At 45.7% G+C, this 71,611-nt stretch overlaps 4 protein-coding genes, 1 non-coding gene and 2 pseudogenes across 5 annotated transcripts in view; 4 read left to right on the top strand and 3 right to left on the bottom strand.

Moving 5' to 3' along the window:
- The window catches only part of LOC125554491 (UDP-glycosyltransferase 73C6-like), a 1,494-nt gene extending 1,414 nt beyond the window's left edge, over positions 1–80 (top strand). The window contains exon 1 of the mRNA XM_048718034.1: positions 1–80. This exon is cut by the window's left edge and continues 1,414 nt beyond it. Coding sequence (XP_048573991.1) covers positions 1–80 — 80 coding nt within the window.
- A 3,813-nt stretch (positions 81–3,893) lies between these two features.
- On the top strand, positions 3,894–4,032 carry LOC125555134 (annotated as a pseudogene).
- Positions 4,033–20,587: 16,555 nt separating this feature from the next.
- Positions 20,588–25,572, top strand: LOC125550196. The gene is made up of 10 exons (XM_048713136.1): positions 20,588–20,913; positions 21,373–21,565; positions 21,643–21,800; positions 21,925–22,070; positions 23,100–23,162; positions 23,280–23,372; positions 23,871–24,032; positions 24,154–24,251; positions 24,330–24,481; positions 24,851–25,572. The coding sequence occupies exons 1-10, from the start codon at positions 20,682–20,684 to the stop codon at positions 25,165–25,167; spliced, it is 1,614 nt and encodes a 537-aa protein (XP_048569093.1). The 5' UTR covers positions 20,588–20,681; the 3' UTR covers positions 25,168–25,572.
- A 1,994-nt stretch (positions 25,573–27,566) lies between these two features.
- Positions 27,567–32,373, top strand: LOC125550197 (cationic amino acid transporter 3, mitochondrial-like). The gene is made up of 14 exons (XM_048713138.1): positions 27,567–27,903; positions 28,843–29,044; positions 29,172–29,256; positions 29,365–29,505; positions 29,589–29,707; positions 29,820–29,916; positions 30,014–30,186; positions 30,273–30,339; positions 30,535–30,693; positions 30,829–31,078; positions 31,200–31,308; positions 31,493–31,605; positions 31,695–31,770; positions 31,862–32,373. Exons 1-14 carry the CDS (start codon positions 27,762–27,764, stop codon positions 32,013–32,015), a joined length of 1,887 nt encoding a protein of 628 aa, XP_048569095.1. The 5' UTR covers positions 27,567–27,761; the 3' UTR covers positions 32,016–32,373.
- A 218-nt stretch (positions 32,374–32,591) lies between these two features.
- LOC125554492 (serine carboxypeptidase 1-like) lies at positions 32,592–42,427 on the bottom strand. Its single transcript, XM_048718036.1, has 7 exons — positions 42,031–42,427; positions 41,835–41,942; positions 41,359–41,642; positions 33,380–33,637; positions 33,147–33,253; positions 32,958–33,047; positions 32,592–32,853 (listed from the first exon to the last, which is right to left on the bottom strand). The coding sequence occupies exons 1-7, from the start codon at positions 42,425–42,427 to the stop codon at positions 32,592–32,594; spliced, it is 1,506 nt and encodes a 501-aa protein (XP_048573993.1).
- Positions 42,428–58,013: 15,586 nt separating this feature from the next.
- Positions 58,014–60,237, bottom strand: LOC125554493 (annotated as a pseudogene).
- A 3,052-nt stretch (positions 60,238–63,289) lies between these two features.
- TRNAG-GCC lies at positions 63,290–63,360 on the bottom strand. The gene has a single exon. It is a non-coding gene; the product is annotated as a tRNA-Gly (tRNA).
- Positions 63,361–71,611: the final 8,251 nt, after the last annotated feature.

Consider the following 71,611-nt stretch of genomic DNA (forward strand, 5'->3'; position numbering starts at 1 on the left):
TCAACCTGCGCCGTTTGGTCAGGCGTTACCAAGCAGTGATGCCGCAGGATACATCAACATCACCTCAAATACGATACTAGGGTTTATCAAATTTTTGTCACCCCTGTTTAAGCTTTTGCACTTGGATTGAATAAAGAGTTTAAGTTTGGTCTAAACAAATGCCCCTATAGATTATGTTTAAACCTTGCATTACTGATGACTCTGAACAAAATCAGCAGACACCACACCACATGTTGCCATTAAGACTGGAACATGCAAGACAGCCAGAGCTGCCCAACAACCATCACCTTCCTCCTCATGTGTCCTTTTTTTTGAGAGAAGATTGCCCCTCTAAAAATAAAAATAAGAAAGCACCCAGCCCAACACATCTAATCCCGGCAACACAACACCAAACAAGGATATGTCAACAAAAGGGGGAAATGTGAATCCAACGACTGAACAAAAAGCACATTTAACAAGGCCAAGCAATGAACAAATTAAGGCACCGACCGACGCATAACAGTTAGTAGCTAGCAGCAGCTAGTTTACCGCAACCAAACGTGCTGGAGTACATAGAGTATGTCACAGCACACAGCAGGAAGCAGCAGATATATATGGTCTCACTTCACAGCTGATAGCATCACACACGCACTAGCGAGCCGTGGCCACGGAGGGAGGCGGGAAGACTCACTAATCCTCAGACATAGACTCATACTCTGAATACTCTCTATCTGAAGACTTAGACTCATACTCTGGATCTGAAGTGGGCGGCATGTTCAAATCCCGCGCGAGCTCCACGTCCAACTCGGAGCTGAAGTGCACGAGGTCCATCTGTAGCACGCCATCCACGTTGCCGGTTCCCTCATGGGTGATATCGTCGCGGAAGTACTTGCCGTCATCTAGATACACGATCTTCCTTGCGCGAATCTCGTCATAGTAGCAACGCCCTATTAACAAAATAAAACCCGGCAGTGATTATTATTCAGCAAGATGATGATAATAAGAGGGTGTTTGTTTTCAGGGACTTAGAGAGTGTTTGTTTTCAGGGACTTATTGATGTAGGGACTTAAATAAGTCCTTATAAGTCTCATCTAAACCAAACATGAGGGACTTATAAAGACTTAAAGTGGGCATTTGGGACTTATAAAATAAGACTCTCAAGGAGGGACTTATAGGGATTATAGAGACTTATAAGTCCCTTAAAAAGTCCTACCTGTTTGGTTCCTGAGACTTAATATGGACTAAAAAGACCATATTACAACTAATTCAGATTTACGATGAATGGTACGTGCATGCAAGCATGATGAGAAGCAGATTGCCGTGTCCCAAACTACTAATCAAATGCTGTCACTTGCTAATCAGCCGTGCTGCGGCAGAAAAGTAGAGGACTTACCCACGTTTGCAGAGGGTAGAGGGCAGCAGAATTCTGTCCTTCGCTTACGTGAGGGCCAGGACCATAACTCGGCGTAAAATAGGGTCCTCGAAACATTCTCATCAGAAGTTGCCATGAAGTTCACGTGGTGGCACGTATCAGTGCAGCGGTGCCAGCCGTGCTCTATTTGTTCCACACCAAATATAAAATCAAGTTCATACTTTGGTCCCTACAGCAAGCAAGAAATTAAGAAGCAAAGAGTGTTTGTTGGTCAAATCAAGGTAAAGCGAATATCTGTACGTAAGTAGCAGCTAGTGATTGCAAACGGAGGAAGTTCAATGCCTACCCAAAAATGTTGGTCCGTGTAATCCTTGAGCAACTGAGCAATCTTTGAACGCAACCAGCTCCTCTCTTCCTCATACTCTCCTCAAGGCCTCTGCACAAAGTTCAGGAGCAGGAGCAGGAGCTTGCACGGTGCCACTAGTTTGAGACCTGGATTCTTTGAACTTGTCGCAAATAGCCGAGATACAGATTCTGATGTCATCGAAGCAAACCACACCACCACTAGTTTGTGCCTTGGTTATATGTGAGAGCAGCTCTCTTCGGCCATCGGGCTCGAGCAGCAGCATCTGGTGAAATTCACTGAGCTGAAGGGGTGTTGGGTGTCTGGCAGCCATGGCCGCCTCGTGGAAGGGGTTCTTTTCAGACCTCTTTGTTGCTGATGATAACATGTCAACAAGGACGACACATTTTAAACTGCAGAGCTTCTCCAGAGCACAAGTAATTGAGGATTGGGGGTCGGCGAACAAGGCAAGGTTTGCAAGCCCCTCAAGGGAACGAACAACTAGGCCGAGCAGAGATAGGGGGTCCATAACGTCATTGTACTCATTGAACATCATGCGGTCAGAAGATGAGAGAACAGAGCCACATGTGTCATGCCAGATTGAGTTAAGGATGATGTTGGAGAGAGGGTCACAGGGCCCATAGTAGTGGCCTGCCATGAGGATGCTTCGCATGAGCGAGCCCGAGGGTGCGGGCAGCAATTTGAGCGCCTGGACGTACAAGTTGTGAATCATGCCATGGAGGTACATCTTGAGAGAGCGCAGGTAATCGCAGGCGTCGCCGACACGAGGTCTTGAGAATGTGTTTCTGGCCATTTGCTATCCTCAGGCAATGTAGTAGCTTGGTATGCAGTCCGGAGTGCAGAGACGAGATGGCGGTCCCGTCCCAGCGGAAGGCGGTGGAGGTGATCCTGGCGTCAGCTGTACTAGAGACAGGGGGCTTTGTTTTGGACCAGATAGCGTCGTCGCCGTGGTCGAGGTTCTGACGGACATGGACAACCAGCCCGTCATTGGTGTGGGTGATGTTGCCAACACACATCGGGGTCATCATCACATGCAATACAAGGTGGATTGCTCGGACATCCTCGGCCGTGAGAGGGGTGGCTGAAAATAGCTTCTTCTTCACAAGGTCGAGGTCGGCATGTTTGAGCCGGTTTGCCATGACCCGAGCCAAGGTGGCGGACGAATCATCACCTGCTGAGGTGGCCGCCCACTTGAGGGCGGCCCGCGTCCTGTCGGACTCATGGTCCAGCGCCTCCGGCTCGGCATGGTGGAGATCGTGCTGGACAAGCTGTTAGAATAGAGTTTGTAGAGATAGTTGTTTAAACTTATTATGTTCCTATCTCTTCTTCTGTTCTGTTCTTCCTCTCCAAGTTATATCTCCCTCTCTCGATGTATTCTGGAAGTATCCTAGTGATATTCCAAACCTTGTAAGCCACGGCAATCCTTCCATAAATATACATGCGGCCCGAGCAAAGGGTTTAACGCTTCCTATCAAATCTTACATGGTCATCAGAGCCCTTCCTCTCGTACGTATAGCTTTCCTGAAAGATCGATCTAGTTGATCGAGAGAGAAACCTGAAACCTAACCAGAGAGAGGCATCGAGAGAAATCATGTCAGGCACCAACGCCAGCACCGCTGCTTCCACCATCGCCGCCACCAATACCGTCCTGATCGGTTCCACCATGAGTACCATGTCCACCCAATCCACACCATCCACCTATGCATCTTCCTCCTCCCACATCAGCGTCTCCTCTCTCGGGTCTCCTCCATCTGAGAAGCTCACGAGGACGAACTTCCTCCTCTGGAAGGCCATCGTGCTACCCCAAATAAAGGGAGCACAGATGGAGCACTTCCTGGACGCCGCAAGCCCGGCGCCCCTCCTACCATCACCATCACCAAAGATGGGAAAGAGGAGCAAGTCTTCAACTACGCCCGGTCGATCTGGTTCGCCTAGCAGCAACAGGTACAAGGATACCTTATGGGGTCTCTGTCACGTGAGATTCTTGCGCAGGTCGCTACTCTTCAGACGTCGGCCGAGGTGTGGAGTGCCATCCACGCCTCCTTCACTGCCCAGACGCAAGCATAGATCGTCAACACCTGCATCGCCCTCGCCAATCTGCACAAAGGGAACATGGGCATGCCGGAGTATCTGGCGAAGATCAAGGCCTTCGCCGATGAGATCGCCTGCACCGGTGATCCCCTCTCTGAAGGAGAGCTAACCTCCTATGTGCTCAAAGGGCTGGACATCGAATATAACCCGGTGATCTCAGCCCTGGCTGCACATATCGAGCCGGTGACCGTCTAGGAGCTTTACAACCAATTGCTAAGCTTTGAAGTTCGCATGAATCTACTACAAGGTAACAATCTCCGCCAGTCATCAGTTAACTCTGTCACACGTGGTCGTGGCACTGGAGGCCGAGGCCGTGGTCACCGCGGTCACCAGGGGCGCGGGCGCGGCAACAACAACAACAACGGGCGTGGGCGCGCCAACAACTCTGGCCCACGCCCCTCCGGCGCCTCCTACTCCAACACCAGGCCGCGTTGCCAGCTCTGCAAAAAGTCAGGGCATGAGGTGAAAGACTGTTGGCACCGCTACGGTGAAGATTACGTGCCCGAAGAGCGCCACGTAGCTGCAGCCATCAGGGAGCAAGAAGAAGCTGGAGACACCATCTGGTATGCTGATTCTGGAGCAACAGATCATGTCACCAGCAAGTTGGAGAAGCTTGCAAATCGAGAAAGATACTATGGCAATGATCAGATAAACACCGCCACAAGTGAAGGAGGTATGGACATATGTCACATTGGTCAATCCTCTATTAATTTCCCTAATGTTAAACGTGATCTTCTTCTAAAGAATGTCCTTCATGTTCCACAAGCCAACAAAAACCTTGCTTCCATGTCTCATTTGTCCGCTGATAATAACATCTTCTTTGAAACTCATCCGAAGTATTTTTTTCATTAAGGATCGGGCAACGAGGGAGCTCCTCCATCATGATAGATGCGTCGGTGGTCTATATCCTATCACATTAAGAGCTTTTAGCCGCAAGCGTCATCACCAAGTCTACTCCATCGTCAAGCCGTCGTTAGAGAGGTGGCATCAAAGATTAGGTCATCCTTCATTAAAAATAGTTGATCAAGTAGTGAATAAAGGCAATCTTCAATTGTCTAGTCGTGAGAATAAAGAGTCTGTTTGTGATGCTTGTCAATGTGCCAAGAGTCACCAACTCCCCTATCCTAGATCAAATAGTGTGTCTCATGCTCCGTTGGAACTGATATTCAGTGATGTATGGGGTCATGCCAGAGATTCCTTTGGAAGAAAGAAATATTATGTTAGCTTCATTGATGATTATAGTAAGTTTACATGGATATACTTACTTAAGTTCAAATCCGAAGTTTTCTCTGTCTTCCAAGAATTCCAAAAACTTGTTGAGCGTCAATTTAACAAGAAAATCATTACAGTCCAGAGTGACTGGGGAGGAGAGTATGAGAAACTCAACTCCTTCTTTCGAAGCATAGGCATTGAGCATCATGTTTCATGTCCCCATGCACACCAAGGTTCTGCCGAACGCAAACACCGTCACATCGTTGAAGTTGGTCTTTCCCTTCTTGCTCATGCATCTATGCCTCTGAAATATTGAGATGAAGCTTTCATTGCCGCCACTTATCTTATCAATCGTTTGCCTAGTAAGGTCATTGGAAACACAACTCCCTTAGAACGATTATTTCATCAAAAACCAGATTATAATTCCCTCAAAGTTTTTGGATGTGCATGCTATCCGAATCTTCGTCCATATAATCGCCACAAACTAGAGTTTCGGTCCACTCAATCTGTCTTCCTTGGCTATAGCAATCTTCACAAGGGCTACAAGTGTCTAGAAGTTTCAACTGGACGCATCTACATCTCTCGGGATGTGATTTTTGATGAAACTATTTTCCCTTTTGCCAAACTTCATCCAAATGCGGGAGCCCTTCTTCGAGCTGAAATCTCTCTTCTCTCGGATCCTTTGCCACGTACTGATCACCGGGGGAGAATTAATAGAACATGATCATGTGTCTAGTCCAGAAGAAAATTCAGAAACTAATGGAAAAAATGCAGCTTTTGGCTATGGTTTTACGTGTGCAGAAGAGGACGAGAACCGCGCTGGATCCGATGCAGATTTGGTGCAGAACTGCGGTTCCAGAGAAGGCACGCGATCCCAGGATGATAGCCACGCGCGATCCTAGGCTGACAGCCCTGTCGCTCGGCGCGTAGCGGCGTTCCCCGCGTCTCCTGAGGCGCCAAGTGGTGGGACCAGTCCACCTGCTGAGTCCGTGGCCGACCGAGGTCCAGGTGTGGACCCAGACGGCGCGAGGCGCAGCCCGTCCGCACGCGCTGCATGGGAGCCGGCGTGCTCTGGGGCCGGCAGCCCGACCAAGGTGGACCCAGCCAATAGTGCCATGCGGAGCTCTCCCGCTGAGGCGTGTGGTACGAGGCGGATCTCGCCGGATCCCGCGCCCACCTTGGATCTGGAGCCCTGCGGCGCGGCAGTCCAGGCTGATTCGGCTGGATCTTCTGCGGCCGGTTCTGGTGATGTAGAAACTGCAACAACTGCTACACGTGTGTCACCGGAAATTCCTCAGCGCCATATCAGGTCAAAATCTGGATTATTCAAGCCTAAGGAATATAAGGATGGTGCAGTAAGGTATGATCCTCGCAAGTATGCTTTCCTCACTAGTTCAGGTGAACCTACTCATTTAGCCGAAGCTCTTGCTCACAAAGATTGGAAAGGGGCTATGGACAATGAATACCAAGCACTCATGAAAAATAAAACATGGCATCTTGTACCACCAACAAAGGGAAAGAATTTGATTATTGCAAGTGGGTTTATAAGATTAAAAGAAAGTCTGCTGATGTGGTCATGGCAACATCGGCCGCCAGCACAGCGTTCCGAGCAGCACGTACGTGCGATGACGGTTAGCTTGTGCTAGTTCCAGTAAAAAAAACGACACCCTGATGTAGGAAATTAATTATGTCGCCGGATGCAGCTCTGCTACATCAACACTGGACTGGTTCCAACAAATAAAAATGTCGGTCAGCAAATTGATGTGTCTGTTGTAGCATTTTTTCGCCTGGTTGCAACTCCGCCATGTAACGGTCATAGACAATGCTTGTGTTGCTTCCAGCAAAAAGTGATGCCGTATGTAGCAAAACAATTGCTGGATGCAGCTTTGGCAGCTTTTGACCTCATGTTTCCAGCAATTGACGATACCGGTTCCAGCAATTGGTGTAGGCGGTTCCAGCAAACACCATGGCTGGTTGCAGCATAAAGCGACCATCTGTGGTGACCGCCATGGCAGCTCCAAGGCGACGGCCATGGCAACAATTGGTGTAGGCCGTTCAGCAAACGGCCATGGTCGCCTCCTGTGCTCATGCGCGGGAAAGAGAAGGAAGGGACGGGAGAAAGAAGATAACCAGAGGAAAAGAAAAGGAAGGGTTCATGGCGGGCCCAAGCAAACGTGCGTTGAGGTTGTGTGGGTGACTAGTCAAACGTGCCCGAGTATTAACGCAGGATGCTGCGGCGCACGCCCGACGCAACGTTCAGCCGGCGCGCTGAAGGCAAATGTTTTCCTTTATTTTGATACAGAGGTAGTGTATGTGGGGATAGACATTTTTTTTCCTATTAATAACCGCTTAACAGAATGGTTTTGATGGTTTGTCGTAAGAAATTACATCGATGTCATACCATAGGCTGACTCTCAATGGAGTACTTCATATCTACTACTCCTTCTGTTCCAAAATAAGTGACTCAACTTTGTACTAGCTTTAGTATAAAGTTAGTATAAAGTTGAGTCACTTATTTCGGGACGGAGGGAGAATATTATTAAGCTCCCTAGGGGTAAAAGGTCTCACAATTAATTGAGGTGTCCAACTGGAATTGGGTCACCTGATTTTGATCAAATCAAAGATTTCTTAAATCTCTCATTCTATTATTTTATACTATATATACATTATGCTTTCTAGATTTTTAAGTCCTCACAATTAATTGAGGTCTTCAGTTGAGAACTTGGTCATCTAATTTTGACAAGGTCAATAATTCCTCAAGGAGCTCTCCCATTTAATTATTCTAATTCACCATATTCCCTAATTTTGAAGCTTTTTTATTCGATTGAGATATTCGATTATCAATTTGGTTTACGATTTTGATCGGGCCAACGGTTTTTCAAATCAATCAACACCAACCGGCTAGAAAAACATATCAACCTTGTGCACCCTCTTACTACCTAGAAAAAACAAGCACCACCATGTGATGATACTATAGCACCAATATAATACATGTAGCCACCGACGCAAAAATTTACCCGCAAAAGTATGAGTTGATTAGCGCATAACACAGAATCACACCATGAAAGGCCCACAAATAACTGCATTATAAATAAACATAAAACACACTCCATCATCTCCCCTTTCCGCCAAACTAAATATTACATCAGTTCCAAAATACAAGGGGTATTAGTTCTTTGGAAACTCAAATTTCTTTAATTTTGATCAAGTTTAGAGCCAAAAATATCGACATCCACAATATTAAGCCAAAAATTATGGAAATTCATTCATGGTGAATCTAATAACATCAATTTGATATTACGAATTTTGATATATTTCTTCATAAATTTGATCAAACTTAAAGAGGTTGGACTTTCCAAAAAAGTAATACACCTTATGTTTTAAAACACAATGAGTAATTTATTTTAAGAATCTCAACAACACCAATGACGCAGCAAAGCGCACCCAACCCTTCTAATTTAGATACTATATAAGCACACGGATAATGTGTACATGATGATACCAAACTGCTACTTCAACAAACAAGTTTATCTACTCCTATAAAACAAATGAGTTGGTGCTGATGGTGAGTCTGCCGTCCAGTGTTTCCGGCCGTTCGATCTGCATCCAACATGTACGAAACCAGCTGTAGCATTTTTTATAAAAAGACACCCATCACCCGCTTCACATCTGCAACAGAACCCTTGGTCTCTCCATCCAACCCAATCCATCCCCGACCTCACCCAAACACAAAGCATGGAATCGATCCATCTAAAAAAGGGGAAATCTATGGAATCAAACTGAGCAGTGGCCGTTGCCGCTCTACACACCGCCAGGCGCCAGCGCCATCTTCGCCTAGTGCTTCACTCGCCTCCTCAATGGCGCAACAACCCCACCACCAACACAACCTCCCCTCCTCAGCCGACCTCCGCAAGTATGTCGTCGGCTTTGTCTGTCCCCGATGCCTCTCCCGCTTCCTCCTCTGCCGTAGAATCCCCACTTCTCATCACCGTCTGCACTCTTAAGGGCTCCTTCGAGTCATAGAATTTCTAAAGGATTTGTATAGGACTGAGATATTATATAGTATGTAATTTTGCTATGGAAGCCATTTGATTTATAGGATCGTGTCCCATAGGAAATAATCCTATGGGAATCTTGTAGTGTGAGTTCATAAATAAATAAAAACATGAGGTTAGACCTCATGGAAAACTCCTTCTCAATCAAACAGAAATTCTCTTTCCATATGATTCAACTAGACATGACATTCAAATCCTATACACTTCTTATTGCTACAGTTTTCGTACCCTATGAATCAAAGGAACGCTAAGTTTCATAGACTTCCTGGTAGATAGTCTAGTTTGTGAAGTAACTACCACTTTTATTTTGCATTGTGCCTTGCACTATTATACCACATGCTGGTAAACCCAAAACATGAATCCATGCGGAAGGAAACTAGTTTTTGAAAAGTTTACATTTTTCTCTAAGATTTTCCTATAACACATAAAAATGGCGACAATGGTCTTTTATTACACAAAAAATATTTTTAATTCACATTCATCATTATGGATGATAAAGCAAGCCATTCCCACAATATGAGCTCATGATGACGACAACTTGTTACAATTCTTGGTTTGCTTTCTTCAAATTAAGAGGTTTTGCACTCGAGATATATAAGTCCGTAGACTTCCTGCTCGATAGTCTAGCTAGTTTGTGAAGTAAGTACCACTTTTGTTTTGTGCATTGTCTTTCACAATTTATCACAAGCAGATAGACCCAAAACATGAATTAATCCATGCAGAAGGAAACTAATTTTTGACAAGTTTTACTTTTCCTTTGAGATTTTCCTATTAAACACATCAAAAAAAATGGTGGAAAGGATTTTATTGAACATACATTATTTATAATTCACATTCTCATTATGGATCCTAAATCAAGTCATTACAAAAAATGAGCTCGTGATCACGACAACTTGTTACAATTCTTGGTTGAGCTCTTTTACGGTGATTGTGGAGTTACGAAACGTAATTTCATGTAACTCCTCCTTTGATTATTCTCCACCGTTGATTTAAACCTATTAAGTAAAAAGATTAAGTTTAATCAATAAGGGTATTATGGTCATGGGTGACTGATTCTTTTAGCATGTCTGTCAATTCCCTTGTCAATCGCCCGCATCTGGCCTAACCCATCTCGCACGAGGACCTGGAGACGGCGGCGCAGGAGCGAGGACCGGGCGACGCCGCCAGCGTGAGGACCTAGAGGCGACGCCGCCGGCGCGAGGTCATGGAGGCGAAGCCCCGTCTTTGGTTGGTCGCTGTGGCCGCTCCCTCACGGCCCCGCCGACACCGGCGCGAGGTCCTGACGACGCTGACCCGAGATGGAGGCCCCGCCTGCGCTTGGCCGTAGTGGTGTACCAACGCAGCAAGGTATCTCTTCCCCTGCCCCCGTCTCTTCCTTCCGTCCCTCCCTCCCTGCTGTTAGTTCTGCCGGCGGCGGACCAACTGCTCGTTGCAGCACCTTCACATATATATATCCAGTTAGGGTTGAGCAGTGAACACACCTCATTTAGATATTCCAGTACTGAAATTGGTGGGGGACAAACACTGACCTCTGAATTGCCTATTGTTGATTACAAAATGTTGGTAACATAGTTTCATTTGTTGATGGATTAGTCTGTGTGGTCAGACATCTCTCGGAGTCTTGGCTAGGATGGCAGAGAGATGCTACATTTGTGGACTGATTCATGCGTAATTAAGCTACCTGGTGATGAAAAATAGGTGCAACTTGAAGTGATGAGTCGTTAAATATTCCTTGCTATGATAAAGTTTTCAGAACTATGGAAAGTGTGTTATATGCTGCTTAGAGGTTATATAGCTGGAGGCGCCTAACAATTGTAGAAGACAGTCTGCATTGGTTTTGTCTTTTGTGTGTACATCAGTGTATCATAAATTCATAAACTGTAGTATCAGTCTTCTCAGTGCAAAACTGGGGACTACAATTCCATGGCACTCACATGCTGAGAACTTCAAAGAGTAAATCATGAGTCGTCAGTGAACTTTTGTTCCAAGCTCACTGCGCAGCGCCTACGGCGGACATTCAGGTAAATCTCGAGTCGTCAGTGAACTTGTTGGTGTGTCATTTTAGTCTAGCAAAACCAGATAGTAATGTGACTTTCTATTTCAGATATTGAGATGTGGACCTCCTCCGATGAAGAAAGCCATGGCTGCAAACCTAGATGACCTTGGGTACATCAAGGAGATGCAGTTCCAGTTCTAAGTTTCAACGGTGCAAGCTACCAAAATAATGGTCGCATGGCCGTTCTTATTATTTTCAGTTTGACATGAGCTGTCAGTACTACGGTATACCATTTAGCTCGTCCGAAAAAAAACTCCATAGTCCATGAAGTGTCATTTCTGATGAATGATAGTAAGCCTAATTGAGAGGTTGTGTCACTGTACCGTGTCAGTTATATAATGCATGTTGTTCTGTGTTTAGTGTCACTTGTGTCCGTAATGTTATTATTTGCTGAAAGACAGAAGACAACGGCTAGATTATATCAGCATGCCAGAAATGAGTTGGTATTTGATGAACTGCTCAAGCAGTCAAGCTGTCGAGAAATAAATATACATCGTTTTAGAAAAGACATGGTCTCCAATAAGTAACAATAATCGCCATTTTCCACGGCAATACACTTCAGCTGCATGAGTAAACAGAATGCATTTTGTAAGATTATTATTTTGCCCTATATTCAATCTGGGAACATGTTTCTAGAAGTTTTGCCAAACGAAACAAATAGAAGCAAAATTCAATTTCAGGACCATTTTGGCTCAAAATGTGGCCAGAAGATAAGTTTTCAGAGAAATTCCAAAAACAATATATCTCAAAAATCCACACTATCCTATTCCTTATCTCATTCAGTCTGGGAAATTTCAAGAAGTTTTGCCAAATAGAAAAAGAACTAGAAGTAAAATTCCAAATAAGAAGCATTTTGGCTCAAAATTTGGCAAAAAAATGTTTTCAGAAAAATCTCAAATATCCACACTACCCTTTTATTCAATCTAGGAAAGTATTAGTAGTGTGACCGGCCCCGATACCGGTCTTAATAGTCTGGGCCCGCTACTATCTATATTAGTCGTACAGACCCACAAATACTGATCTTTAGTCATACGGACCCACAAGTATCAATCTCAGTCATCCAGACCCATAAGTACTATTTTTACTCGTTCGGGTTGATCTTACACGCTAAGGCTCAATACTTCAATCTTAGTCATCCAGACCCACAACTAATGGTCTTAGTCGTTCGGAAACACAAATATCAGTCTTAGTGGTGCGGAACCAGAAACATCGGTCTTAGTCGTGCGAAACCACAAATATCGGTCGTAGTCATTCGGGCTCACTAGTATTGATCTTACCCGTCCGGACCCACAAGTATCAATCTTACTCGTTCGGGCTCACTACTATCAATCTTAGTCACCCAAACCCACAAGTATCAGCCTTATTCATTCAGGCCCACAAACATCGGTCTAACTCCTTCGGGCTCACTTCTATCGGTCCTACTTTTTCGGGCTCGCTACTTCAATCTTACTGCTCAGGACAAGAGACGTACTGATGTTACTCATTCCTCTTCACAAGTATTGATCTTAGTCGTCTGGACCCACAAGTATCGATCTTAGTCGTTCCCGTTCACAAGTATTGATCTTCATCAGCCGGACCCACAAATAATGGTCTTACTCGTTTGGCCTCGCTACTTCAATCTTACTGCTCAGGACACGATAAGTACTGATCTTATTCATGTTCACAAGTATCGATCTTAGTCATCTGGACCCACAAGTACCGATCTTAGTCATCCGAACCCACAAGTATCGATCTTAATTGTTCCCGTCCACAAGTAACGGTCTTACTCGTTCGGCATTGCTACTATAGATCTTAGTTGTCCGGACCCACAAGTATTCGGGCTCACTAGTATCACTCTTAGTTGTTCGGACCACAAGTACCGGTCTTACTCGTTTGGGCACACAAATACCTATCTTGGTCATCCAAGCCCACAAATTCAGTTGTTGGCATTCACATAGAAGGTAGAGAGCGGCAATAACTCATGAATTAGTGAACACCTTGGAAGCAACACAAGATGTACTGTGACTTACAAGTAGAAATCATGCAAATTACATTGTAACTCCAATGTCCACTCTATTGCTACTGTAAATTCATCAACAATTGTTGTCATTTACATAGAAGGTAGAGAGCTGCGGCAACTCATCAATTAGTGAACGTCTCCGAAGTACAAACTGTAACATCAGTGCACCACTAGGAAATTTACAACCTAGGCATAAAAAACTCAGGTCTAAACTATAAAAACAGATGGGTAAAACTCATGATTTATAGGAAAATTCAAATTATAGCTCAAACAAACGTACAATATAACCTGAGAATCTCGAAAATGGTTTGGCATTTCAGTGGTGGAGAAAGGCCAGCATCATCAATGAAAGTAAGAGAGGACATACAATCAAACCAAATTGCAGCTGCATCTGATAAGAAGAAAAGTATTGTATTTCATAGATCAACGTCTACCAGCAGCAAATATTTCTCAGCACATGAGAGGGAACACAGAAACCAACACGTGCACCGAAAAACTTTGAGAAACAAATAGTCAGGTGTTTCATTAAGCAAGAGTTCAAGTGGGGTTTCAGGTGGGCTGGGGATAGCACTATTCACCTAACCATCCCAACCACATGTTACCAGACGTGCCAACAATTTGATCTCCAATGAATCAACCTTTCCAGAAAAAATGGAGCAACCAATTTTGGACGGTCAATCGATCAACCCTTATAATGCACGAATGTTTGATAACATGCCTTCATGCACGAAGGAGACTATTGAACGACATAGCCCTTTGCTTATTACGAGTAAGAAGAACTGGGAGCTGACAGTTGGACGTGAGGGCCTAGCAATAGAAATAAAATCTAACTTTCTCGGTAAGTTTGTTTACACATCTCGTACATAATTCTGTTTTAACAAAATGGCACAGGTGGAGAATACAAATCAGAGGGCCATCAAGTTCCCTACGTCCACACGACCTGACTCGCCCGCACTCGCCGCCGCCGCCTCCTCGTGTGCGCAGTAGACACAGTCCGCTCGAACGCCACCGCCCTCCTGTCCAACAAAAATTTCATAACAGTATACTTTCACATGTGGTCTACAAATCTAAAATGGGCCTGGTAAAATTTTTTTTGAGCCACAAAATTTTGCAAGTTATTTTGTTAAGTTGGAAGGTTGAAAAATTGGTATGAAAAACGGAAAGGTGGGGTTCAGTACAATTTTTCTAAAACACATGTACATGCACTGGCATGCTTTATTTGACCATTTTCAGTTCAACAAACTTTTCAACAAATTACACACACCCAAATAGTTTATATAAATCTGTGTGTGCAGCGTCATTAACTACAAAATGAAGCACAATCAACTACTTTGAAACACTAAAAACAGGGATCATAAAAGCTTCTTCAAGCATTCTGGTACCATGAATTACAACTAAGGCAATCATCATCATGAGATTCCTACAGAGAATAACAGAACAGAGAAAAATGGTACCTTTCAACCAATAGGGCACGTAAAAGGATTGCTCCTACAAAGGGAAACATGGAATGCATTTGTGCGCTCAATAGTTAGAGCCTCAGCATCGGAGTGATCATCAAATGGAAGCCATAACTGCAAATACAAAACATGTGCAAACTGAATGTAAAGGCAGTTAAAAGTCATAATGAATACGAAGTCTGAATCTCCTACTATAACAGTTTTTCACAACACAAAGGTTCTGAACCCAAGTTTGCTACTCCACACGGTGCTATACAAAAGGTAATAATCTACGGTGTTTGCGAGATATCCGTAAAACTGCCTAGTTCATCATCGTCCAGTTTAAGGAATACGACATTCCGATTCTGTTCAGCTAAGCTATTGTAAACAGGGCCCATAAAACGACATGGTCCACACCATGTCGCAGTAAAATACAGAATCACAAAGCTTCGACAGTTTTGACCCGGCTGTGAATATTCCTTCCAGTTGATTAGATGAGTGGATACTGATCACATCACCTGATAAAACATCACAAAATAATGTGTGTGTCAGACACATTAAATCCAGCATCAGTAACAATATTAATCACTTCACTTGGCAGAGAAAATATAAACGAAATCAGTGTAAATGAATTTAATCTGGCGAGGTTCAAGTCAGCTCATCCACTGGTCCTAATCCCGTTTAAGTGATCCACAGAAGCAAAGAAACAAAATGTCATGAACTCTCCGTATGAAACCACCACGCTCGCAACTAGCAGGGGGGGGGGGGGGGGGGGGGGGGAGGGGTGCGCTGACACATTCCAGGCGGGGCCACAACAGGCGAGGGAGGACTGCCGCGGTGTCGGGATCCAGCTGCGGTGCCCGTGCAGAGGGGCTCTTGACGGCGCAGATCCGGCGACGGAGGGCTGGCCGCGTTGGACGGGGATCCGGCAAGGAAGGGCTGGCGTGGGGCGGAGCTCTTGGCGACGCACATCCGGCGGCGAAGGGCTCGCGCAGGGCACATCCGGCGACGAAGGACTGTGGTGGGCGGGGCGGGGCTCTTGGCAGGGAGGAACCGGCAGTCCACGGCGTGGCAAGCGGCGGACACCGTGGTGAGAGGAGACGAGTGGATCGGGGATGAGACTGGATCGGGGGTTGAGACGAATAAACAATTGCGAGCGGAAATTTTCAAAAAAAAAAGAGACGGATCTACCCTTTAAAATCCTAATTGGTCCCACTAAAATTATGTACCGGTCCCATCTTATATGTAATTTCCTGTGATTTTAGTTTTATAACTCCTCGTAACTCCTATTTTCCCACCATTAGATTAGGCTGGATGGACGGCTCATAAAATCGCCAATCACCTTAACAGTTGTATTCTTGGTTTGCTTTCTTCAAAGTAAGAGGTTTGCACTCTAAATATATAAGTTCAGGCATAGACTTCCTGCTAGATAGTCTAGTTTGTGAAGTAACTGCCACTTCTATTTTGTGCACTGCCTTGCACTATTTATCACAAAGCACATAACCCAAAACATGAATCCTCGTGAAAGCAAACTAGTTTTTGAGAAGTTTTACATTTTCCTCAAGTTTTCCCTACTAAACACATAGGAAAAATGGCGATATTTTTATTGAATAAAAATTAATGTTACTCACATTCATCATTATGGATGCTAAATCAAGTCATTCCTACAAAATGGGATCCAAATGACGACAACTTGCTAGTACAAAACGTTGCCAGCTACATAACAAGGTTAGAAATATATATCACTGCCAATATTTCAGTGACACTTAGTTAAGTACTCGTCATAGTTGAGCCCGGGCTTAGTTTACGTGACCATTTGCTGGCCACGGGAAGCCGATGACATGTGGGTCCAGCTATGTCACGGTACTACATGTCATTTACTGAGGTTGTCCACTCATTTGTGTAAGCATTATTATTGATATGACGCTCGACGACCCCGACCTCGCGACCCTCCACCAGCCTCCACCGGTGGCGGCCACCCCGGCCCCATCGGCCACCCTCCCGGCACCTGGCATCCCCCCTCGCTCGCGGCCGCTGCCACCCGCTAGTAGGATGCGGGTGGAGAACGGGGGTCGTAGGGGTGTGCGGCGCTCGCCCGCCCCCAAGGCTGTGTCGGCGGCCTTCCCGGCTGCTTCGCCCCCCGCCCCCGCCACCTCGCTGGCGCCGGCTCCGGCCTGCCGCCGGTTCAGCCGGCTTCATTCCCAGCTTCCATGGGGCCCCTCCCCCCGCTCGAGCTCGATCCGGATCGGGCGGATCCGGGTCCTGTCGCGCCACCGACCCCGCCAGCCACGGATCCGCGGCAGGAGTTGGCACCTGCACCGCCGCATAGGATGGAGTCTGCCAGCTCCCTCGCCTTCAAGCGGAGAGCCTACAGTCTCTGTTACCGCTGCTTGGCGCCGGAGCATTTCGTCGCTCTTGTCGCGGTCCTGTCAGATGCCTGGCATGTGGCCTCCCAGGCCATCGTGAGCGTGGTTGTCCCTCGTGTCAGCCCCCACGTCGTCCGGTGGACCTGCCGGATGACCGGGCTCCTCGCCACGGCGGCCGCTCGACTCCTGGATCTTCACATCTGCAACGACACTCTTGGGCCTCGGTTGTTGCCCCTCCGGCTGCTGCGGATCCCAGCAAGTGTGCCGCTGCAGATTTGGGTTTGCTCGAGCCTCTCCTTCCTTCTCAGATGGAAGTGTTGCGCTTTGAGTTGCAGGCCTTGACCGTGTCTCGTTTGGAGGAGGTGGTCCAGCCTCTTCGCGACGTGACGGCTGCTTTGCAGGGGTGGACGACTTTGCTCGGGGGATTCTTGGAGCGGATGGAGGTTGTTGCTGGCCGGCTGAGTCTCTTGCCAGAGCTCCCTCTTGCGTCGGCTGCTTTGGTTGAGCCTGCTGTTGGCTTCGCGGATGGGGCGGATGCGGAGCTTTTTGGTAGCTTCTCGCCTCGTGCTGGGTTCAGTTCGACGCCCCCTGTGTTGCCGGACTTCGAGGGTGAGGCCTCCGCCGAGGGTGTGTCTCCAATGCTGAAGATCATGCCCGAGCTGTAGGTGTTGTGTGGGGAGCCTGTTTCGCCTCTGTCGATGGAGCAGCTCAAGATGGGCTCTCTCCATGCTTCGGAGGTGGCTCTGGTGTCCTTCCCACCCCCCGTGGAGCCTTGTCAGGCGCCAACCAGCCCGCCTCTTGGCGTCGTGAAGCGTGGAGTTTTAGATGTTGCTGCCCCTCCTTCGCCTGTGGGTGACGTGACCATTGAGCCAGATGCGCTGGCGCCTACTCCTGTTCCAGAGGTTTCCTTTGCGAAGAAGGTTTGTGACTTACTTGCCAGTGTGGAGGTTGCTACACCTGGTTTGGGCAGGTCGATTGCTTTCCTCTTGACGGGGACGACAATAAGGAGCAAATGCGTGAAGGTGGGCAAAGGCAAGAAGAATGGCGCCGTAGAGAAGACGTATGTGGCTACTTGATCTCCAGTCTCTTGGCCCACCCTCTTGGATTGGGCTGTTGTTGTGGCTTGGGGGTACCTGATGACTTGTGTCGGGGATCACTCTGTGTGGTGATAGCGTTGGTGGGTTGTTCGTCTGTAGTCCGTTTGTATTAGTTTTCGCCCGGTTTCCCGTGAATTAACTGGGCAATTCTCTTCTTCTTAATTAATTGATGAGGCAAAGCTTTTGCCTCCGTTTGGAAAAAAAAATTATTCAACCGGCCGAATCAACGTTTCCCTTTTCAAGGTAGGAGTAGAAAAGTGTGGCTGTACCACCATTTCGTGACAGAGGCCAGTGAGAGCATGATTAATAATATAGCTGGCTATATAATGTTATCACATCATCGATAATTAAATTTATAGCCGACAAGTATAATAGTTAGATATAAATATATAGTATTTTATTGGTACATGGCCATAAAGTATCTATGAGCAGTTGCTGCAACCAGTTATTAACTAGTAGCTCGCTTCTCTTCTCTCTCCTCTTCCCTCTCTTCCAACTAAATAAAAATATAATATTTAAAGTCTTATAGCCTGCTTGTATCATCTTATTGTACTTGCTCGAAGGGTAATTTCAGCGGGCCGGTTCATTCCTTGGCTTCCGCACCTTCCCATTTTAAGTAGAGACCTTTCCCTCATTTGCGCTCCACACTTCTCAATACCTTCCTTTCAACATAATCCTTGTAGTCGCTCCATCGTCCTTCCCCAGCGATGACTCCACCGGCCACCTGATCTTGTGCGAATAGGAGGAACGATACAGAGGCGACAACTAAGGTCGCGGAAGGATCACGCGCCCCAAAGCGGAACTCATGCCGGTAGGCGATGGATTGTCTGTGCGGTCGTGCGACGGTAGGTTTCCTTGTCGTGCATCACTTCCGGTCGGTTTCTTCTTTCTTTTTAATCATCACCCTTTGGATTGATTTCAATTGTTGATCATCTCAAGGCTAAGTAGTTTCTTGAGGCCCCTACGTCTTCGGCGACCACGACCAAGTTGCCGGTCAACGAGGAGCTCATGACTCTTTTGACCAAGAAGGAGAAGGAGTTAGCTAAGCTCTGCAAGGAACCGTCGCGTTGCCGACGAGCTGATAACTGCTTATGAGTGCTTGCTGAAGGGGAAGATCGGGCGATCAAGGCACTGGACATGCCTGACGGTGTGATGTCGAGAGACCAAGCGACGATGAAGGATTTGGTGGCATCGAACAAGGCACCTAGTGATTATGTTTACCTCCTCAGGAAGATGATCGACGTCCAGATGCCGAGATCCTCCACAAGGAGCTCGCTCTTGCCAAGGAGGGGAAGTTCTTATAACTTCCAAGGTCGGTCCCATGTTAGGGTTTGTCAAGCGAGCTCCTTGCTTTCATTTGCAAGGATCAAGGACCTGTCAAGATTTTGTGGATGACCTATTTTGCTTCGAGGGTTTTGTGGATGATGCTAAGTGCTTCGTTCTTCAGATCAACCAACGAGGACCTGTCAAGATTTTTATTTGCAAGGAAAGAAGTCATAAAAGCACAACTAGTCTCCAAAAATAATAGGCAAGTGAAGAGAAATATCGATATAAAGACCAGCCAGGCACGCCCGAAGCTCCACTTCATCCACACTGGAGAACAACCTAATAAAGTCCCAAGACGAAATGACGACGTCTTCAGAGGAATTCCTAGCCACAACAGCAACAGTCCCCCTGCACTGATACTCTTCACAAAACGAGCATCAACACTGATTTTGATACGATTAGAAGGGGGTGCCTGCCACACCTCATGATTCCTCAAAAAGTATCAATCCGCCTACACCCACCCACCCACCGTCTCCTTACCTTTATTGTTGGATACGATCGAAACATTAGCCTGACTAGGCGTAAAACAGGACCAGTAAACTTTCCACAAAAATAATAGTCATGCACATTCTAGACAAGCAACCCTAGCAATTTTACACTGATCATAATCATGAACACATACTAACAATCATATAATCCTAGAAATTGTACACTGATCATAGTCATCACAGGTTGGCTCAAAATCGAACCGAATCGACACAACCGCCCCAAAAAACCCTAATTGCCCCGTTGTTGGCTTTCACAACATCCGCCTGAAGCACTCCTCGATAGCCATAAGATTTGGGCAACGAAGCATAGGGAGGCGGAGCTTGCAGCACCGCCATGATCGCCTTGCAGTAGCACGACCCGGATCTACATCAGCGAGCTCAGCTGGCGACGTCTGCCGCAAAGGAAGACGGTGATGGGGGAAGACGAAGGAGTGCGGATTTTGGGAAGAGGGTGAGACTGGATCGTGGGAGAGGCAAAGACCGATGGGTGGGCCCAGGGGCATGTGTCGGTTGTGGGAGGCAGACAGCCGGTTGATTTTAGTCGTTACTGGTCTTTTTTTTTTTTGGCCGAGTGGCATCCTAAATGTTTGTATTTGGGAATATATGCAAGTTTTATTTTGAACGGCCGTAAAATCTTGTGTCTATCTATTTGCAACGGTCAAACTATAATTCCTTTTTTAATACTAGCACTATATATATATATACTCGGCTGCTGGTAAGTCGTAATAAATCCAGCGGAGAAGAAGCAAGTTGGTAGACCCACGCTTTCCCCCACAAATGAAGCGGCTTTCTTAAACGCGAGGGAAGAGAAGCGCCGCCGCCGCCGCCGCCAAGGGCGAGATGGCCCCCGCCCCCGCCGCAGCCGCCGCGCCGGCGCCGGCCGCCACCGCCTGCTCCTCGTCGGCGAGCTCCGCGCGCCCGCCCTCCACCGCCTCCTCCTCCTCCCAGTCGCCGCCCAGGCGCACGGTCCCGGCGCTCCTCCTCTTCACCTCCCTCGCCGCCCTCCTCATCCTCTCCTCCGGCGAGGCTCACGACGCCGACGCCGACGCCGCGTCCGGCCGCCCCCTCAAAGGTTCGCGCCCCCCGCCCCGAAAACTCGCCCCGCGGCCGCTCTCTGTGCCCGGATTTGACTTCGTGCTGCGCGCGGGGATCGATTACGGCCTCCCCCTAGGGTTTAGGGTTTTTACGCGGTCCTGCCCGCCTTCGGGATGCATCCCCCTCCCCAGGCCGTAACTGTTAGTTGCGGCTTCCTTTCCGAATAGGATTTTTTTTAGCGAGTTCGTTTGAGGTATTGTGTGACCTTCTTATTGGGCAAATATGTTCAGCATTTTGCCGTCAGAACTCGTGATCCGGGGTCCATTCTGGGGGGATCTACTGCTCGTTTCGTTCTTGTCGCAATACCGCACACCGTCGTAAACTGCATTGTTCTTGCTGCCCTTTGGGGGTACCCTACTCGTTGTTATAGTTATGTGTGCTAAGGTTCACACACGCCTGTACCAATGTTGGCCTAACTATTTATTTATCACTGCAGATGTTGGTTTGGAAAATCCGGAGGTGACTTTTGCTCCCTCATCCATGGGTGGGATTTTCTGTGAGAGGGTCCGCATTTCTGGAATGCCAAGGTGGCAGTTTCAAAGCTACGCAAATCAAATACATGTTAGAGTGAATGTTTCTCATTCAATGCCAGAAAAGTTCCATTGGAAAATACAGATTTGCTTTCATGGGTAAGTCTTGTATTGTCTGATTTTTTTTAATACATGCAACTTTGCTATGCAGCAATTGAAGCAACTTTCGTTTGCAGGAATGCTTCTACGGGTCTGTGCCAATGTGAGATGGGTGAATGGCAAGTTCTGCAAGGTGGCATGTGGAACGCAGTGAAGTCTCCATATGTGAGCAGATATGTTGATGTGAAACTGACTGATAAGAAATCTACTGTCTTCAGCCTCTCCATTCAGGATGGTAAAGGACTTCTTTTCCTGAAACTAATCTGTTTCCGCCAGTCACACAAATTGAATAGCATATGTATCTGCCCTTTCCTCTGAAATACTAATTCATTCATGTTCCGTGTAATCAAAATTTGCAGAGCTTCAGAAGTGGCGCTTAGCTTGCCTTGGTATTGGATTTGTCCTGTTATTCCTGTCACCCATCGTTAGTAAATGGGCACCTTTTTACTATAGCAGCTCTATGGCACTTGGAATCCTGCTTGTGGTGCTGATTGTCCTTTTCCAGGTATTGTTTTAGTCAAATACCTGTTTATGATTCTCTTGATAAATATTCGTTGTTAAAAGAAGTGAAATGAAATTAATGCATTATGTTAAGATGACCTATTTTTCAAGGCTTTCTCAAAAGTGTTTTCTATTAATCTAGTTGATTGATGTTCCATATTCTTAAGTTCATGTAAGCTGCCTGGATGCAAGTTAAATAGGCTTTGATATTTATGCTAGTTTCAAGTAGAGTACACCATGAATCAAGTTTAAAGTTTGGCACCATGAGGATTCTTTGTGTTATATGCAAAGTGTCAATGCTGACTTTTCTTAGCAAACCTAGAAACTTCAGTACACTTCATTAAGTAAGATAGTTATGCCCTGTAAACTTGATTTCAATGGAGATTCAACATATCACTATGGTAATTCAATAGTCCCTTGATCAACCATGCCATAGTAGTATCCGAAGTTCTCTTGTACAAATACTTGAAAGTCAGGTCCATCTTGGTGATTTAGACATAAACAGCGAGCTTTGTAGGATAATACCTTAACGGCGTCTCTTATTTTATTGAACTTTGTAGCTCCTTGTAGCATCAGGTGGTGTACAGATGGACTAGCATCTTGTGAGTCATCAGTGTTTGAACCATTTGATGTTTTTTGGTGTATCAGTGCGAGGGTCTGATTGACCAACCAACAACGAAGTTTGGTGTTTACTTTAGTACATTTAATACGGAATATTTTCTTGTAACTGGTAATGATTTTGCTGGTTGGGGAATCATGAGCATTTCTGACGAGGGAGTTACTTTTTTGTTATGTTCCTGTTTGTTTGTTTGTTCTCTACTCTTGTAGATAACTAGTTACTGATTTAATTTGATGTTACAGTAATCAAAACTCTACACCCCCCGTAATTTTTGCTCAGTGCACATGATGCCAAGTTATCAGTGTGGCCCTGGTTACAATTTATGATAAAGAACAGTCATTCTCAATCAGGTTTCTATTTATTTGCTGATGGAGAATTGGTTCACTTAATGTTCTGACCTCGTTCTTGTTATAGGGGATGAAACTGCTACCAATGGGCAAAAAAGGTTTATTTTACCTTACAATTTATGGATCTGTGGTAAGTTTTCTATATCGTCAACGTTCTGCTATAACATTTTATTACACCATAAATATGCCTATCTGAATATATTCTCTCTAATTCTTGATATCATTTCATTCCTTTTCCAATATTTAGTTGGGTGTTGGCTCCTACGCTGCACACTACTTCTCCTCAATGGTTGCCTCTATTCTGGAAAACTTTGGCTTGAGTGAGGAGATGCACAACCCTGTAAGTAATTCATCCATCCAAGTATCAACTATAGAATTGGTGATTGAATAATACTTCTTTGTACCCAGCAAACAGCATGAGAGGCTCTTACAGTATATTATTAATAGAAGAGGATAATCATGGTATGATATCTAAAGGCCGCATGGGCCAGAAGCCACATGTTACATCAAGAATTAATTAGCTCAATGCCATCACAGAAATGCATAATTATGAAAGTACCGTTGAGTGTGGGGAAGACATGTGAATGGATTGCTTTGTCCTTGTTGTCCATATTTGTGATGGACTGACCTAGTTCCACGGATATGATTTAGCCTAGTTTTTGTTCGCCCTTTTGCATGGTATTATATCATTTGCTAGCAATCTCCTGACTTCTCAATTATTGTTCCTGTCAGAAATGGTTCACATTATCTTGTCTTGTCTAGTAATAATACTTATTGCCACTACTTTGGGTAATCTTTAAGCTCTTCAAATAACAAAAAATATTGAAATGAATTACAGGTGTCAATCTTTCTGCTGGTAGCAGTTGTCTTGACCGGAGCTGGTTTTGGCTATTGGATGGTGAGGAGATTTATCATTTCAAAAGATGGCAGTGTTGATGCCGGGATAGCACAGTTTGTGAAGTGGGCTATGCGTGTTGTTGCAATGTTCTTTGTTATGCAGGTGGGCTTATCTTCAAACGCTAAGTATTCTTCTCATGCATCTATGAGGACTCTGAATCTTGGTCAATGCCTACATCAGATTTTATTGTCTTTTGAAGTTCATGTTTGACATTGTCTTGTAGAGCACACTGGACCCTATTCTAGCATCGGCTGCTCTAGCTGCTAGCTGGTGGATTTGCTCTGTACTGACAGCAAAGAAAGTTCACAAGCCAACAGCACCGTGAGTGTCCCTTGAGTTAATTACTGTTGTGAATTTACTGTTGCTGTTGAAGCCCTGAATATGCTGATTCTGCTGCAGGAAGCGAAAACAATTAAATGTTCCTTCTCATCGAAGGTTTACTCAAGTATCACCCAACACCCGCCAGGTCCAGTTCTTAAGTCCATCATCAGGGGCGGGTACTGGAAGAGCCACAACAACACAGTATGGTTGGAACAATTTAGCCAATGGAGGTAAAGTAATCAGTATCATGTTCTGCATACTACTGTGAGTCCAGTGTACTGTACTTATAGGAAACTGCCATAAGTCATAAGTAACCTCGAAATATTTAAGGTTGCAAATTGATGGATGTTGGTGCCCTCTGGCCCTGGCTAGTTATTTTGTAATTTTTACTTCATTCAACTGAACTAGTTATGGTCGGAGCCTCGGTGGGTATCCTTCAGGCTACACATTTGCATCCCTGCTCTCTGCTTGCCTTTGGTACTACGAACTAATGATCTTTTAGGCATATATTTAACTCCAGAAGACCTATAAAACCATCAACTTTGACACATTGAAGCATTTGACATAATAACTAGCCAACTCTTGTTGTTGCTTTGCAGGTCTGGTCCCCAAAGCAGTCAGAAAGAGGGTAGCACCCAATCAAGATGAAGACTACTATTCCACCTTCCACAACATCGAACCAAGGAAATACTCAAAGAGAGAATGGGAGGAGTTCACCGAGGAATCGACCAGAAACGCTCTGATGGAACACACAGCGACCCCAGAGTTCGCCCAATGGGCTGCTGACAATGCTCACCGGTTGCGGGTGGAGCGGGACGACGTGTCCGAGGACGAGTCGATCGAGAGCTACTCTAGCTCTTCCGAAGAAGCCGAGAAAGGCGGAAAAGCTTCTCGTCTGTTGAGCAGGTTTATGTGATATCGTCACCGGCTAAAACTGTAGGGAGCTCGACGTGCTGCTTTTGCGGACGATGTGTATAAGGTAGGATTGGAAACTTGGTAGCGGTAGGGGGTGGAAGTTCATCGTTTCCACATGGTTCGCCATTGCAGCAGAATGCTTGGTGACTGTAGGCGGTAGTTGGTTGGTTAACCATCATCCATCTCAATTCAACTAATGTTAGGTTTAGCTGGCAGTCTGCCATCCATGGATCTTTAGATTTTTAGTCGATGCATCAGGGGATGTGGACCGGTGTCGGTTCTGCAACCATTCGATGGATTAGGGACAGTTGATCCTGTTGGGGTCTTGTCATTGTCTTGTTGAACATCTCCTGTTTCATTCTCAGGTGTGTGAGAGTAGCATTTCAAGGATCTTTATCTCTTGTTAGCTGGGCATGTACTATGTGAGAGTTATGCAGAAGCAAAGACTGTTTGGGAGCCGGTATGATGGATGGCATCGCTGGCGACTTGGCTGTTAGGCTCATCAGCTTAGTTAGATTGTGTTGGTGTTCTTGTTTTCGGAATTGTGGTGAACGTGAACGGCCAGCTTGCTTGCCTTTGTGGTGATTTGGAAGAATTTTTGAATTCCCATGAAAAAAAAAGGTTCGAGTTGTTCTTCCTATGTACTCAGAGAAATAGAACTATATTCTGAGAATGGCAGTCCAATCTTTTTTAGTTCAACAGGGTACTTGGAATGGGCTGAGAGGTTCAGTCTCATTTAGACTATATTCTGAGAATCTGCTGTAAATGGTAGTGAATCTGCCTTTTTTTCTCCCAAAACATTGACGTGAGGCGCACGGGCGGGGGAATTCAAACTCGAGACACCAGGCAGAGAGGCGCACATGCTTTACCACTTGGGCTGAAGCAGTTTTTGTGGAAACATGTACTTAAACTTGTTTTATGTATTTGAACCTAAATTCTCTAAATTCGAATTTTCATTTATTTTAAATCCCGAAATCCTTTTTTCCCTTTTTGAAAGGACAAAAATCCCTATTATTTACAGGGGATTTTTTCGTAACTTGCCATGTTCATTTTCATTATAGGTAGCATGGTATTTTCTAGGTTCTTTTTGTAATGGCCCCTATGGCAAGCTTTTGGGAAATTTTATTACTCATTAACGAAAAATTTGGATTGTTTTTGTAACTTTTTCACATTGCAGTTTTATCACTAAGAGCATGTCATTTTAACAATTAATAACATGACATTTCCATTGTTAGTAAACTGTTAGTTTTACTACTAAGAGCATGACATTTTAATAATTAATAATTTGGCATTTTTATTATTGATAGGATGACGGTTTTATGATTAAGAGCATGGCATTTCTATTATTAATAAAATGTTAGTTTTATACTAAGAGCATGCCATTTTAATAATTAATAATTTGGCATTTTTTATGATTGATAGGATGACGGTTTTATGATTAAGAGCATGACATTTACTAGTAACATGCCGTTTTTATTTTTAGGAGGATGGCAGTTTTCTTATTAACATGATGACATTTCCATTATCGGCATGACATTTTTATTATTAGCAGGATGACAATTTTATTATTAAAAGGACTGCGATTTTATTTTTTCCAATGACGCACTTTTATGATTTTTTGCACAATGGACCAAATAAAGAAAAAAAAATACAGCACGACGTTGTGTTTTTCGTCCTTGACAAAAATAAAGAAAAAATCTTCTCCAAAACATGGCTTTTTTTGCACAGTGAAACATCTTGACGAAAAATTTCATAAATTGATTTTTCAGATCACAAGGCACATGGTTTTAATCATACCATTTGAAAATTTATAATTTAAAGAAATGACTGTTTTATAAAGTAGCATGGCATTTTTTTAAACATTTTCATATCATGGCAATTATACATTTATGTTTTCTCTGTTTTCCGTAAGAATTTTTGTTGTTCATGGCAATTATACATTTATGTTTTCTCTGTTTTTATAAGAAAGTATGTCTTTTTTTTTGTTCATGGCATTTGAAAAAAACATTAAACTAGGTCTCCGGACCAATGGGGTTCGCCCTAGCCCTCCCTTGACGAACAATCGAGGTAGGCAAAACGTTCGCTGGGAGCTGCTCCCTGGCGAACGATCGTTGGATCGGTCGCCAGATATTAGAGTCCTTATAAAAAATTTGTATGTACTCCTCCCGCATAAAAGAGGGAGATTTGTATGTGCTCGCAAAAGGAAATAATTCACTATTGTAATCTTGTAATTGAATTGGGGTGCGGGCCGTGTGGCTAGATCTCACTCGACTGAGATTTTACCTCAGTCGACAACATATAATATAAAAAAGAATAAAGGAAAAATAAAAAAGGAATTTTTGTATGGATCCCGAATTGTATTCCATAATAATAGAATCCAGGAGGCCGGACGGCGGCAACTGAATCTCTCAATCCTTCTTTGACTCTGCATATTCTGAGAGAGAGAGAGAGAGAGAGAGAAAGCGAGGCCGCCTCCGTCTCCACTTCCGTCGCTTTCTCGCCGCCCAATCCCCGCGTAAACCGCCAGAATCCCGATGCCCTTATCCGCCCTCTGATCGAGATTGCTTGGCTCTCGGCACCGCCAAATCCCTCCCCATGGCATTGCAGATTGGCGGCGGCGGAGGCGGCGGGGGGTTCCGGAGCCTGATGCGGCGGAAGCCGGTCGACTCCGACAGGGTCCGCGCCGAGGGGCAGCAGCTCGCCAAGGAGCTCAACATCCTCGAGCTGGTCGCGATCGGTGAGGCGACGTCCTCCTCTCCCCTCCCGTCCCGTCCGCCTTTTCTTTTCTTTTCTGTCCGCCCTTTTCCGGAGTAACAGTATGTTTCTGCCATGGAAAAGCGAGGCCTTTTTTGTGGTTTTGGGAACTTGGGAACTGTGGCGACACTGCAGGTTTCGTGGTGGAAACTGTTCTGTTTATTAGATTCACGGGTCTTGGATCAATGGAGCCGCTAGATTTATTTGGAGGATTTGCTTTGTTTTCTGATTAATGTGCTTATATAGTACGTAAGTACATTTTAACAGGGATTTTAACAATTGTTTACCTAGGCCTGACCTTTTCGAATTGTGACGTGTTTTTCGCTCTGAAACAACAGAAATACAAGGGAACAATTTTGCCATGGTACTCTGTTTTTCTCTTTGTAAACAAATGCAGTAAATAAAATAAATCAGTTTTTACATTATGCTTGTATTAGTATTTTTAGAAGAAGAAGAAAACTGGAGGCTTATATTAGTTGTGAAAGGCATTCGGATGAGTGGACTTGCTCAAGTTCTATTTTTGGCAGTTGTTTTGTTTCAACCTGTTAACCAGTGCTGAAGTCAATATACAGATTAAAAGACAAAGGGGGTCCTTACTTTATGATCTGTTAACCTTGTATGCTGCCTTGCTTAAGCACAATTGCGGTTGCAGAACTTAATTTTACAATCTGCCACAAAAAATAAAACAGCCACGGAAGTAACAATGTTTTTGTTAACCAAAACGGTAAATAGGCAAATGTTTGATAGACAAATGACATTATCATAAATTCACAATCCAGCAGTGTCAAATGGAGCCCGACGTTTGAGATTCTATTTAACAAAGTCTTTTTCCCCAATACATTGAGTGCTTGTCTGGATTGTTTATGAAAGTTTACAGACGGAGTATTAAATATTGTTGATGAACCCTTCCATTATCTACCAGGGGTTGGTTCGACAATTGGAGCTGGAGTATATGTTCTTGTGGGAACAGTTGCCAGGGAGCATGCTGGTCCAGCATTGGCAGTTTCATTCCTGATAGCTGGAATAGCTGCTGCACTTTCAGCATTCTGTTATGCCGAGCTTGCTAGCCGTTGCCCCTCTGCTGGAAGCGCCTATCATTATTCATATATCTGCATTGGCGAAGGGTAAAAATTACTGGCCCCATGGCATAGATTGCATTCTATACCATGGTGAATTCTGTTGTTGTGTTACATTTAGGATCTTATAAAGGCCAGAATGATCTAACATGGTTCACACGTCGTATTTATCTAGTGTTGCCTGGTTGATTGGCTGGTCGTTAGTGCTGGAATATACTCTTGGCGGATCCGCTGTTGCCCGTGGAATATCCCCCAATTTAGTGAGTGTCATCTCTTTCTTAGAGCTTTGTTCTGTGCAATTTTGGTCAATGCTTGAACTACCGCTCTGCTATATTCCTTATTTTATGAACTTTCATTTCTCTTTTCAGGCCTTGTTTTTTGGAGGACCAGATAGCTTGCCATGGATTTTAGCACGGCATCAACTTCCATGGTTTGACGTTATTGTTGATCCCTGTGCTGCCGCTCTTGTTCTTGCTGTCACTGCTTTATTATGCCTAGGGATAAAAGAGGTTGGTACTTTGCTCAGGTTATAAGATTGCTCATTTCCCCAAATATAGGACCATCAATGATATTCTATTTGAATTTCTTGCAGAGCTCATATGTACAAGCAATTGTGACGATTATGAATGCTTGTGTGATGCTATTTGTGATCATAGCTGGTTGTTATATTGGCTTCCAGATTGGATGGGAGGGCTATAAGGTTACTGACGGGTATGTACCCTGAAATCATTTGGTATTTAGCATACTGCAGAGGGACGTTTTTCACTGAACTACTTAAACTTTTTTTTCGAAAACTAGTGGAATAACAGTGTAAACTTTTCAGGTATTTTCCATATGGAGTAAATGGAGTGCTTGCTGGATCAGCAACTGTTTTCTTTGCATACATAGGCTTTGACACAGTAGCGAGTACTGCCGAGGAGGTAAGGAAGGTCCTACTTAATGACTTTTTTGTCCACTTCCATTAAGGAGATATATATTGACTTTTGTTGTTATTGTTGATTTTACTTTGATCGACAGGTCAAGAATCCACAACGAGATCTACCTCTGGGAATAGGAGCAGCATTGTCTATTTGCTGTTTCTTGTACATGATGGTCGCTGTTGTTATTGTTGGGATTGTACCGTATTTTGCTATGGACCCAGATACACCTATTTCATCCGCCTTTGCAAAACATGGAATGCAGTGGGCAATGTAAGGACTCAATTCTCCTTTTGTTTATGCTGTTGGCTATAATGGTCATCTGGTGTGCTTCTGACTGAATTATTCACTATTTTTAGGTATGTTGTGACAAGTGGTGCTGTTCTTGCACTGTGTTCAACCTTGATGGGCTCACTTCTTCCACAGGTATACAAACACGTCACTGTGACTCGAACTTGTGATAATTAGCAGTCTACCCCGTAACGTTTAGTCTATATAGAATTTCCATACTAGGGGCGGCTACTTTTCTGCAGTGCGTAGGTGAACCTAGTCTTGCAGCTTGCCGAAGCTGAGTGACTTCCAAAATAGTTGCTAAACTACTTGAGTTTTTCATCTTCACAGCCTAGAATACTGATGACCATGGCAAGAGATGGACTGCTGCCATCTTTCTTCTCCGATGTGAACAAGCACACACAAGTACCTGTCAAGGGCACAATTGCGGCTGGTATCTGTGCTGCTGCTCTGGCCTTTTTCATGGACGTTTCTCAGTTGGCAGGAATGGTAAGAAGACATCAAGCCGTTGTCATTTGCATACTTTGATTTGATGGCCTTACAGACACAAAAAATAGTTAGCAGCACAGCACTGCATAGATTTATTTAACATGGAACAGAAATTTAAACGCTTGACCGTTTCAGGTCAGTGTAGGCACACTCCTATCGTTCACCATGGTGGCAGTATCGATCTTGATACTCAGATATGTTCCTCCAGAGGAGGTGGTCCCTCTACCATCACCTCGGCGAGAGTCAATGGGTTTGAGCCAAGAATATGATGAGGAAAAGGGCAGGGATCCACTTGGAGATGAGATCTGCGACACATCTCAAATAAAGGATTTGATTATGACAGAACCAATGAAGGACCCTCTTCTCGAGAAGAAGCAACACAAAGGTAATGTGCACACAGTTGCTTTCAGATTTAAACTAGCTGTCCCATTTTTCCCACAAATAGTGTGCTTCTTATAACGGAAGCTAACCAAGATGAATGATCTTTCCTTATAATAATATATTAGGCACGATGGATGAGATGAAGCGTCGGAAGATAGCTGCTTTCAGCATAGGGTCTGTTTGTCTAGGAGTTCTGGTCCTCACGGCTTCAGCTTCTGCCACATGGCTACCTTTGTAAGTATGCATATAGTTGGGAAAGAGATATACATTTGCCTCATTGTTTTATTTAGGAAAATGGAAGAAGCTTTATTACCCCCGGCCTCTGTGCCATAGATGAATGCAGCAGCATCTATAATTGTACCGTTCATTACAAGTCACCAGAAAATCTAACAAATATATGTTTGTTTCTTATTATCAGCCTACCGCTTTGCATTGGTTGTATTGTTGGTGGTGTGCTCCTTATACCTGGTCTTGTTGTACTCTGCTGCATTGACCAAGATGATGGCAGGCACTCTTTTGGTCATTCTGGAGGTACATTAAACTGCTTGTCCTTTTCTTGTTCTTCTTTTAAATTAAAGAGGATGCATGTTTCTTTAGGCTGAACTCTGTCTTTGCTGCAGGATTCATGTGCCCCTTTGTTCCGTTTCTACCTGTTGTATGCATCCTCATAAATACATATCTGTTGATAAACCTTGGGTGAGTGCACATCTAACTTTAGATGCTTATTTTGCTTCCCTTTTTTCGTGATTTATCCAGAAAGCACAATCATTTTCATTGTATTTTTCAGCGGAGATGCATGGCTGAGAGTCGGCATATGGCTGCTGATAGGTGTTTTCATTTACATTTTCTACGGGCGAACCCGCAGCTCGCTAGTCGATGTTGTGTATGTCCCTGTGGCCAAGGCCGATGTACGCAGGAGTTCATCTGGTTTCATGTCCTAGAAAAGAAAGAACCGTCACATCTTGGAGCTGGCAAAACCTCGCTGGCCCTCACCTGCTCAGCCGGATATCAGCCAGCCCGGAAGGGCCTGTTGAATTGTTGGGAGCTTAGTCGTCGACAGGGTCTCATTGATTCAGTTTTTGGGGGGCGTGCATGAGAAAGATCAGCATACAGACTAGAGTTTGGATTGGGTGGTGTAGTGTGTGATTGTTTGTAATTCATTCATTCATGTATAAGCAAGCCCCTTGTAACGGAACGGGTGAATACTGATTGAAAAGAGATGATGGAATCTTACAGAAATTGCAACAGAAACCATTCTTTCAAAGCTTCAATACAGTTATTTATACCAAAAAAAAGAAATATATATATGTGCATTTGCTGTTTTGTTCCTGTTTAAACTTGAAACGAACACGATGAAGTCGGATGGGACAAATCAGAAATGTCTGGAGGCCTGAATTTTGGATAGATCACTGCTAGCTACAGTACAACACAACTTGTCATGGTTTTAGTTCAACCACGGCAAGTATTTTTGAACGGAGGGAGTACAACAGAAACAAAAACACAAACATAAAGACTAGCTAGTACTCCTTGGTGAATGCAGGGAGGATCCCTGTGAGAAAGGACTGGAGCAGTATCATCGCTCTCTCGGGTTGGAAGGCCGGGACCATGTGCCCGGCTCCTCTCACGGTGGCGAAGGTGAACCCTCCTGCGTACTGCTGGACATAGCCCCCTACCTCGTGGCCGGCCGTCCATGGACGCCATGGCTCTGTAACGGAGAGGTTGAGGTCGCGGATCGTGTACTTGGTGCCGGTGAAGGGGCAAACGGAGTCGAAATCCCCGCTGAAAATCAATTCGTCAGTCTCAGCATCAACAAGAACCAAAGTGTCCCAAGCTCATATGCATCATAATTTGTCTGATGGTCTGTCGTCAAGAAGGTGGAGTACCTGAAGAGCCATATGGGCAGGCCGTGGTCGATTAGCCGTTTCAATGTTGGCACCATGGTGTCCGGTGAGTCCTTGAAGTCCTCAAAGGATCTGCACAGCACAAGGTTAATCAGGCCAGTTCTAGAATGAAAGATGTAAATTCAAGTACCAGGTAGCTCATCAAAAAAGCTATCTTCAGCACTAGCTAACCTGCAATCGAGCCATTTGGTTTCTCTGGCATGGAGAGCCTTCTGAACTTGAGGACTGTTGAGGTAGTCCTTGGTAGGCACATAGCTGCATGGATCATATCCGGGCAACTGAAAAGGATGTATGTACGTGCGTTCATAAGGGTGAGTGTATATGAGATATACCTTGTTCAGTAAAAATGACGAAAAAACTCAATAAAACATGCGCAAACTAAGTTCATTTTTCTGGTCACGTACGTAAGTGCTGGAGTAGTAGGAGCCGTTGGAAGCGATGATGCAAGTGGGAGCGTATATGTTATCGTGATCCAGGATGCCATCCTGACATTCGGTAATGGCCTGGTAGCACCTCGCACTGATGGAGGAGTCGTTGATGCTGCAGCCGCCAGCGATGTCAGCCCAAACCTCATCGGAGATGGCACCGTGGCTCCACAGGTACTTGTAGTGCCCTATGAGGTTTTTCATCTTGTCGAGGTAAGGGTTACCGACCATGATACCCTTGTGGTTACACTTCCGTTTCGGTAGACCCCCTGTAAACACAAGGACGGCCGAGATTGCCCAATACCCCTTCATAACAGAGGGCAGGATGGACCTATTTTGAAAAAGCTTCCCCCGCCGGCCTGACTGCCCGCAAAAAAGAAAAAAAACAGGCGAAGCAATACGTATATGAATACAGCCCGCCCGCCCGAGAGGGAAAAAAAATTAAACCGGCCGGCCGCACGCGCCTGGTGACGTGGCAGGCATGCAGACGTGCCCGCCCGCGATCACGGCGGCCGTCCCCGCAGTCAACGCGTCGCGCCGCACCCGTCGCGGCCCCACCCGCCCACGTCCCCCGACCGCACGCCAGCCCGCACCCGTCTGCCAAGCACGGCGCCCGAGGCGCGCATGCACGTAGGCGGTTGCACGCGCGTGCCGCCTGCTGGACGCCACCGCTGCCGCCGCTGTCGTCTCCTCGCATGCCGCGCCTCCACTGCCGCCTGCCGCCGCGCCTGCCGGACGCCACCGCTGCCGCCTGCCATCGCTGTCGGCTCCTGGCCTGCCGCGCCGCCGCTGTCGCCTGGGCTGCCACCCGACCGGCCCGCCGCCTGGCCTGCCCCCTCCGGACGCGCCGTTCGCGGCGCCCGACGGTCAAAGCGTCGCCTCGCCTGCCGCGCGGTCATTAACGCGCCGGCGTTAATAGCCGCGCTGCCGCCCGCCCGCCTCCTCCCCCGCCCCGCCCCGCCCCGCTATAAAACGGCGACGCCCCGCCCACGCCCGTCCCACCGTGCTGTCGCCTGCCCACCTCCTCCCCCGCCCCCACCCACACCCGTCCCACCGACGCCCGTCGCCGCCTGCCCGCACCCGATGTCGTTCTTCCGCGGCAGCAGCAGCACCGGCGGCGGCGGCGCCGCCGACGACGTCCCCGGCGCATGGCCGACGAGCATCGGTGTGCCGGAGACGCTGGAGCTCCACCGCTACTGCCTCCTTGTGCCGCCGGGCTGCCGTCTTCCACACAACTGGAAGATCGACGCGGACGGCTACGCGACGCCGGGTCCCGGCACGACGGAGGAGGAGCTCCGCAACCACAGCGGCGGCCGGGACAATATCGAAGGCCGGAAGCGGTTTTGGTGCGGGAAGGACTATTGGGAGGTCATGGCCGCCTTCCGCCTTGCGGTGGCCGGCGAGACCCCCGACCTGACGGGCCGCAGCAGCCGTCTTCGCGCACCGCCTCCACCGCACGATCGCCACAGACGTGGCGGCGGCCACGGTGTGCACCCGGCACCGGCGCCCGCACCGGCCGCCCCTCCCTCGCCGCCGGGGATAGACTTGCCGCCGGAGCAGGTCATCCTCCGCGAGGACGGTGACCCGGATGACACACCGGGGTACCACGTGGCCGTACGGGCGTCGGAGGCTGCAGCGGCGGCGGCGGAGGCGATGGAGGCCGCCGAGATTGCGGCCGCAATCCAGGCGGCCGAGGCGGCGCAGCAGGCGGCGATGGCAGCGCCGGAGTGGCAGCAGGTGCCGCCGGAGTGGCAGCAGGAGTGGGAGCAGGCGCCGGCGGAGTGGCAGCAGGCGCCGGCGGAGGAGGAGGATTCCGACGACGATCCGGTGGACTGGGACGACCTCGCCAACCGGTCCAGCAGCGACGATGACGGCGGCGACGGCCCGGCTGTGATTGATCTCGTTGATAGCGACAATGAGTAGTTTTTTTACTATGTTTTTTATTTAATTTGGTTATGTCGTTGTAAGCCTAAGTAGTAGACTTTATGTATGAACTTGTAATCATCGAGTTCGCTCGACTATGTAAAATATTTTATCTATGTTGAATGAAATTTAAGTGAAATTTCTTTTGTCCTTTTCATTCGGGAGTTTTGATTTGATGATGAATTTGTACACGAAAATATGGTAAAACATAATAAAATAGTAAGGACGCTAAAGTACGTGATTGCATGCATGTAACAGAACAAAATTTTGCGAGTGTGTGTGCATCCCGAATGTAGTCCTACACGCACGATATGAACGAAATCAGACAGGAAACACACGTAGCTCAGTGTGTGTCCGGACATCGGTGTAGGGTACTTTAGCCTAGGAAACCCTAGAAAATGCGTCGAGGGTTAAAAAATTGCAAGAATTGGAGTGTGTGCTGTGGATGGTGATGGCAACGTGTGGAAAAAGTGTCGTGATGTTTGACGGAGTAGAAAAAAAATCGTAGTTGGGAACCCCCTCCCCAGCAGACCGAGAAGTAGTTGGTTGCACTGGGGCTATGTGATCGCATGCATGCAATTGCACCAAAGTGTGCGTACATGTGGGCACGGCCAACGTAGGCCCCCACGCAAGGTTGGAACAAAAACGGACGTTGCGTCACGTCCGGGCAGTGTTTTTGCGATTTTCGACCTGGAAAACCCTAGAAAATGCGCCGAGCGCCGGAAAAATACGAGAATTTGCGTGTGTGATGTGGATGGTGATGGCAACGTGTGGAAAAAGTGTCGTGACGTTTGATGGAGTAGAAAAAAAACCGTAGTTGGGAACCCCCTCCCGGCAGACCGAGAAGTAGCTGGTTGCACTGGGGCTACGTGATCGCATGCATGCAATTGCACCAAAGTGTCCGTACATGTGGGCACGTCCAACGTAGGCCCCCCACGCAAGGTTGGAACAAAAACGGACACAAAACGGACGTTGCGTCACGTCCGGGCAGTGTTTTTGCGATTTTCGACCTGGAAAACCCTAGAAAATGCGCCGAGCGCCGAAAAAATACGATAATTGGCGTGTGTGATGTGGATGGTGATGGCAACGTGTGGAAAAAGTGTCGTGACGTTTGACGGAGTAGAAAAAAAAACCGTAGTTGGGAACCCCTTCCCCGGCAGACCGAGAAGTAGCTGGTTGCACTGGGGCTACGTGATCGCATGCATGCAATTGCACCAAAGTGTCCGTACATGTGGGCACGGCCAACGTAGGCCCCCACGCAAGGTTGGAACAAAAACGGACACAAAACGGACGTTGCGTCACGTCCGGGCAGTGTTTTTGCGATTTTCGACCTAGAAAACCCTAGAAAATGCGCCGAGCGCCAGAAAAATACGAGAATTGGCGTGTGTGATGTGGATGGTGATGGCAAAGTGTGGAAAAAGTGTCGTGACGTTTGACGAAGTAGAAAAAAAACCGTAGTTGGGAACCCCCTCCCCGGCAGACCGAGAAGTAGCTGGTTGCACTGGGGCTACGTGATCGCATGCATGCAATTGCACCAAAGTGTCCGTACATGTGGGCACGGCCAACGTAGGCCCCCACGCAAGGTTGGAACAAAAACGGACACAAAACGGACGTTGCGTCACGTCCGGGCAGTGTTTTTGCGATTTTCGACCTGAAAAACCCTAGAAAATGCGCCGAGCGCCGGAAAAATACGAGAATTGGCGTGTGTGATGTGGATGGTGATGGCAACGTGTGGAAAAAGTGTCGTGACGTTTGACGGAGTAGAAAAAAAAACCGTAGTTGGGAACCCCTTCCCCGGCAGACCGAGAAGTAGCTGGTTGCACTGGGGCTACGTGATCGCATGCATGCAATTGCACCAAAGTGTCCGTACATGTGGGCACGGCCAACGTAGGGCGCCACTCGCCCCCTCCCACGGCCCACGCCCACTCCCCTCCCCCGCGCGCTGCCGAACTCACGCCAGTTTAGTCCCACCTCGGAAGCGGAGGGGCACGAGGAGCGACTTAAATAGCTGCCTCCGCCCCCTCTTTCGAACTCCTCTCTTATCACACTGCCCGCAGCCCCGTTGGACCCCGTTGCCGGGCCCATTAGTGGGCTCTATCAGCCGCCCGAGTCGCCCCTTTCGGGCTTGATTTGGGTGTATGATTTGTTCCCCACTATGAGCCCGGCTGCGGTGGTTGGGCATATTTTTTTTCTGAATATTTTAAAAAAATATTATTTTACTTTTACGAAAGTGCAGAACAAATATACTCATTTAAAAAATGTACGCAATCTTTGCATGCATGCACCTAGGAATCATATAGAAACAGTACAAATAAACATAATTTCCAAACAGTACAAATAAACAGAATTTCGAAACAGTACAAATAAACAGAATTTCGAAACTTCATATAGAAGCAATATAAATCATCACGTAACAGTACAAATCAAGTTTTCTGGCACACATGTGCGAATAAAAATAGCATAGGTTATTCAGACATGACTCGTGCGATCACTTTTATTCTTCCTACAAACCAAGCTGCGTCTCTACGCCCAGTTCTTGAACAAAACATAAAGAAATGGGTGAGCAAATATAGTTGGTAAAGTCAAAGTAGCAACATAACAAAAATAAAAAGGTTGCAACTCACTTCTCGTTCTTACTGCATGTAGCCTTGTTATGACCTGGGAGACCACACAGACTGCACAAAGGACCACTTTTCTTCTCTGTAAAATCTTTTGGCCTACCATTCTTTGTAACGTCGGGGCCCCCCTTCGATCGCCCCTTCTTAGGTGCACCCTTCGTCGAAACTTTCTGAGGATCACCAATACCAGGCTCAACTTGTTGCGCCTGACTTGCCTCCTTCTTCAGCATAGCATACCTTCTACTTCCTATAAGTTCCTCCTCTGAAATCTTTTTCTGCGCTATTATGTTGTCCAGACACTTCATCAACTCGTCGTACAAGAAGGGATCATTTGCTGCAACATGAGCAGCTTCTGCGGTTTTAATGGTTATTGCACTATACCGTTCTCTCTCCAATGGCCCTGACCAACCCCATCCAAACATATCACTCTTCCGCTGCACAGGCAACCCATCTCTCGCATGTTTGGACAACCGATGCATGAGGACACAACACTTTGGTATTTCAGTTAAGTTCAGATGATGGAGAACAAACAGAATGTGTTTGCATGGCAGCCCTTTCCGAACCATCCTAAGACAACTACACGTAATAGTTTCTTCTGAGTTACCTGGTTCATAAACAACATTGTACCTGAGCTTGTGGTTATCCTTCCATGTCACCATGAATGTCTGACGGCCAATTCCCATGAGCGTCTCAAATATCTCCAACTGACCCATCTTATGCAAATCATCTTGCAGGATGTAGAAATTAGCAGGTGTGATACTTTGGCGGCATGCTCCTCAAGGGCCTTATATTCAGTAACCGACGGTGGTTCCTTCTGGTGCCTCGCAGTCATCGTACGCCTCGTTCTCACGCAGGCGAACTATACAGTTCTCATAATGCAACACCAAATCAACTAATTGTCATACCGTAGTCCAGGTGAAGGTGAAGGCAGGAGTTGAGGCTTTCTCCTCTGGTTACTTCGCATACCAAGGAAAAAACCATCGGAAAGATATGAAGCTGCCCAAAGTCTCCTCTTCCTGTACATCCTGTCAAGCCACTCTTGGTTCTATCCGTCTTCACTTATCATAGAAAGCTTTCCATCTCTGCTCAAAGTTCGCTTGAGAGGTGGCATAGTACAGGAGCGATCTGAACTCATCCAGTGACTTGTAATGCAGGTGCCTTTGCATATTTTTCTCGATATGCCAGGAGCAAAGACGATGGAAAACATCTGAAAGGACAGTCCGAATAGCCCGGATCATTGCAGCGTCACCGTCTGTGATTATTGACTTTGGCTTCACCTGACAGTTTGCCTTCATAAATGTCTGCAGCAGCCACACGTATGTCCCTTCCGTCTCGTCAGCAATGATGGCACAACCAAACACTGTGGTGCAACGGTGGTTGTTAACTCCGACAAAGGGGACGAACGGCATACCGTATCTGTTCATCTTATACGTGCTATCAAACACGACCACATCTCCGTAGTCCTGATAGTCCCTCCGCGACTGTGCATCGCACCAGAACATACTCTTCAATCGCCCTTCCTTGTCACGTACATACTCAAAAAAAACTCAGGGTCCTTCTCCTTCCTGCTCCTCATAATGCCAACTGCCGTCTCTGCATCTCCCTTTGCAATGAGCTTCGTTTTTTCTCTGCAACAAAGATTGTAAATGTCCCTCCTGATAAGCCCGCACTTATCGTACGAACCGTATCTGCTGATGAAGTTGTCCATTATAATATGCTTTCTTATCCCGGCTGCTTCCATCGCCAATATCTCCGCCCTCTGGCCATCTCCAATCCGTCTGTGTGACCAAAAAAAACAAACCTCGTCCGGCCGAGCCATCGCGTGGTTGTGATCATCCACGAATGATGCGACGAACCAAACGCCACGTTCTCTGTCCAGCTTCACCACCATATGTGCACCGCAGTCGCAACGAGTCTCCGGTCTAAGCCTGCGCTTGCGGCCCTCCATGGTTATGAACTTGCTCTGCCTTCTCCCTGCCCTGGAGCAAAGAAACCGCCGGTACCGTATCATTCCCGAAGCACCTCGTTTCACCTTCTGTTTCCTGATACTAAACCCGTGCTCTCTGGCGTGATTGTTGTAGAATATGTATGCATCCCCTTGCAACCGAAAGGTCATAGCCATGACCTTCCAATGTGTCTCAAGCATCTTCTGCTCCCTTTGAGCCTCCTCAATATCAATCTCTCCCTCATGGTCATCAAGTACAGGACCATCTGACTCCTCCTACAACATTCATTTGAAAATATATATGTCAATTACTATCATTTAAATCATACTATTGATCGATGTACAACATCTAGCAACTAACCTGGCTCAAGTTATCTGCAAATGATTCCTGCCAACTATGTTGCACATTGTCAACATCCACATCTTCCTGTAAATTTGTACACAAAATATATAGTTAGCCATGCCATACTTTGCAAATTCAAAAATAAAAACAAAATATACGCCACTTACGTTGTCGCTATTTGCGCCATGTTCATTATTATCAAAATCCTCCGGAGGTAAGATATCATATGACGAGACGGAATTGTTGTCGCTGATGTCATCATCTTCGTTCAAATTATCGTTATCGGTCTTAGTCACCTTATCAGTACCATTCTCGTCCCTCCCGAATGCTGATTCTTCGTCCATGTCAACACGCCAAACTCACAGAACTGCAAAACATCGTGTGTTAGGTTTAGTACAATGCATCATGCCCAAAGCAACGCTAGTTCTGTAAATCATGCCCTAGTCCGTAGAGGAGGCGCTGCGGCGGGAGGTTTTGATGAACCCTAAACCCTAAATCAGTACATGCATGAACTAGCCCTCACTTCTATTCATCATGCTCGCCCCATGCCCGCTAGGTTTAGATGACAAACCTTGGCCCGCGGTGTAGACATCGCCGGCGTTCGACGACAGCGCTGCGGAGGCGGCGTCAGACGTCGGGCCCTTCACGTCCCTGGCGTAGGACGACGACGGTGAGATGCAACGACGGACGACGTTGCGACGGCGAGGGCGGTGTCGGACGGGGTTCGGGCGGCGAGGGCGGTGTCAGACGTTGGGCCCTTCATGTCCGTGTCGTCGGACGACGGTGAGATGCGGCGACGGGCGACGTTGGGACGGCGAGGGCGGCGACGGGCGACGTTGGGATGGCGAGGGTGGCCTCGGACGGGGTTCGGACGGCGGCGATCCGCGGCGGCGGCGATCGGCCACTTTGGAACTACCGTGATCGGCGGGCGGGCGACCAGATGGGCGGGCGAGAAGATGGGGGCGGGCCTAGATCGTGGGTAGTTTTTGCGGGCAAGCGACCAGATGGGTAGTTTTTTTTTCAACCGCGTATACGTATGCCTGGCAGAGCCGTACAATACGAGGTGGGTATACGTTTCTTCCGTATGCCCATTCTGCCCTTCTACGTTTTGTTGGGGGGGGGGGTCTACCGAAGCAAGCCCCTTGAGGTTAATGGTGTTGTTGTTGCTGTTGTGTGCTAAGATGGTGGCGGCGAGTTGGGGGATGTAGTGACCGGCATAGCTCTCCCCGGTGATGTACAAGGGGCGTGCCTTGTACTCGGGGAACATGTCGAGCCAGCTGACGAGGAAGATGACGAGGAAGACGTAGGCGTCCTGGGCAGCCATTGGATCCCCCATCTTGTCGTAGTCGGAAGACGTGTTTGAGTAGGAGAATCCCACGCCGGCGGGTGATTCCAGGAAGATGACGTTGGCCACTGCAAGTTTTGGTGGTGCGAGGTACATAAGGTTTTAATATATACATTTACAAAATTTGACCATATTTATAGAAAACAACACGAACATTTAAAATAACAAATATAAAATATATTCAATGATGAGTCTAATAATATTGATTAGATCTAATGTATTGGAGGCAGTGACATTTCAAAACTAGAATGGATGGTTACCGTTGTTCCAGGCATGCTTGTTCCTCGTGAGGGTTTTGCCGTCCCTGTTTGCACGGAAAGGACCCAATTCTCGCATTGCTCCATGGCCGAGCGACGAGCATCCAGGCCCTGCTCCACATCAAACCCTTCTCATGCTGCAAGTGTACTTTCACGGTGCAACATAATTCACACTAGCTAGCTGTAGTGTCTTTCTTACCTCCGTTGAGCCAGAGGAGGAGTGGTTTCGCCGTCGCATTGCCGGGCGCTTCAACGAAGTAGTAGAAGAGAGCGCGGCCATTGTGGCTGCCGACAGTCACGTACCCACCGTACTGGTCGAAGTCAACACCCTTTGGCTGCCCTGGCAGGGCCGGGATCTTGTCGGCCACCTTCAGAGCACCGTGGTCGGAGGCGGGGTACTCATCTGTTCGGAGGCTGCCGAGAACTGACTTGTCATATAAAGTAGGATCACTAGTGGTGGTGGTGGTGGTGGTGCTTCTTCTTCTAGATAAAATGAATTTGGTGAGATGGGCCTCCTGAGATGCACGGGCGTGCAATGCCAAAGTGGGAATAAAAAGTAAAAGGTGCAATGCAGCAACAGCAGTAAACTTCCCCATATCTCGAATCTCCCCAATGATCGTGTGTGAGTGATATCGGTGGTGGTGGAATCCTGGGGTTTTTTATAGGCCATGGAGGCGTGGAGGTTGTGCTATATTTTTTGGGAGTGTATATATGTATTTATGACCAATACTCCATATCATCTGCACAATATCAAATCCAGATCTACCATGATACTATGTTTTATAACTATAGATTGGATGGATATTTTTTCTGGTGTATATTTAACAGAAATTTCATGCTTTAATTACATTTATTATATACCAAAAAACTACATCAAGCTAGTAGTATCAAACATCTATAAAAATGATTAAACTATTTGTGCGGGGCCACCCTATTATAGTCTTGCGAATGCTGCACCATCCCTTCTCTTTCTCTCACATGCATACAACCAAAGATATCAATCTATGGAAGCGTAATAGCACTGAGAATCTTTTTTTGTTTTGAATTTTCAATAACTTTTTTTCTCTCCAACCGTGTATTGATTGACGATCAGTTTCAACATTCGCTTTGTTACGACTAATCTATGAAAGTAGATCTCATGTTGACGTGCTTTAATTTTTTGCACTAATAAACATGTTATAGGCTTATAGCCACTTGTTTACTAGGTTATCACCATGTCACAACCACTAATTTGTTCCTATGTTATAGTTTGAGCATTTTCAGCAGCTTCCAAAAAAACCTCTCCCTGTAAGGGTTTATTGGGGCTCTTCCAATAAATTTATTGGGTTTTACAGGTGTGCACCACTTAGCAAGATCACATAATCAAACTTGTAGTCGGTGCTAATCAAACTTGTAGTCGGTGCAGAGACCGAAAGCAGAATAAAATTCTTCATTGGATGAACGAAATATGTATATGGCAACCGTGTGGCAGATTGCGAAACTGCCACACGCATGCAGCGCCATCAGTTCCTTCCCGATCTCCTTCCTTTCTCGCACGTTCTTTCCGACTGACCTCTCGATTTCTTTCCTTTCCCGCACGCCTTCCGATCTCCTTCCTTTCCCGCATGCCCTCCCTCGATTTTATCGAGTGCCTCTAATTTTCGTAATCGTCAATTATGGCACCACGCGCCTTTCCGATTTTCGGCAAAAATAATGCTTGGACCAGGATTTGATCTCTGGTCTGCAGGTAATCAATAAAAGGAGCTAACCACCTCACCTATGATACTCATTGTTGAACAAGCTAAGGGAAATACTCCCTCCTTCCATCTATATAGGGCCTAATGCATTTTTCGAGGCTAACTTTGACCAAATGTTAGAGCAATAATATATGACATGCAACTTACACAAAGCACATCATCAAATTCGTATGTGAAAGGAGCTTTCAATGATATAATTTTCACATTATGCATGTCATGTAGTATTAATTTTATCAATAGTCAAAGGCGGTCTTGAAAAACGCATTAGGCCCTATATAGATGGAAGGAGGGAGTACTGTTTTTGACATGTTTTTGCCTTCAATATGTTAGCACTGAAAAACTTTTTGTTTCAAGCATCGTGGTAACTTTGATCATTGGGAATAAATTTGTTGAACCCGCCTCCCGATAATTTCTGTAAATAGCACGATAACATTCACGCCATAGACCTGATAATTTAGATACAAACTGAAGGAAATATGCCCTAGAGGCAATAATAAAGTTATTATTTATTTCCTTATTTCATGATAAATGTTTATTGTTCATGCTAGAATTGTATTAACCGATAATACATGTGTGAATACATAGACAAACAGAGTGTCACTAGTATGCCTCTACTTGACTAGCTCGTTAATCAAAGATGGTTATGTTTCCTAACCATGGACAAAGAGTTGTTATTTGATTACGGGATCACATCATTAGATGAATGATCTGATTGACATGACCCATTCCATTAGCTTAGCACCCGATCGTTTAGTATGTTGCTATTGCTTTCTTTATGACTTATACATGTTCCTATGACTATGAGATTATGCAACTCCCGTTTTTCGGAGGAACACTTTGTGTGCTACCAAACGTCACAACGTAACTGGGTGATTATAAAGGAGCTCTACAGGTGTCTCCAAAGGTACATGTTGGGTTGGCGTATTTCGAGATTAGGATTTGTCACTCCGATTGTCGGAGAGGTATCTTTGGGCCCTTTCAGTAATGCACATCACTTAAGTCTTGCAAGCATTGCAGCTAATGAGTTAGTTGCGAGATGATGTATTACGGAACGAGTAAAGAGACTTGCCGGTAATGAGATTGAACTAGGTATTGGATACCGACGATCGAATCTCGGGCAAGTAACATACCGATGACAAAGGGAACAACGTATGTAGTTATGCGGTCTGACCGATAAAGATCTTCGTAGAATATGTAGGAGCTAATATGGGCATCCAGGTCCCGCTATTGGTTATTGACCGGAGACGTGTCTCGGTCATGTCTACATTGTTCTCGAACCGTAGGGTCCGCACGCTTAAAGTTACGATGGCAGTTTCATTATGAGTTTATGTATTTTGATGTACCGAAGGTTGTTCGGAGTCCCGGATGTGATCACGGACATGACGAGGAGTCTCGAAATGGTTGAGACATAAAGATCGATATATTGGAAGCCTATATTTGGACATCGGAATCGTTCCGGGTGAAATCGACATTTTACCGGAGTACCGGGGGGTTACCGGAACCCCCCCGGGGGTTATTGGGCCTACATGGGCCTTGAGGGAGAAGAGAGAAGGAGGCAGGAGGTGGCCGCGCGCCCCTCCCCTTCCTAGTCCGAATAGGACAAGGGAAGGGGGGCGGCGCCCCCCCTTTCCTTCCCCTCTTCCTCCTCTTTCCCCCCTTCTCCTTCTCCAACTAGGAAAGAAGGGAGTCCTACTCCCGGTGGGAGTAGGACTCCCCCCTGGCGCGCCCCTCCTTGGCCGGCCGCCCCCTCCCCTTGGCTCCTTTATATACGGGGGCAGGGGGGCACCCTAGGACACAAGTTGATCTTCGTGATCGTTCCTTAGCCGTGTGCGGTGCACCCCTCCACGATATTACACCTCGATCATATTGTAGCGGTGCTTAGGCGAAGCCCTGCGACGGTTAAACATCAAGATCGTCACCACGCCGTCGTGCTGACAAAACTCCTCCCCGAAGCTTTGCTGGATCGGAGCCCGGGGTGCGTCATCGAGCTGTACGTGTGTCAAGAACTCGGAGGTGCCGGAGTAACGGTGCTTGGATCGGTTGGACCGGGAAGACGTACGACTACTTCCTCTACGTTGCGTCAACGCTTCCGCTTCGGTCTACGAGGGTACGTAGACAACACTCTCCCCTCTCGTTGCTATGCATCACCATGATCTTGCGTGTGCGTAGGAAAATTTTGAAATTACTACGTTCCCCAACAGTGGCATCCGAGCCTAGGTTTTATGGTTTGATGTTATATGCACGAGTAGAACACAAGTGAGTTGTGGGCGATATAAGTCATACTGCTTACCAGCATGTCATACTTTGGTTCGGCGGTATTGTTGGATGAAGCGGCCCGGACTGACATTACGCGTACGCTTACACGAGACTGGTTCTCCCACCGTGCTTTGCACACAGGTGGCTGGCGGGTGTCAGTTTCTCCAACTTTAGTTGAACCGAGTGTGGCTACGCCCGGTCCTTGCGAAGGTTAAAACAGCACCAACTTGACAAACTATCGTTGTGGTTTTGATGCGTAGGTAAGATTGGTTCTTGCTTAAGCCCGTAGCAGCCACGTAAAACTTGCAAGAAACAAAGTAGAGGACGTCTAACTTGTTTTTGCAGGGCATGTTGTGATGTGATATGGTCAAGACATGATGCTAAATTTTATTGTATGAGATGATCATGTTTTGTAACTGAGTTATCGGCAACTGGCAGGAGCCATATGGTTGTCGCTTTATTGTATGCAATGCAATCGCCCTGTAATGCTTTACTTTATCACTAAGCGGTAGCGATAGTCGTAGAAGCATAAGATTGGCGAGACGACAACGATGCTACGATGGAGATCAAGGTGTCGCGCTGGTGACGATGGTGATCATGACGGTGCTTCAGAGATGGAGATCACAGGCACAAGATGATGATGGCCATATCATATCACTTATATTGATTGCATGTGATGTTTATCTTTTATGCATCTTATCTTGCTTTGATTGACGGTAGCATTATAAGATGATTCCTCACTAAATTTCAAGATAAAAGTGTTCTCCCTGAGTATGCACCGTTGCCAAAGTTCGTCGTGCCCAGACACCACGTGATGATCGGGTGTGATAAGCTCTATGTCCATCTACAACGGGTGCAAGTCAGTTTTGCACACGCAGAATACTTAGGTTAAACTTGACGAGCCTATCATATGCAGATATGGCCTCGGAACACTGAGACCGAAAGGTCGAGCGTGAATCATATAGTAGATATGATCAACATAGTGATGTTCACCATTGAAAGCTACTCCATTTCACGTGATGATCGGTTATGGTTTAGTTGATTTGGATCACGTGATCACTTAGAGGATTAGAGGGATGTCTATCTAAGTGGGAGTTCTTAAGTAATATGATTAATTGAACTTTAATTTATCATGAACTTAGTCCTGGTAGTATTAGCATATCTATGTTGTAGATCAATAGCTCGCGTTGTTGCTTTCATATGTTTATTTTGATATGTTCCTAGAGAAAAATTGTGTTGAAAGATGTTAGTAGCAATGATGCGGATTGGATCCGTGATCTGAGGTTTATCCTCATTGCTGCACAGAAGAATTATGTCCTTGATGCACCGCTAGGTGAGAGACCTATTGCAGGAGCAGATGCAGACGTTATGAACGTTTGGCTAGCTCAATATGATGACTGCTTGATAGTTTAGTGCACCATGCTTAACGGCTTAGAATCGGTACTTCAAAGACGTTTTGAACGTCATGGACCATATGAGATGTTCCAGGAGTTGAAGTTAATATTTCAAGCAAATACCCGAGTTGAGAAATATGAAGTCTCCAACAAGTTCTATAGCTAAAAGATGGAGGAGAATAGCTCAAGCAGTGAGCATGTGCTCAGATTGTCTGGGTACTACAATCACTTGAATCAAGTGGGAGTTAATCTTCCAGATAAAATAGTGATTGACAGAATTCTCTAGTCACCATCACCAAGTTAGTAGAACTTCGTGATGAACTATAATATGCAAGGGATAACGGAAACAATTCCCAAGCTCTTCGTGATGCTGAAATCGACGAAGGTAGAAATCAAGAAAAACATCAAGTGTTGATGGTTAATAAGACCACTAGTTTCAAGAAAAGGGCAAAGGGAAGAAGGGGAACTTCAAGAAGAACAGCAAGCAAGTTGCTGCCAGTGAAGAAGCCCAAGTCTGGTCCTAAGCCTGAGACTAAGTGCTTCTACTATAAAGGGACTGGTCACTGGAAGCAGAACTGCCCCAAGTATTTGGCGGATAAGAAGTATGGCAAAGTGAACAAAAGTATATTTGATATACATGTTATTGATGTGTACTTTACCAGTGTTTATAGCAACCCCTCAGTATTTGATACTGGATCAGTTGCTAAGAGTAGTAACTCGAAACAGGAGTTGCAGAATAAACAGAGACTAGTTAAGGGTGAAGTGACGATGTGTGTTGGAAGTAGTTCCAAGATTGATATGATCATCATCGCACACTCCCCTATACTTTCGGGATTAGTGTTGAACCTAAATAAGTGTTATTTGGTTTTTGCGTTGAGCATGAATATGATTTGATCATGTTTATTGCAATACGGTTATTCATTAAAGTTAGAGAATAATTGTTGTTCTGTTTACATGAATAAAACCTTCGATGGTCATACACCCAATGAAACAAGTTCGTTGGATCTCAATCGTAGTGATACACATATTCATAATATTGAAACCAAAAGATGCAAAGTTAATAATGATAGTGCAACTTATTTGTGGCACTGCCGTTTAAGTCATATTGGTGTAAAGCGCATGAAGAAACTACATGCCGATGGGCTTTTGGAATCACTTGATTATGAATCACTTGATGCTTGCGAACCATGCCTTATGGGCAAGATGACTAAAACGCTGTTCTCCGAAACAATGAAGCAAGCAACAGATTTGTTGGAAATCATACATACTGATGTATGTGGTCCGATGAATATTAAGGCTTGCAGCAGGTATCATTATTTTCTGACCTTCACAGATGATTTGAGCAGATATGGGGATATCTACTTGATGAAACATAAGTCTGAAACATTTGAACAGTTCAAAGAATTTCAGAGTGAAGTGGAAAATCATCGTGACAAGAAAATAAAAGTTTCTACGATATGATCGCAGAGGTAAAATATTTGAGTTATGAGTTTGGCCTTCAATTAAAATAATGTGGAATAGTTTCACAAATTTGTGCCACCTGGAACACCACAGCATAATGGTATGTCCGAACGTCATAACCGTACTTTATTGGATATAGTACAATCTATGATGTTTCTTACCGATTTACCACTATAGTTTTTGGGGTTATGCATTAAAGACAGCTGCATTCACGTTAAAAAGGGGCACCATCTAATCCATTGAGACGACACAATCTGAACCGTGTTTTAGCAAGAAACCAAAATTGTCCTTTCTTAAAGTTTGGGATTGTGATGCTTATATGAAAAAGTTTCATCCTGATAAGCTCAAACCCAAATCGGAGAAATATGTCTTCATAGGATACCCAAAGGAGACTGTCGGGTACACCTTCTATCACAGATCCGAAGACAAGACATTCGTTGCTAAGAATGGATCCTTTCTAGAGAAGGAGTTTCTCTCGAAAGAAGTGAGTAGGAGGAAAGTAGAAAACTTGATAAGGTAATTGTACCTGTCCCTTATTGGAAAGTAGTTCATCACAAAAATCTGTTCTTATGACTACTACACCAATTAGTGAGGAAGCTAATGATGATGATCATGTAACTTCAGATCAAGTTACTACCGAATCTCGTAGGTAAACCAGAGTGAGATCCGCACCAGAGTGGTACGGTAATCCTGTTCTGGAAGTCATGTTACTAGACCATGACGAACTTGCGAACTATGAGGAAGCGATGATGAGCCCAGATTCCGATAAATGGCTTGAGGCCATGAAATCTGAGATAGGATCCATGTATAAGAACAAAGTGTGGACTTTGGTGGACTTGCCCGAGGATCGGCAAGCCATTGATAATAAATGGATCTTCAAGAGGAAGACGGACACGGATAGTAGTGTTACTATCTACAAAGCTAGAATTGTCGCAAAAGGTTTTCGACAAGTTCAAGGTGTTGACTACGATGAGAGTTTCTCACTCGTATCTATGCTTGAGTCTGTCCGAATCATGTTAGTAATTGCCGCATTTTATGAAATCTGGCAAATGGATAAACAAAACTGCATTCCTCAATGGATTTATTAAAGAAGAGTTGTATATGATGCAACCAGAAGGTTTTGTCAATCCGAAAGGTGCTAACAAAATGTGCAAGCTCCAGCGATCCATCTGTGGACTGGTGCAAGCATCTCGGAGTTGGAATATACGCTTTGATGAGTTGATCAAAGCATATAGTTTTATACAGACTTGCGGTGAAGCCTGTATTTACAAGAAAGTGAGTGGGCGCACTACAACATTTCTGATAAGTATATGCGAATGACATATTGTTGATCAGAAATAATGTAGAATTATTCTGTAAAGCATAAAGGAGTGTTTGAAAGGAGTTTTTCAAAGAAAGACCTCGGTGAAGCTGCTTACATATTGAGCTTCAAGATCTATAGAGATAGATCAAGACGCTTGATAAGTTCTTCAATGAGTACATACCTTGACAAGATTTTGAAGTAGTTCAAAATGGAGCAGTCAAAGAAAGAGTTCTTGCCTGTATTACAAGGTGTGAAGTTGAGTAAGACTCAAAGCCCGACCACGGCAGAAGATAGAAAGAGAATGAAAGTCATTCCCTATGCCTTGGCCATAGGTTGTATAAAGTATGTCATGCTGTGTACCAGATCTATTGTATACCCTGCACTGATTTGGCAAGGGAGTACAATAATGATCTAGGAGTAGATCACTGGACAGCGGTCAGAATTATCCTTAGTGAGATAAGGATATGTTTCTCGATTATGGACGTGACAAAAAGGTTCGTCGTAAAGGGTTACGTCGATGCAAGTTTTTGACACTGATCCAGATGATTCTAAGTCTCAATCTGGATACATATTGAAAGTGGGAGCAATTAGCTAGAGTAGCTCCGTGCAGAGCATTGTAGACATAGAATTTTGCAAAATACATACGGATCTGAATTTGGCAGGCCCGTTGACTAAATTTCTCTCACAAGCAAAACATGATCACTCTTTGGGTGTTAATCACATAGCGATGTGAACTAGATTATTGAATCTAGTAAACCCTTTGGGTGTTAGTCACATGGAGATGTGAACCAATCACATAAAGATGTGAACTATTGGTGTTAATCACATAGCGATGTGAACTAGATTATTGACTCTAGTGCAAGTGGGAGACTGAAGGAAATATGCCCTAGAGGCAATAATAAAGTTATTATTTATTTCCTCATTTCATGATAAATGTCTATTGTTCATGCTAGAATTGTATTAACCGGAAACATAATACATGTGTGAATACATAGACAAACAGAGTGTCACTAGTATGCCTCTACTTGACTAGCTCGTTAATCAAAGATGGTTATGTTTCCTAACCATGGACAAAGAGTTGTTATTTGATTAACGGGATCACATCATTAGATGAATGATCTGATTGACATGACCCATTCCATTAGCTTAGCACCCGATCGTTTAGTATGTTGCTATTGCTTTCTTCATGACTTATACATGTTCCTATGACTATGAGATTATGCAACTCCCGTTTGTCGAAGGAACACTTTGTGTGCTACCAAACGTCACAACGTAACTGGGTGATTATAAAGGAGCTCTACAGGTGTCTCCAAAGGTACATGTTGGGTTGGCGTATTTCGAGATTAGGATTTGTCACTCCGATTGTCGGAGAGGTATCTTTGGGCCCTTTCGGTAATGCACATCACTTAAGTCTTGCAAGCATTGCAGCTAATGAGTTAGTTGTGAGATGATGTATTACGGAACGAGTAAAGAGACTTGCCGGTAACGAGATTGAACTAGGTATTGGATACCGACGATCGAATCTCGGGCAAGTAACATACCGATGACAAAGGGAACAACGTATGTAGTTATGCGGTCTGACCGATAAAGATCTTCGTAGAATATGTAGGAGCCAATATGGGTATCCAGGTCCCGCTATTGGTTATTGACCGGAGACGTGTCTCGGTCATGTCTACATTGTTCTCGAACCGTAGGGTCTGCACGCTTAAAGTTACGATGATAGTTTCATTATGAGTTTATGTATTTTGATGTACCAAAGGTTGTTCGTAGTCCCGGATGTGATGACGGACATGACAAGGAGTCTCGAAATGGTCGAGACATAAAGATCGATATATTGGAAGCCTATATTTGGACATCGGAATCGTTTCGGGTGAAATCGGCATTTTACCAGAGTACCGGGGGGTTACCGGAACCCCCTCGGGGGTTATTGGGCCTACATGGGCCTTGAGGGAGAAGAGAGAAGGAGGCAGGAGGTGGCCGCGCGCCCCTCCCCTTCCTAGTCCGAATAGGACAAGGGAAGGGGGGCGGCGCCCCCCTTTCCTTCCCCTCTTCCTCCTCTTTCCCCCCTTCTCCTTCTCCAACTAGGAAAGAAGGGAGTCCTACTCCCGGTGGGAGTAGGACTCCCCCCTGGCGCGCCCCTCCTTGGCCGGCCGCCCCCTCCCCTTGGCTCCTTTATATACGGGGGCAGGGGGGCACCCTAGGACACAAGTTGATCTTCGTGATCGTTCCTTAGCCGTGTGCGGTGCCCCCCTCCACGATATTACACCTCGATCATATTGTAGCGGTGCTTAGGCGAAGCCCTGTGACGGTTAAACATCAAGATCGTCACCACGCCGTCGTGCTGACGAAACTCCTCCCCGAAGCTTTGCTGGATCGGAGCCCGGGGTGCGTCATCGAGCTGTACGTGTGTCAAGAACTCGGAGGTGCCGGAGTAACGGTGCTTGGATCGGTTGGACCGGGAAGACGTACGACTACATCCTCTACGTTGCGTCAACGCTTCCGCTTCGGTCTACGAGGGTACATAGACAACACTCTCCCCTCTCGTTGCTATGCATCACCATGATCTTGCGTGTGCGTAGGAAAATTTTGAAATTACTACGTTCCCCAACACAAACATCGTGGTAACTTTAACCATTGGGGAAGAAAAATGTGAAACGATACCCGATAATTTATGTGTCAATAGATGGTAATATACGCAGCACACATCTGATAACTGAGTTAGAAACACCATGGTAACTTTGACCGTAGGGAATTTTTTTTGAAAAGATACTCCGGTATCTTTTGTGTAAATAGCACGGTAGTATACCTCCCTCCTTGACATTTTTATGTGTAAATAGCATGAAAACATATGCACTGCGATAACTAAACACCATGATAAGTTTTTGACCGGGGGGGGGGGAATTTGTTGCTGAAACATACCCCTTATAAATTTGATGTAAATAGCATGATATTTTAAGCACTACGGGCTTGATAGGTTACCTAAAATCACCATGATAACTTTTTGTCCCGGGAAAAAGTTGTTCAAAACATCTCAAATAATTTTTGTGTAAATAACATGATAATATAAGCACCGCATAACCGATAACTTGCAATATAAACATGATGGTAACATTTTTATCAAAGGAAAATAAGTTGTTAAAAACATACACTCGCCTTGTGCGTGGGCCTCTTGGATGAACACAACACATGGCGTGCCATGGAAAGTCACATAATGTTTAGTGTCATGAGGGGCACACGTGCTATAGGTGTGATAAGTTACGCAAAAACATCGTGGTAATTTTTGACCTATGGAAAAAGCTACCGAAACACACCCAGATTTTTAGGTGCAAGTACCATGATAATATACGAACTTTAGACCTGGTAACTCATGTACAATCCCCCATGGTAACTTTGACCGAGGGGAGGTTGATGTACATATACCCTGATAACTTATGTGTAAGTACCACGGTATTTTACACATCGAAGACCTTATAACTTGTGTACAAAACACAGTGGTAACTTTGAAGGGGTGTAGTTGTGTCACACCCTAGCTAGTTCAAGCATTAGAGTGTGCATCATATTTAATTTTCTCTTAAATTTGAAATGGGGATGACAGAACCCCCAGCACCCCCCTGGAACAACTAGGGTTTACTAAAAGCTTTTTCAATGAACCTGAAATGCCCTTCTAAAAAGCCCACCCTTTTTGTTTTGGGTTAAAACCTTTGACAAAAATGGTGCACATTTTTCTAGGACATCTAAGGTCATTGGATTAATCCTTATAGTATTTGCATTTGGGCATTTAAATGCTATAAAATATTTTAAATGCTCAAATAATCATAAACTAAAATATTTGCTGTTGGATATATTCTAAGCAGTAGCCATGATTAATTTTATGATTTATGGTAATGCCCTGGCATTTAAAGCCCCGAGGTTACAGAAATAATAGAATAAATAAAAAAACAAAAAAGGAGAGAAAGAACAGGGACTTACCTGGCGCAGTCCACCAGCCCACCCGGCTCGGCCCAGTCCACTGGCTCTTGCCAGTCGTCCTCCTCCTCTCGCCAGGAGGACGAGAAGCGCGTGGCCGGCGCCCGCGGCCACACGCCGGCCACCTCCTGCTTCCGCCGACGCCCTGGAGGCGTCTACGAGTGCCACGCCGACCCCCACGTCCCCCTCTCTTTCTCCCCACTCTCCCCCTCTCTGGCTCTCTCCCCATCTCCCTGCCGAGCGCAGCCGTCGCCGCCGACAAGCTCCACCGCAGCCACCGCCGTCCATTCGTTGCCTCGCCGTGCCAAGAAGCTCGCCGTCGTCCACTGCTTCGCCTCGACCCATCCCCGAGCGCTCGCTCGCCCCGGAGACGCTGCACCAAGCTCGTCTTCAACCTCGGTCGCCGGAGATCCCCCTCGCCGCCCCGCTCGCTCCAGCCTTCCCTGAGCTCGCCGTTCGCTCCCTGTAACCGCTGTGAGCTCCGCCACCGTTTCCCCCTCTCCCCGCGCTTGTCCGCGTCCTCTAACCACCACGGCCATCGAAGCCGAAACTCGCCGCCGCCACCGCACGTCGCCGTCATGGCCACAGCCGCGTTGGGACGCAACCGAGCACGCCTTCGTCTTCCACGCACTCGCAGGAGCCCGTAGCACCCCCGCACGCCCCTCGCCGTGCCTGCTAACGACTAGTTCAACCTCACCCGAGCTCCGGCCGCCGCCAAGGTCGACGCCGGCGATGTTTCCGGCCACCCCAGCTCCGGCTACTGCCACCACCTGATGCGGCTCACTCCCCGCAACACGTAGATGGTCTCCGCCGTCCTTTTGGTCGCCGGAGTGCAAAACCCGAGCCCTCCGCCGCGTCTGGCCTCGCCGGCGGCTAGACGCCGGCGAGTTTGACTCTGTTTGACCCCGTGTGGGCCCAGGTTGACTCCCCTCCTGAGTCTATGACAGGTGGGGCCGGCCTGCTAATTAGTTTAGGATTAGTTTTAACTAAATTTAATTAGTTTAGTCACTGACATGTGGGCCCAGGCCCCACTGACAGTTAATTAGCACTAACATAATTCTGTTAATTAGTTGAGACACTGACAGACAGGGCCCACCAGTCAGGTTTGACCTGGCCGACCCAGTTGACCCGCCGACGTCACACCTATGTCATGCTGACGCATTAATTCAATTACTGAAATTATTCTTATATAGGAAATTCCAGAAAATAGCCAAAACTTCTAAAAATCATAGAAAATCAACCATAGCTCCAAATCAAACAAGTTATATATGAAAAATGATCAGAAAAATTCAATCTATCCATCTGTAATGGTTTCATGAATGACAAAACAAGTTAACCTTGCTGTTTAAGCAGAATAAGATAATGCACTAATAAGGCTATATTAAATGAGCTAACATGAGTTCATCCCCTTCTGTTTTAGCTTGCATTAGGCCAAGACACATTCATCTTGCCATGTCATAGCATGCATCATATTGTTGCATATTGTCATGTGTTGATTATGTTCGGTGTGCCTTTCGTGGTAGGTTCTGCCTCCGAGGATAACCCCGAGTATCCGTCTGAAGGGTAGTACCCTACTACCACTACATCAGGCAAGCAACCATTGATCATTCTGATACAAACCCATGTTCTCGCTTCTGCTCTTGTTTACTGCATTAAGACAACACGATTCAAACTGCTGTGTGCTACGGTAGTTGAACTCTTATCCTCTGCATGACCTGTCATTGCCACAGTAACTAGATGAAACCCACTAGCATGTGTAGGAGTTGATTGAGCCATGTATGTGTTTCCTACCTTTCTATGCCTGCTATGCTTAGAGTTGTGTCAGGTCTGGTCCATCTGGGTGATGGGCTAGAGTGAAATGGTTATATCGGTAATGTGAGGGATGTGATGAACATGATTTGGTAAAGGTATCGATGAGAGGCCATGTAGGAGTACATGGTGGGTTGTTTCATTGAGGCCGTCCATAAGAACTGAGATCTGTATGTGTGATTTAAGATGTAGTTACTACCATACATTGGGCCTGAAACCAATGGACCCTCTCGGCTTCTTAATCACCCTAGTACTCTGACCAGGAGTTGCAAATAGTTTCTGGTGTTTGTAGGTTATGTGTTGGCGGCCGTGCGTAGCGCTGACCCTAGGGGTGGGCTATGTTGCGGTAGATACACCGTGGCACGATGTACCGAGTCACCCGTTTGGTGTCTCGGAACCCTGTTCACATCATTCGGAGCCGTATGTGGAAACCTCGGCCGGACTCCCTGCGGATGGAACCTGGATAGGTGATACACCTGGACTAGAGACTTGAGTGTTTAGGTAGGCCGTGGCCGACACCCTCGTTGGGCTTCCGCTTGAAGGTTGCCGAGTACATGTCATGTAAACGGCGATAAGTGGTGAAAGCGTGTATGAAGAAGTACACCCCTGCAGGGTATAAAACTATTCGAATAGCCGCGTCCGCGGTAAAGGACTACTTGGTTGCCTATACAGTTCATAGACAAGTCAATGGATACTACTAAGAGACTCAAGATAAGTGTGAGTACCGAGGATGGCCCTCTCGTAGGATGTCGAGGGAGGATCCCCGGTGGAGTATTGTGTTGGTGAGTAGTGGACTCGTGTGCGAAAACTATTTTTACTAGTGGAGTTCCGTAGGATAGTTTAGCCAAGAGTCAAAGCTGGCTTGCTGCAATAACCCCACCACCTTCTTGAGAATGAGCATGTATAGTAGGATCTGATGTAAGACTTGCTGAGTACCTTTGTACTCATGTTTGCTTAATTACTGTTTTCAGACGACAACACCGCCCCCTCCGATGGGTTTTATGTAGACCTTGATGTCGACGAGTGACTAGCCACTCAGGTGGTGATCCTGGCCATGGAGGGCCCTATGTAGATAGACAGGCTTCAGAAGCCTTCTTGCTTTCTAGTGTCTGTACTCAGACTATTTACTTCCGCATGTGCTTGTATGCTTGTATGACTTGAGTGTCGGGTCATGTGACCCCTACCTGTATGAACATGTTATGTATGGCTCTCTGGAGCCTTTAAATAAAGTACTTGAGTTGTAGAATTTTGTTGTGATGCCATGTTGTATGTACTTATATCGGGCATATTGTGTGTATGATTGAAATGCTTGGTATGAGTGGGATCCGACAATCTAGTTATTTATCCTTGGCAGCCTTTCTTATGGGGAAATGTAGTCTAGTGTTTCTCGAGCCATAGTAGTCCGCTACAGCCCGGTTCACCGGAGTCCTGCTAGCCCAGCACTACTGCTCAGGACACTTGACTGGCCGGCATGTGTTTCACTTCGTTTCTATGTCTGTTCCTTCGGGAAAATGTCACGCGGTGACATCCGGAGTCCTGCCTAGCCTGCTACAGCCCGGATTCTCCGGAGTCCTGTTAGCCCAGTGCTACAGCCCGGATTCACTCGCTGATGACCAACATGCTCGATGTGATTCATGTATGCATGTCTTCATAGGTCTGCGCCGCTTTGGGTTCACGACTAGCCATGTTGGCCCGGGTCTCTGTCATATGGATGCTAGCGACACTATCATATATGTGAGCCAAAAGGCGCAAACGGTCCTAGGCCATGGTAAGGCGACACCCGTGAGGATACCGTGCGTGAGGCCGCAATGTGATATGAGGTGTTACCAGCTAGATCGATGTGACTTAGAATCGCGGTCCTGACAAGTTGTTGAAGCATAATACCTGGTACGTTCTATGTAAATAGTACGGTAAGTTATGCAACACAGGCCCGATAACTTGCATACGAATACCATGGTAACTTTGTCCTGAGAAGAAATCATGTGATAGATGTGAAAAAGTGACAGTTTTCTTGGGGATGGGCGCTCGAGATGTGCGGAAGAAGCAGGTTTCTCGAGCGAGCCTGCGAGGTCATTTGAGAAGAGGCGAGGTCAAAGGACGAGGAATCGTGTTGTACTTTAAAATAAAAGAAGTAGAGGTGTGGCAGTTTTGTTTATATGGCACACGTGTGCTAAATATCACAGTCATATGTACTCTCACGATTATGAAACTTGGCTATGAGACATCAGATTACAACATCAAAGGCAGATAACAAAAGCTACGCCTTCTTGTAAGGCGGTAGGATCCCTTTGAGAAAGGATCGGAGCAGTATGAGCGCTCTCTCGGGTTGCAAGGCCGGGACCGTGTGTCCTGCTCCTCTCACGGTAGCGAACGTGAACCCTCCCTTGTACTGCTGAACATAGCCTCCTACCTCGTGGCCGGTCGTCCATGGACGCCATGGCTCGATGACGGACGGGTTGAGGTCGCGAACCGTGTACCTCGTGCCGGTGAAGGGACAAATAGAGTCAAAATCCCCGCTGAAAATCATTTCGTCAGTTTAAGTATCGACAAGGCGCGCGCATGTTCGTCATTTTTTCTTTGAAGAATGTGTTGGATTACCTGAACAGCCATATGGGCAGGCCGTGGTCGATTAGCCATTTCAAGGTTGGCACCATGGTATCCGGCGAGTCCTTGAAACCTATAAAGATTCTACACCAACAAGAAATTGAACAAGATCATATTATACATATGTGTACATGTATATCTGGCGAGTTCTTGAAACCTATATATAAAGATTCTGCACCAACAAGAAATCGAACAAGATCATATTATACATATGTGTACACATATATATAGCTCATTTCATCAGGTTGATCTCAGGTGTTCGTACCTGTTGCAGCCACGCCATTTCGTTTCTCTGGCGTGCAGAGCCCTTTGCACCGCGGGACGATTCAGGTAGGCAAAGGTAGTCACTTCACCGCACGGATCGTACCCAGGTAACTGAAATAAAAAAAAATTCATGAGACATTTCAGAACACTTGCTACGATGCAGCTCGATCTATCAAAATGTCTTTTTTTTGATATATTTGTACGTACTTGGCTGCTAGAGTAGTAGGAGCCGTTGTCGCTGGTGATGCAGGTGGGAGAGTATATGTTGTACATGTCGAGGTCCCTATGCGTATAGTAGGATTTACTAATAGCTTCATGGCACATACCACCATAGGAGGAGCCGTTGAAGCTGCAGTGGCTGGAGATATCGGCCCAGACCTCGTCGGAGATCACCCCGTGGTTCCACAGGTACTCGTAGCGCCTTCTCTTGTTCTTCTCAACGTCCAGCAACGGGTTGCCGACCAAGATGCCCTTGAGATTTAGCATGACGCCCGTGTTGTTGTTGTGGGCTAAGATGGTGGCGGCGAGCTGGGGCACGTAATGGCCAACGTAGCTCTCCCCGGCGATGTAGAGGGCGCGCGCCTTGTACTCGGGGAACCTTTCAAGCCAATTGACGAGAAAGGTGTAGGTGTCCTCGGCTGTTAGTGGATCCCCCATCCTGTCGTAATCAGAAGACGTATTGGAGTAGGAGAATCCCACGCCGGCGGGTGATTCCAGGAAGATGACGTTTGCCTCTGCAAGTTTTGGTGGTGCTTAGGTACATAAGGTGCATTTACAAACTCTGGCCAAATTTGTAGAGAAACACAAACATTTATAAAATAACAGATATAAAATAGATACGGTGATGAATCTAATACTATTGATGTGATATAGTAGGTGTTAATAAGAAAACCTGTAAAATAAGTTGGATCAAAGTTTGGTTAAGACAAAGCTAATGTGCGGTAAAAACGAAAGGACCCTGACAGTTGTTCCAGGCATGTTTGTTCCTACTGAGGGTTTGGTTGTCTCTGTTCACACGGAAAGGACCCAACTCTCGCATCGCTCCGAAGCCCAGCGACGAGCATCCAGGCCCTGCATGCATGCTCCACATCAATCTGTTGTGATTTTTTTTACATATATTGCTTCAAAAAATGTTTGCAAATGAATTTTTGGCAAATTTACCAAACAGATTGTTCAACATTTTGCAACGGTACTAGCTACTACTCACCTCCGTTGAGCCAGAGGAGGAGTGGCTTCGCTGCCTTGTCGCTAGGCGCTTCCACGAAGTAGTAGAAGAGCGCACGGCCGTTGTGGCCGTCGACGGTGATGTACCCGGCGTACTGGTCGAAGTCGACGCCGTCCGGCTGCCCTGGCAGCGCCGAGATCTTGTCGGCCGCCTTTAGAGTGCGGTGGTCGGAGCTGGGGTACTCATCTGTTCGGAGGCTATTGGTGATTACGGGAACTGATCCGCCATGGAAAGTAGGATGACTAATTGTGTTGCCGCTGCTGCTTCTGGATTTTCTAGATAAGAGGAATTCTGTGAGATGGGCCTCCTGAGATGATGCATGGGCGTGCAATGCAATTGTGGGAATGAGAAACAAAAAGTGGAATCCAGCAGTAGTAATAGTCCCCATCTCCTGAGATGATCGACTATTCAAGTGTGCTGTGGGGTAAATGATGGTCTAATTCGCATGGTTTTTATAGGCCATGGAGTGGGAGCAAGAGGGTACAACGACACCAAACAAAGCAATTTCTGTTAATTTTCTCTTTTCTTTTCGAGTGGTATGCAAGGATGCCATCTGAGCAAGATCAAATCCGCATTAATGTACTGCCATAATATTCCTTTAACACATGGTGAAATTCATGCTTTCTCTAGCTATTTTTTATGATAGAATCATGCTTTAATTGCACTCATGTGCCAAAACGCTGTAAATAGGCAAGCAACAATAGTAGTATTAAACTCTGTAAAATAAATAAATAAATTTGGTCATTACTTCATTCTATTTTATTTTATTGCACAAAATGATCGTAACTTTTTGTAATGTGCAAAAGATAAAAGAATGGGCGGCTCCCTAGCTGTCGCGGATCATACTAGAGGGTGACTATGTATTCACTCCCTCAAACTGTTGCTGGCACCGCGTCCCCGCCTTCCTGACACACGGAAATGCATATTTCACAGCTTCCTCTTACACAACACTTTCTCCAGTCTATGTTGCTCATGGTGCTACACATAGTCGTCTTCCATAAGACATGCAAAGCTTGTCATGAAGCTTGTCCCCGACAACATCATTGCCACCATGAAGAACAACACAAACAGTCTGTGAATTGTATTTCAACAAGGAAATGGTGCATGATTGCCTAATCCAGGAAAAATCATGCGGATATATAATTGATGATGCATTCCTTAGAGACAAACACTATGTGAAAGGTTGGAGATCTCATAATTCAGCTCATTTTTATAGATTTTGGCATAGCTAAAAAAAGAAGTGGCACTTCTACTTCGACCACTGGCCTTTACTAGGGGAAAGGGAAGGGGAATAAAAATTTATGAACCTTTCATTTTTTTATTTAAGTTCAAGTCTGACAGCAAGGCAATCACTTCCCAGTGCTTGTTAGGCTATGAATGGAAGTTTTCAAGTTTTGCACTAGGTAGCAACATGACAACAATGGCTACCATCGCAGATATGTTATCAAGCAACCGTCAGGCTATGATGATCGCAATGCTTGCAGCACTGATGATGACAAGGGAGAAGAGGAACACAATAATAACAAAGAAGAAGAAGAAGAAGAAGAAGAAGAAGAAGAAGAAGAAGCAGAAGCAGAGAACGATGACAATGTGGCAACAACATATGAGGAGGAGGACAATGATGACATGGCAAGACATTTAGAGCAGTTGAAATGTCTTGCCATGTCATCACTGAGTCCCTGGAAACTGCTAATGGTGAGGCTACATAAACAAAGCCCTCTCGGCTCTCTTTCATTGACTCAACAAGTGGACGTTTTGGAGTCAAAGCTTGACACAGACAAGTGGGTGCCACTGGCGGTGGGCAATGGGCTAGGTTCTAACCGAGCACTATTCGCCAACGTAGACGTCTCATGGTTTGTCTCAGGAACCTTGTTTAGATGTGTAGGTGGATGTCATTTATAATATTGACATGGACGGGGTGTTCGTTTCTGTAAGCTTTCTGAAGGTAACTAACTCGATTCTAAATTGGAACACGACATTGTATCCATGTAATTCCTTGCATTTTGGGACACTTTAATAGAAGGCGTCCATTATAACGATAAAAGGGAATATACAGTGTGGCTATTATTACAAGAACACACTTCAAAGGATATATCTCAGCCAGTGCAATCCTAGTAATTACTTCTTCTATCTTTTTAGCTAGATAATAGCCTCGCCTCGTTGCACCCGCAAAAAAAATATAAAAATAGCCTTGCCTCCTTCAACCAAGTTTTATTCAGATACACGTCGCTCCAAACTCTGAGTATATGAAAAATGGCACTACAACATATCACTTATGAAATATGCCAATACAATTTCTCAATACACACAGAAAGGCTGTTGTGATATTTTTCGGATCAAAATAACCTCACTAAAAAGTGATGTACACCGCAGCAAGAACAAAACCGTTCGATCTTAATTCGGGGAGCTACCCGGAAGAATGAGCACAAGCACACCATGATTTCTCTCTCATTACTCTCCTGCCTCTACGTGATCACAAAGGCTCGAGATTTCATACCGCTCAATCTTAATTCAACTTGTGTTACAGATTTTGGCATAGCCAAAACAAAGTACTTCTACTTCGCCCTCTGACCTTTACTCGAGGGAAGGGGAAGCAGAAGAAAATTCTATGAACCTTTCCTTTTTTCGTTAAGTTCAAGCAGGCAACCATTTCCTGATGCTTGTTAGGCCATCGACCGACGTACACCACTGAGTTCCTGGTGTATAGCCAAATAGTCTCCCTCAACAGAGTTCTCTTCATATACATACCGCTCCAAATTCCAAGTATATGAAAAATGTCACTAGAAAATACCACTTATGATATACCACTACAATTTCGCAATACACACACAAAGGCCACCGTGATATTACACGGAACTTCCAAAAAAAGTGATGTACACCGTGGCAGGAACAAAACCGTTGGATCGGTCGGGGAGCTACCGGAAAGTGTGCACAAGCATACCATGATTTCGCTCTCACTACCCTTCTTTATCTGATCTTGATGTTTATAAAGCAAAATAGATTTGTATAACTGACAAGATCATGCGTAACATTCAAGATTATACGAAAAAGAAAGGACTAAAAATAAAGAAGTTTGCACCAAATAGTCTCCCTCAACAGAGTTCTCTTCAGATACATACCGCTCCAAATTCCAAGTATATGAAAAATGTTACTAGAAAATACCAATTATGTAATATGCCACTACAATTTCACAATACACACACAAAGGCCACCGTGATATTACACGGAACTTCCAAAAAAAGTGATGTACACCGCGGCAGGAACAAAACCGTTGGATCGGTCGGGGAGCTACCGGGAAGTGTGCAAGCATACCATGATTTCGCTCTCACTACCCTTCTTTATCTGATCTTGATGTTTATAAAGCAAAATAGATTTGTATAACAAGATCATGCGTAACATTCAAGATTATACGAAAAAAAAGGACTAAAAATAAAAAAGTTTGCACCAGCCGGGAATCGAACCCGGGTCTGTACCGTGGCAGGGTACTATTCTACCACTAGACCACTGGTGCCTCGATGACACTTTTATTTGAAATTGTTATAAGACGATTTTCTAGCATCCGGAAAACCAGGCAGCATGTCAGTTCAGTTTCGATGCTGGTCAACTAATACATGTGCACATACGCCATTGTAGTCCTAGGCACGTGTCACAAAGAAAGTGGTGAACAACAAATTGGACGTCTATTCTTCACAGGGCACATGAACCATTCCTATCATTACTGCCGCTGCCAGAGCTTTCCTAATCTTATTCATGTACGACTTGTTGATCTAAGTCCACCAAGAATAACCAATGCTGACGAAGGCCGATATCCACTCCACAAAGGCTTCTCCTAGTGTGTTGCACGATTACAAGGCATGTTCATATTTCAAGTGGTTTGACAAAGAACGGGAGGGGAGGGCAAGAATTGTTATTAGGGAGCATGCTAGCGAGAAGTTGATGTTGGAGAAGATAAAAATGAAGAAGGCTCGGAATGAGAGGTTCAAACTGGAGAGGAAGATGATAGCTATAATGCACAAGGATTAGCTAAAATCTTAGAATACCGTGCTAATATGTGATGTTTTCATATTTCTGTGTTGTCTGCCGTTGTGTTTACAGTAGTTTTCAACAAGTACAGATTGGTATAAGTGTGATATAGTATTTGCAAAATATTTTGGTTGACTAATTAATATATAGGAGTATGTACTATATGTCATACTAATTTTTTTTTTCATGTCATAGAAGGCATGAGCATCACTTGTACTCGCATGTATGCCTTAATGTTTTGTTGGACTAATTAACATATGCTCTAATATGTAGTACATATTGGTGCTTACACTAATTAGTCCAACAGAAGATAAAGATCTTTGCATATGTGTGACTACATGTGTTGCCCATTGCCTTACTGTGACCAGCAGAATAAATTATAAGGACAAATTAATATAGTTCGGTTTACTTTTTAAAATTCTTAACCGTAACGAGCAGGAAAAAGAGCTCGACGTTGTCATTAGTCACAACGGTAACTTACAGGGGAGCAAGTACCTTCTTTTTATATGTGGGATTCTAAGGAACAGTGAATGAAACCAATACATTTGTTTGGACCTCCTATGGTGCTGCGTACATGGGATTGACTCCCCCTTATCTCTTGGTTAGTTAGGAGTCGAGATCAATATTATAATATTCTCCTCTTTCATGGTAAATTGGTAATACTCATTCATTATAAGCCCATCCTTAATAGAATAAACATGCCGAAACAAAGTGTTACAATGATCAATGAAATGCGAGCGAACCACAATACTTATAGTATGATCCAAGGAATTAAGCATTTTTTGAGGTTGTGGTGATTGTGTTTGTTGTTAATCATTGGTCCAGTCATAGGTGGCTAGGCAAAGCTGGATCTTCCGAGTTTCCTTGGGTGCTTACTTGTGTTCTTTGATACATAGTGATGCCTTCTTTTGTTTCAAAAATTGTGGAACAAAGTAAATGTTTACTGGTTTTTTAACTGGTAAGCACACATCCAAGAGTGTGGCGCCCACGAGCGTGAGATAGTACTCCACTAATTATTTGGGCTTTCTAAATTCTACTGTAATACCAAGGACTAGACCCAGTCTTTGCTTCTTTTTCCTAATAAATACAACCCAGAGTGCATGATTTAGTTCCACATCGACAAACGAGATACGGACACCCTATGTCGTGGAATTGTCACGACAGATGTCCTCGTCAAAGGACTTAGTTGTGGAGCCATTGCGACGAGGTTAGCTTAAAGGGGTTAAACAGGACAAAGGACACAGAGAGTTTATACTGGTTCAGCCCCTTGCGGTGAAGGTAAAATCCTACTACAGTTTGAGGTGGTATGCTAGGGTTTCGATTATCAGGGAGCGAATACACTTTGCCTAGCTTTCGATCTGTTGTTTCTTGTCCCAAGTTGCTGTCGGGTCGTCCCCTTATATACATGGGTTGACGCCCTGCGGCTTACAGAGTCCTGGCCGGCTCATACAAACGTGTCCGGCTCGGTGACTTATCTTACATGCCTTATAATACAAGTTACATATACATGGCGATTTATACTCATGGGCCTTAAGCCGCCTCTCGGTTTGGGCCCTTTAACATGCCTACTTCATGAACCGCCACCTTCACATACTCATGGGATTTGTCTAGATGAACCACCATTGGGATAACCCGGCCCCTCCTGGGCGGGTCATATCCAATAGTCATATCCCCAACATTAGGCCCCAGATTGATTTGAACTTGTTTATGTCAATCTTCAACACTTAGAAAAACCCTTCTTCATCTTCTTGTGAAACATTGTAACCCGTCATGACGTCACCTTCGGAAATTGCGGTAACCCGCCGTGACGTCACCTATGATTAATACTACACATGGCCCAAATCTTTAATAAATCTTTTCCTTTACTGACCCTCCAAAAATCGAGGCGCCCGCACCGTCACATATCCACTTTCATGTCTCCTCGATTCCCGCGCCTGCCACATATCCTTCCGGCCTTATAAATAGGGTCACGGGTTCACTTTTCATTCTCCCCATTTGCCTTCTCTCCTTCTTCTTCCTCCTCGCGACGCTCCAGTACGCCCGAGCTCCACCGCCGTCAACCTTTGTCCCCTTCGTCAACTCCGGCCGCCGCATCACCCTGGATGGACCAGAACACCGCGGCACTCCTCCTCTGTCAATCAGCATCGGTAAGTCTTCCCCTTTCCTCTTCATAAATCTATGTTAGGGTTTCTCTGTTCGTCGGTATTCATCACCGTTCTTCCCTTTCTCCGTCCTAGATCGCATAGTTTTGATCTGAAAATAGCACAGATCTTGCGTGGTAACAGTTTTAGCACTTATTTTTTGATATCAGGCTATATCCTCATTGTAATAGATCTCATCTGAGCACTCCCATTTTTTTGTTGCCGCCATCTTAGGTTTAGCTTTTATTTCCTTTTTCTGAACAACTGCAGATCCAATCTTATAACTTCAACCTGTGAAACTTGTTTGTCCCAACACTTCATAGAATTTGCTCTTGTCAGATTTTAAATATCCGTGCTGGTCAGGGCGGCTTATATCACCGGCTTACAATTACCCATATATCATTAGGCCCCATCTAAGCCGCCATTCTGATTATATACTGCATCTTTTACTTCTGGTTTGAAAGAATGTATTAACTTAAACAGGCCAACCTTTCTTCTTTTTCAGGCTTCTTTGTTCCCGCCAAAAACAACCACCTCATGCAATTGGTTTGCTTCCATTGTCATCGAAGGCACTCTCCAGGATTTTATTAAAGTCGGGTATTTGCCAGCAAAGAACATCATGCATTATCGCGCCCCCAAACCGGATGAAGAAAGACCTCAACCGAAGGATGGTGAGGTCATTGTTTTCACTGACCATATGAACCGGGGCTTCTCACCACCCGGCTCTAAGTTTTTTCGAGACGTTCTGCACTTCTTTCAACTCCACCCGCAAGACATTGGACCCAATTCCGTGTCAAACATTTTCAACTTTCAAGTCTTCTGTGAAGTATACCTTCAAATGGAGCCCAGTGTCAAACTCTTCAGGGAATTTTTCTATTTGAACCGCCAAAATGAGTATACAAACGGGCATAGCTTGGAACTTGGCGGAATCTCCATCCAACGAAGAAGAGACTCCATCTTCCCTTATGCCCGCCTCCTGAGTCACCCCAAGGATTGGAACCAGACATGGTTTTACTGCAAGGATACCTCTCCGGCTGATGAGAATCCATTGTCGGGTTATCGTATTGAACGTCTTGACCCAAAGCATAACCTTCCGGAAAAGCTCTCAGGCGTTGAACGTAAAAAGCTTGCCCCATAATTGTGAAGGTCAAGGCGCTGCTGGGAAACGGACTAACTGGCATTGATTTGGTCCGGTGCTGGGTCTCGTGGCAGATCATACCCTTGAGCCGCCGACCCGGCTTAATGTGTACTTACAAAGGCGGTGTAAAGGATCCATTACGCCACAGCCCCTTGCGTTTAACAAATGATGCAATTACTAAAATGACCAAAAATCTTCTAAATGAAGATACAAAAGACTGCAGTAAAGTGGGTCTGAACACTTTCTGCACACTTAACACGCCGCCGAGCATGAGCCTCTGAATTTACTTTACTTTTATCTCATTAGTCAGATATTGTACTAACCCAATTTTACTGTCTTTCACAGGCTAAATCTGAATTTTGGAAGGCAAAGTATGACCATGAAGCCGCCAAAACAGCCAGGGCTGCCAAGATAGCCGCCAAGAAGCCCACCGAGAAGCATAAGAAAAAAATCAAGAGCATCTGGAATGTTTGAGCTAGATGATAATTCTGAGTCAGAGGTAGCCCTTGACTCCCTTGGCACCTTTTTTAATTATCTTATTGACATTGACTACTCTCAGGATGACACGGGGGCCAGCCAAGCAGTTGAAGAAGAGGTAATCATTATTCCCTCCGGCTCAGCACCTTTGCCAAGACAGAAAATTTGACGAGTAATCCGGAAAGTGAGCTTTTCACACCCCTTAGCTCATTTGGATCCTCACTTTCTTTTGAAGCAACAGCAGCACGAGAGCCGGTGCCAGACTCGGAACAGCGGAGGTGAAGAGTTCTCCTCCGGCTTACCGAACACTCCAGTTCCACGGAAACGCAAAACGAGGTCCTTTTAAGCTTAAATTCTCTATATCCGCTGGTGGGTCTCATTCACTAGTTTCTCAATTCTTCTTATTCAAATTAACAGGAGGTTTCCCGTTCTTCCTCTGGCGACTCATCGCAGACTCAGCTGTCGGCTTTCAAGACTGCCCCTGGGTAATAATACTTACCTTTTGTTTTGTACCTCTTTTATACTCTTATGATTATATCAACTTGCCAAAACCCATGCAGTGGTCAAGCAAAGCCTAGTAAGAAGGCAAAGGTGACCAAACCAACTGAGTCACCTGAAGTTGTTGAAACGGAGCAGCAAGTCTCCGCACCCGAAGTCTCTGAAAACAGCCAGAAGAACCTGTCTCTGACGATCCACCTAAAATTCCTGATCTCTTTGTTGATCAGGCCAATACTGACTCTTTGAACATTGAACCATCAAGCTCGCTTAAGCCGTCAGACACTCATACTGATGACGTTCTGATCACTGGCACCGGCTTTACAGAACCGGGAAATCCAACCATCTTGGCCAAGCACTCCGCCAAGCAAGAGGTTATTGAGAGGCAGAAAGTGAGGTTTGATGTTTCTCACTATGCCCAATTGAGCAACAGTGAAATTCTGTCTGGCTACCTCAACCAAGTACACTTCAGCCGTGATCTTGAAATCGATATGGTGAAGCAGATGCATCAAAAGTATGAGGTATGACCTCCGGCTTTAAATAAGTTATGTATATCTGCTACCTCTTGAGCACTGCGTTGGATTTCCCCGAAAAGGAGAGGATGATGCAGCAAAGTAGCGTAAGTATTTCCCTCAGTTTTTGAGAACCAAGGTATCAATCCAGTAGGAGGCTACGCGCGAGTCCCTCGTACCTACACAAAAACAATAGCTCAACGCAACCAACGCGCTTAGGGGTTGTCAATCCCTTCACGGTCACTTACGAAAGTGAGATCTGATAGAGATGATAAATAATATTTTTGGTATAGAGCTGCAAAGTGAAAAGTAAAAGGGAAAGTAAAAAAAGCAAAGTAATAATAAAGTGATGGAGATTAATATGATGAGAAAGAGATCCGGGGGCCATAGGTTTCACTAGTGGCTTCTCTCAAGAGTATAAGTATTCTACGGTGGGTGAACAAATTACTGTTGAGCAATTGACAGAATTGAGCATAGTTATGAGAATATCTAGGTATGATCATGTATATAGGCATCACGTCCGAGACAAGTAGACCGACTTGTGCCTGCATCTACTACTATTACTCCACTCATCGACCGCTATCCAGCATGCATCTAGAGTATTAAGTTAAAAACAGAGTAACGCCTTAAGCAAGATGACATGATGTAGAGGGATAGTTTCATGCAATATGATAAAAAAACCATCTTGTTATCCTTGATGGCAACAATACAATACGTGCCTTGCTGCCCCTTCTGTCGCTGGGAAAGGACACCGCAAGATCGAACCCAAAGCTAAGTACTTCTCCCATGGCAAGAAAAACCAATCTAGTAGGCCAAACCAAACTGATAATTCGAAGAGACTTCCAAAGATAACCAATCATACATAAAAGAATTCAGAGAAGATTCAAATATTATTCATAGATAGACTTTGATCATAAACCCACAATTCATCGATCTCAACAAACACACCGCAAAAAGAAGATTACATCGAATAGATCTCCACGAGAGAGGGGGAGAACATTGTATTGAGATCCAAAAAGAGAGAAGAAGCCATCTAGCTACTAACTATGGACCCGTAGGTCTGAAATAAACTACTCACACTTCATAGGAGGGGCTTGGATGATGATGTAGAAGCCCTCCGTGATCGATGCCCCCTCTAGCGGAGCTCCGGAACAGGCCCCAAGATGGGATCTCATGGATACAGAAAGTTGCGGAGGTGGAATTAGGTTTTGGCTCCGTATATGATCGTTTGGGGGTACGTGGATATATATAGGAGGAAGAAGTACGTCGGTGGAGCAACAGGGGGGCCACAAGGGTGGAGGTCGAGCCTGGGGGGGGCAGGCGCGCCCCCTACCTCGTGGCCTCCTGTTAATTGGCTTGATGTAGGGTCCAAGTCTTCTGAGTTGTATTCGGTGAGAAAATCACGTTCCCGAAGGTTTTATTCCGTTTGGATTCCGTTTGATATTCCTTTTCTTCGAAACCCTAAAACAGGCAAAAAACAGCAATTCTGGGCTAGGCCTCCGGTTAATAGGTTAGTCCCAAAAATAATATAAATGTGGATAATAAAGCCCAATAATGTCCAAAACAGTAGATAATATAGCATGGAGCAATCAAAAATTATAGATACGTTGTGTTGGGGATCGTAGCAGAAATTAAAAAAATTCTACGCATCACCAGATCAATCTATGGAGTATTCTAGCAACGAGGGGAATAGGAGTGCATCTACATACCCTTGTAGATCGCGAGCGGAAGCGTTCAAGTGAACGGGGACGATGGAGTCGTCCTCGCCGTGATCCAAATCACCGATGACCAAGTGCCGAACGGACAGCACCTCCGCGTTCAGCACACGTACGGTTGGGAAGACGTCTCCTCCTTCTTGATACAGCAAGGGGGAAGGAGAGGTTGATGAAGATCCAGCAGCACGACGGCGTGGTGGTGGATGCAGCAGGATCCCGGCAGGGCTTCGCCAAGCACAGGCGGGGAGGAGAGGTGTTACGGAGGGAGAGGGAGGCGCCAAGAGCAAGGTGCGGCTGCCCTCCCTCCCTTCCACTATATATAGGGGCTAGGGGGGCGCATGCCCCCTTGGAGATCCCATCTAAAAGGGGGCGGCGGCGGCCCCTGGGGGCAACGGCCCCCTTAGGGTTTCCAACCGGGGGCGCATGCCCCCTCGAGGGGCAACGGCCCCCTAGGGTTTCCAACCCTAGGCGCCTTGGCAAGGGAAATAGCTCAGTGTTCACAGAAGAGAGTCATCGGCCCCGGCGCATTGGGTATGACTCCTAGGTCGGTTATGAACTCCTTCACCCAGACTGCTTCTTGTGCTGCCTCCGAGGCTGCCATGTACTCCGCATCACATGTAGATCCCGCCACAATGCTTTGCTTGCAACTGCACCAGCTTACTACCCCACCATTCAAAATATACACGTATCCGGTTTGTGACTTAGAGTCATCCAGATCTGTGTCGAAGCTAGCGTCGACGTAACCCTTTACGACGAGCTCTTCGCACCTCCATAAACGAGAAACATATCCTTGGTCCTTTTCAGGTACTTCAGGATGTTTGACCGCTGTCCAGTGTTCCTTGCCGGGATTACTTTGGTACCTACCTACCAAACTTACGGCAAGGTTTACATCAGGTCTGGTACACAGCATGGCATACATAATAGACCCTATGGCTGAGGCATAGGGGATGACACTCATCTCTTCTATATCTTCTGCCGTGGTCGGGCATTGAGCCGTGCTCAATCGCACACCTTGCAATACAGGCAAGAACCCCTTCTTGGACTGATCCATATTGAACTTCTTCAATATCTTGTCAAGGTACGTACTTTGTGAAAGACCGATGAGGCGTCTCGATCTATCTCTATAGATCTTGATGCCTAATATATAAGCAGCTTCTCCAAGGTCCTTCATTGAAAAACACTTGTTCAAATAGGCCTTTATGCTTTCCAAGAATTCTATATCATTTCCCATCAACAGTATGTCATCCACATATATAGAGAA

Source organism: Triticum urartu, chromosome 4, assembly GCF_003073215.2.
Source record: "Triticum urartu cultivar G1812 chromosome 4, Tu2.1, whole genome shotgun sequence".
Lineage (NCBI taxonomy): Eukaryota > Viridiplantae > Streptophyta > Magnoliopsida > Poales > Poaceae > Triticum > Triticum urartu.

Coding starts and splice junctions, on each gene's coding strand:
- LOC125554492 (XM_048718036.1), bottom strand. CDS start 42,427: ATGGGGAAGTTTACTGCTGTTGCTGCATTGCACCTTTTACTTTTTATT. Junction 41,943..42,030: donor CCTCCTCTGGCTCAACGGAG/GTAAGAAAGACA, acceptor GATGTGGAGCAG/GGCCTGGATGCTCGTCGCTC. Junction 33,254..33,379: donor CCTACTACTCCAGCACTTAC/GTACGTGACCAG, acceptor CATCCTTTTCAG/TTGCCCGGATATGATCCATG.
- LOC125550196 (XM_048713136.1), top strand. CDS start 20,682: ATGGCCCCCGCCCCCGCCGCAGCCGCCGCGCCGGCGCCGGCCGCCACC. Junction 22,071..23,099: donor TGCTGATTGTCCTTTTCCAG/GTATTGTTTTAG, acceptor TTCTTGTTATAG/GGGATGAAACTGCTACCAAT. Junction 24,482..24,850: donor GAACAATTTAGCCAATGGAG/GTAAAGTAATCA, acceptor GTTGCTTTGCAG/GTCTGGTCCCCAAAGCAGTC.
- LOC125550197 (XM_048713138.1), top strand. CDS start 27,762: ATGGCATTGCAGATTGGCGGCGGCGGAGGCGGCGGGGGGTTCCGGAGC. Junction 29,045..29,171: donor TATATCTGCATTGGCGAAGG/GTAAAAATTACT, acceptor GTATTTATCTAG/TGTTGCCTGGTTGATTGGCT. Junction 30,694..30,828: donor TTTCTCAGTTGGCAGGAATG/GTAAGAAGACAT, acceptor TGACCGTTTCAG/GTCAGTGTAGGCACACTCCT.